This window comes from Triturus cristatus, chromosome 9 (genome assembly GCF_964204655.1).
Source record: "Triturus cristatus chromosome 9, aTriCri1.1, whole genome shotgun sequence".
Taxonomy (NCBI): Eukaryota; Metazoa; Chordata; class Amphibia; order Caudata; family Salamandridae; genus Triturus; species Triturus cristatus.
In genome coordinates this window covers 341,286,392-341,358,480 of record NC_140592.1, presented here as the reverse complement: position 1 = coordinate 341,358,480, position 72,089 = coordinate 341,286,392, and the positions used below count along the sequence as shown (strand labels likewise).

At 44.4% G+C, this 72,089-nt stretch overlaps 1 protein-coding gene across 2 annotated transcripts; it reads right to left on the bottom strand.

Annotated features, from left to right (window-relative positions):
• Positions 1 to 14,025: 14,025 nt before the first annotated feature.
• On the bottom strand, positions 14,026 to 49,479 carry LSMEM2 (leucine rich single-pass membrane protein 2). Of its 2 annotated transcripts, none has more exons than XM_085625093.1 (4): positions 38,282 to 38,416; positions 29,343 to 29,432; positions 28,319 to 28,561; positions 14,026 to 18,572 (listed from the first exon to the last, which is right to left on the bottom strand). In XM_085625093.1, the coding sequence occupies exons 2-4, from the start codon at positions 29,389 to 29,391 to the stop codon at positions 18,439 to 18,441; spliced, it is 426 nt and encodes a 141-aa protein (XP_085481219.1). In that variant the 5' UTR covers positions 29,392 to 29,432; positions 38,282 to 38,416; the 3' UTR covers positions 14,026 to 18,438. The 2 variants fall into 2 exon arrangements, with proteins under 2 accessions (XP_085481219.1, XP_085481218.1); XM_085625092.1 differs by lacking the exon at positions 29,343 to 29,432 and adding an exon at positions 48,883 to 49,479 and having other exon boundaries at positions 14,028 to 18,572; positions 38,282 to 38,431.
• Positions 49,480 to 72,089: the final 22,610 nt, after the last annotated feature.

Genomic DNA, 72,089 nt, shown 5'->3' with positions numbered 1-72,089 from the left:
ACACTGCCGCACGCCGCACACTGCTGCACGCCTCACACTGCTACACGAAACACTGCTGCACGCCACACACTGCTGCGCACACTGCTGCATTACACACTGCTGCATTACACACTGCTGCACACAGCACACTGCTGCACGCCGCACACTGCTGCACGCCTCACACTGCTACATGAAACACTGCTGCACGCCACACACTGCTGCACGCCACACACTGCTGCACGCCACACACTGCTGCACGCCTCACACTGATGCACGCCGCACACTGCTGCACGCCGCACACTGCTGCACGCCGCACACTGCTGCACACTGCTGCACACCGCACACTGCTACACGAAACACTGCTGCACGCCACACACTGCTGCACACCACACACTGCTGCACGCCACACACTGCTGCACGCCACACACTGCTGCACGCCACACACTGCTGCATGCCACACACTGCTGCACGCCGCACACTGCTGCATGCCACACACTGCTGCATTACTCACTGCTGCATTACTCACTGCAACATGCTGCACGACACTGCTGCACGCCGCACACTGCTGCACGCCGCACACTGCTGCACACTGCTACACGCCACACACTGCTGCATGCCGCTGCACGCCACACACTGCTGCATGCCACACACTGCTGCACGCAGCACACTGCTGCACACCGCACTGCTGCACGCCACACACTGCTACACGAAACACTGCTGCATGCCACACACTGCTGCACGCCACACATTGCTGCACGCCACACACTGCTACACGAAACACTGCTGCACTCCACACACTGCTGCACGCCACACACTACTGCACGCCGCACACTGCTGCACGCAACACACTGCTGCACACTGCTGCATTACTCACTGCTGCATGCTGCACGACACTGCTGCACGCCGCACACTGCTGCACGCCGCTGCACGTCACACAGTGCTGCATGCCTCACACTGCTACACGAAACACTGCTGCACGCCACACACTGCTGCACGCCGCACACTGCTGCACGCCTCACACTGCTGCACACCGTACACTGCTGCACGCCGCACACTGCTGCACGCCGCACACTGCTGCACTCCACACACTGCTTTTATGCGAGTTTATGCTACTGACATTGTAAATGACAATGCCTTTTATTTGTTTTAAAACCAAAACATAAATAAAAGGCATTGTAATTTTACAATGCCAATAGCTCAAACTCTTATAAATGCGAGACCTAGTGCATTGCAAATGCTTGTTTGTTCTTGCAGACAGTTTGGCGTCAGGAACAGAGAGGGGAAGACTGTTGCTAAGCCTTATAGTCCTGCCCTTAGGTAGCCACACCTCTGGGTTGGGCTGGGGAGTGCCACACACCAAGAGAGGGGTCCTGCCATCTTAGGAGTGGACAGAGTAGTGAATTCTGGGCAAACTAGATGCCACACTTCACAGGAAGTTATCATCAGGTGGGAGGGGGTGTTAGAGGCCTGTGACTCCCTTCCTGTCAAAGTTGGTTGCCCAAAGGGGGCAGGAGTATAAAAGTTTCCTGAGTGAACTGCGGCCCGCAGTAGTGCCATTGCCTGTTTGTGTTTTGAGTGAAACACAGTGATTTCATATTTGGTTAATTTATATCTCCGAAACACTCTGCTAGATTTTGTTCGATTTGGTGTCTCAAACACTTGATAAAAATAAGACCTGGTTCTATAAGGTGGTGTTGGGTCCTCTGTGTGTCATGTTTCTTTATTATTCAGCTGTTTCAGTACTTTTTGGGTTGAGCATTTGAGGCCTCTTGTATATACTTTAGTATATACTTATATATTAGTATATACTTATATGTGTATGTAGTTTGTTGGCTCTGGAATTCAGCCCTAGGACTTGTCTGCTTCCGCTTAGGGACTTTTTTTTCTGTTCAACTGCCTCTATTTAACTGTCTTAATAAAAAAGGACCAGTAGAGGTCGGTAAAATACCAGAATTGCTTTCTGCTGAGGGACTTTCTTTTTTTACATTTTTCTGGCAACTGCCTTTATTTAACTTTCTTGATAGAAAACGACCAGCAGAGGTCAGTAAAATACCAGAATCACTTTAGCATTCTCTATATTCTAGTCCATAGAAATTGTCTTCCTAGAGCACCCGTAGACAATAATATTTTTTTCAAATCTTGTATTTTCAGTGATAGGACCACCGAAGGCCCTGATTTTATATTAAAAACTATATCATTTCCAGCTGAAAGGCATTATTTCTCTCCATGTGTTCCCATACCTGGTGTGTCACGCAGTTTGGTGCTTACTTTCCACTATGTTAAAGAACAGTAGATGTTTCAGCACCCAGGCTAATGTGCTGCATAGCTAAATACATATAAGGTCTTAAAGGCGAGACCGATTGCATTGCAAATGCTTGTTAATGATTTACATTTGTTCCTGACTGACTGCTCCTAGCCACAGCTACTCAGGGTTGAGCTAAGGTTTTGCAAATGATCCTGACTGAACCCAAGATGAGTTTGTGAGTTTATTACACAGTGAGATCGCAAAACACACTATATAATAATCTGCTTGCCACACAATAATGATAAAGTAAACATTTGAAATGAAAGAGGAGCTGTACCGTTTGGGTAATTTTGTAACACCAGCGTCATTTCGGGTACACACAGATAATTTGTGAGCTCAAAACTACAAATCCCAATGCGAGCGGTAGTGTTTTGAAAATGAGCTGTAGTTCCTTTAATATGTATGGGTGGTCAACAAACATTTCAGGTACTTTTTTTTTTTTTACCTGCGCTGATGAGGTAATATTTGAGCACAAAGCTATAAATCTGAACATGAGCAGCAGTGTCATGAATGTGAGCAACTGGAAATTACATCAAAGTTACATTTTTAAGGTGATTTTTTTTTTCCAAAGGAGACCTTTCAGGTTTCTTTTGAGTGAGAGACACATTTCGAGTAATTCTGAGTAACTTTGCGGTAATTTTGCATAAATACACTACGCCCAATTACACACGTTTCACACACCCTTAGTTATAAGCAATGCTAAGGCAGGTGATTGCTGAATTGCCTTCAGTTTGAATATTCCTGTTTCCTGAATCTTTTTAATCTGCCACTTTGTGGCAGTTTCAATTTACTACTTCCATGCAAGGTGATGGTCTAGAGCGGCGTTTCTTAACTTGCAGTCCGCTGACCCCCGACTGTTCTTGATGTCTACTCAAGGAGTCCGTGATTCTTTTAGTTACGTTAAATATTAGTAGATCAGAAAAGTACATGTACATTAAAAAAAGCAATACTGAAAACTGAAAGTTTTAAAAGAACTCTGGAAATGTTGCAGAATTTGAAGATAGGTTCTAAAAATAAAGTTGCATTCTTGTCTTGATTTGTGGGAGCAAGGCAAGTGCAGCAAACTGAATCTGTGTGTACAAGTGTTTGCCTCATCTGAAGCAGCACAGGTAAGTGCAGACAAAAATAGAGCGTGCATTGGGAAAAAAAATAGAAAGTGATATGCTAGACTCTTGCCTATCACTTTGTGTTTTAGAAATTAATCAAAATTTTGAAAAGCTCCAACCTTCCCATTAAAATTTGGCCATATTTGTTTTGTTTGTGAATTAAATACTTCATAATTTGTATATGTATTTGGTGTATACTTGTTTCTGTATTTTGGTATATTGTCTTAAGGATGAAATCCTAGAAATTGCTTAGGCAGCGGTGCTCTGCTTCCAGTAGCAATTCATTAGGGGTCCATAGAAGTGAAAAGGTTAAGAACCACTGGTCTATAGTGATGGTATTTTTCAGCCTGTATGTTTTCAACCATTGGTTATTGCATCTTTCACCTCATGGGCGTCAGCAGGTTCTCGCATTGCTTTTTTCCAAAATGGATGGCTATTTAAAGTTCCAGGTCTAATATTAAGGCGTCAGATTTACTTATATTTCAGCCGTCAAGTGCTCCTCAAAGACAGATCGCTTTCACTTGCTTGACCGACAGCATCATCTCATGTTCATTCAGGTCCAGGGCCACTCCAGGGAAATAGAAACTGAAAGAAATGAACGGCAATTTATCTTGGTATTTTCCACTAATTTATTGTAATGAAATGCAGACAGTTGCTGATGTACTAATCAAACACAAGGACGGTGGGAGCACACTGCCTCACATCCCATCACTCGATTAGCCCCAATGCATCATGGTAACTGCAGTGCATGATAACACTTAGCGAAGAAGGACAACATCCTGAAACATGTGTCTAGAGAGACACAGCACTGGGTGCACCAACAATGGTGCATACTAAAGACTTTAGTCTGAAGCGAGTGTCGTCATTCACTGCATTTCCCACAGTGCATCTGGGCTTATTGTGTGGTGTTATGCCAGGCAGTGTGCTCCCTATACTGATGTACTAATGTTCCTGCAGCTTGATGGTATACTTCTCCTTTACTGAGAGAAGGCTGCACAGGGCTGGTGGAAGTTTCATAAATCCCTGGTTTGCTGTGGGGCCTCCAGCAAGGAACAGCTTGAGGTATCACAGCCTGTAAATATAGATAAGCCTTAGTCCTGGCACAAAGAACTCTAGTAACTAGGTCACCCACAAACTGGCACCCCCGCTCCACCTTTGGTGGTACTCATGGGCCCTTACATAGTTTTGCATTATTGTGGTGTTAGAAAGGAGCTATTTTTCTCAATGCAGGCCTCTTACCTTCTCACAGTCGCTACAACCAGGGAGGATAAATGTAACCGATGGATAGGAAGTTGTAAAATCTAAATTACATTTACTGGGCTTTGTTTATATAAAAAGTTTCTGAAAAACTAAATTGGGAAATTGATTTTTAAAATGAAATATAGTTCCACATCACGTGCACGAGAGGCGTCATCAGCTCTATCTTGCTTCATCCTCTTTCCTTTACTCCTAATTTTTAGGGGTCTATATGTGAGGTCGCTTTTTCTGTCTCATTGCAGTACATACACTGCAGACACACTGTGGTCTGCCAACCCCTGAAAGAGGACAGTGAGAAAACAAAGGGCGATGGTGACTTAGATGGTCAAACAAGGTAAAATCTAGGAAGATAGGGATGGGGATAGCAACAAGGCAAATTATGGAAGAAAATAATAGGAGACAGGAATAGAGAGAGAAAGGGGGAGAACGGAATGGCAATGGGATAAAGGCATAACAGAGAAGCAGGGGGAACTATAGCAGAAATAAAAAAACAGCTAGCGACAGAAGTTCTAGGACATCCAGGATTGAGTCTAGGCACATTGACACAACAAACTGTAGCAAAAAGTAGAGAGGGATTAAAGTACATTTGGTGAGAGGAAACCGGCAGGGCGAATTCTCGGAGATAAACAGAAATGATACAAAGGAAAATGGACAACTGAGAGAGGAACAAGAGTGTAAGAGGAACATGATGCATATTGATACAGTAAAAACGAGGAAAATCAAGCTAAAGTAAGGAAGACAGGAGGTTGAGGAAGCATGCCTAAAATACTGAGAAAACAGATCAAAGTCATCTGAGAAGTGAGACAAAAGTATAGCAAACTAACAGGGCACACTATTTGTACAGATAGAAATAGTATGTGTGTATCAAGAAAAGCCTAGCGGCATAACAATAAACTGTGCATAAGCAGTGCTTAGTTTGTAAAATAAGAAGTGTCAGGGCCCTGGTCAGGAGGTCGCTGCAGCTTGCACCACCCATTGCCCCTGCCAGCGCCGCCCGTGACAGTACCAACACAATTACTAACCATCACACTCTTACAAGTAAGACAATTCAGCCTACTCTAGGCCACCAAAGCTATAAAAATGACTTGGGCGGCAGTCAGTTGTCATTTTTTTGAAGCACCACCATGTGGCACTCTGGGACATGCCCCGCTGTTGACAATTAAGTGCTGGTGCTGATCACCGGAAACCACTGGCTCAAATTAAGCACTATGCATAAGCCAGGTGATTTGACAATAAAAAGTACAACAACTACCAGTACAGAAGCAAAGTCAATGAGTTGAAGGATGGGCAGGAAGAAAAGAACAGAATTAACTCTGGTAGAATGACATTAGGCTCAAAGCCAATACTGGTCCCTGCCATGTTTCTGGGTCAATCAAATGTTTGCAATAGTTCCTTCCAGTGAACACTAGCATTGTATCATGTGCTTAAAATGCACACAAAGAAGGTTCTTCGTACCATTCTGAATACCCTGGACACACAATACACAAACCAACAACAAGCAAATGGCAAGACAAGCCATTCTCTGGCAGCTTCATCAGCCTATTAGTAGCAGTCAAGACAATTGTTTTGTCACTGTAATAGCCTTTATGCAGTGCTTACTACCCCTGGCAAGGCACTGAAGTGCTCTGCACTGGGTAGCACACTGCTCTGGAACCCAAGGCTAGTGGTTAAGTAATTATTGGTTAGTGTTGGTTTTTGTGATTAGTCTTGTGCGCTTAAATAAACCATTCTGTTCATTTACTCCAGTTTCTTTGTGGTGGATTAAAGTAATAGGAGTTAGGTGAGATCATTAGTGGGAAAAAGGGGAATATGTGAGTGCATGCAGATGCTTGGTGGAGTAAATAGATTATGAGCTAGAGGAGATTAGGTGGTGTTGGGTTGCAGGGGCATCACTTACCAAAAAGGAGAGGTTGTGATCTTTGAAATGAATTTTGGGAAATTGGCAAAAATACAGATTAAAGCAAATTTCCATGTGATTTAGAGAAGATTGTTCTCAGAAGGAAAGGGCATGCAGAGAATGGGAATGAAGGACAGAACCATTTATAAGAAACGTGATTGTATTGACTGGAGCAAGTTTACAAAACTTCTGTATCTTTACTACCCCCAGACAGTACATGACATATTCATGTTCTGCAGTCTTAATGGTGATCATACTACACAAATGCACAGAAATGATAAGTGTAAACGCATTCTTAAAAGGACCAAGGTTTTGTTTAAGAATACTTATCATCTCAAAGCACTGATGCAAAATGAATAAGTTAATTACCTTTGGTAATGCTCTTCCTGGTGGCTACTCTAACTGCTGATTCCTCAACTTGTAAATCCCCTCAGGTGCTAACCTAGAGCCAGAGATTTTTCAGCAATCCCCTCCTACACTGGTAAATGGCATCACACGTCTGCACATTTACTCCGTCCCGCTCCAAAGTGACCCTGGAGCCACATATAAACACTACCCCTACAAACTGAAATCAGTTTCTTTCTGAACTCTGTCCTTGCCAACAGATGCAGAGCCATTTAATAATTTGATGTGACCCAGTGCAGATTCATAAATTGGTATCTTATTAAGATGCTAGAAAGAGCCTTTTCGACAGAAAGAGGGGGAGGGGATTGCTGAGAAATCTGTGGTTAGATAGAGTATTCACCAGAAAAAACATTACCAAATGTAAATAACATATTCTTCCAATAGATAGGTCCACCCACAGATTCCTCACTGGTGAATAGATAATCAAAGCAGTACATCCCACAGTGGTGGATCTGTGAAACAGCTCAGACTATAAAATGTGGCACAACCAAACAGGCAAAGGTCCTTCTAGACTGTCCAGGCTATCAAGGCAGAAGTGTTCATGAATGTGTGAACTCACGCCCACGGTGAAGCCTCACAGATTTCCAAAACAGGCATACACCATGCCAATACAGTGGTGGTAGTCATAGCCCTGGTAGAATGCCCCCTCAAGACCTATTGGAGTTGCCTGTAGGTCAATGCATAGCATATCTTGATGCAGAAAACGATCTACCTTGAAACTGTTCTCTTCTGCACTAATTTACCCATTGTTGTGCCTGTGAACCCAACAAAGAGCTGGTTGTCCTTCTGATGGTCCTTGGTAGATCTATGTAAAAGCGCAAAGGTCTTATGAGATCAAAACAATGGAGACTTTTTTCTTGTCTCTCGAGGTGTGGCACAAAGAATGTCAGAGGGGCCATGCGCTGTTTGATGTGAAAAGTTGTCACAACCTTGGGTAGCAATGATGCCCTCATCTATAGCACCAGTTTGTCTGGAAGGAAGGAGGTATATGGCTGCTGGACTGACAGTGCTTGTAACTTGCTCACACGTAAACAGGTGTTATTGCGATGAGAAATGTTGTCTTTGAAGTCAGGAAACTGCTGTGTATTTGTGGATACAGAGTACTCATCAAATACATGAGAACCAAGTTAAGGTTGCACTGTGGTATTACAAAAGGTTAGGGTACAAACCTGTGGACTAACCCTTTCAAGAAACGAATCAGAACACATGATTTAAACAACAATGGATGGCCTGGTAAATGTAAAGACTGACAAGGCTGACATGTTACCTTGAAAATAGCCACAGCTAGTCCTTGCTAGACTAAAGAGAGGACATTGAGCAAGACCTTATATAATTTGGCTTGTATTGGCTGTACTCAATGAGAGGTGTACCAAGCAAAAACTTTCTTTCAGCATCCAGTGTAGGTGTTCTTTATAGATGGATACCTTGGTGCCAAGATGGCATTTACTACCTCGGGAGGGAGGTCAAAAGTAGTCGGCTGTCACTGCTTATTCTCCATGTATTCAGGTGCACATTGTGCAGACCCTGGTAAAGAACTCTGCCAATGCTGCTGTGACAGAAGATTGTGCTGAAGCGGCTGGCTGATTGGGAGATATATCTTCAGGCCCAGAAGTTCTGGGTACCCTACTCTCCTAACCCAATCCAGAGCCACTAGGGTGACTTTGGCCCAGTGGTTCCTAATCTTTTTCAGAGCTTTAAGTAGGAGAGACATTGTTGGAAAGGCATAGCTGAGTCCTGTGGTCCACTCTAAATGGAAAGCATCTTGGAAAGACAGCCTTCTTGGGAACTCTAATGTGCAAACCTTTTGACACTGCACAATGTCGCCAGTAGTGAAGAGATCTATCCGGGACTCTCTTAGTCATTGGAAGGTGCCATACGTCACCTCTGAATGCAGTTGCCAATGATGATCCGCCTGGCGTCAATTTATCTGCCCTGCCATTTAGAGATCCCTCCAATGGTTCCCGATCAGGGAAATGCCCTGGTGCTTAAACCAACTCCAGAGGCACAACACCAGTTCACCCTGTTTGTTACAGTACCATATGGCGTGTTGTCCAGGAGAACCTGTATCAGCTTACCCCTAATAGATGCCAGAAAGGTTTTCAAAACCAAAAGAATAGCCCGAAGATTCAACAGATTTATGTGGAGCCGGTTTCAGCCAGACACCAGAGTCCTCTGAGCTCCTGCCCTCCCAGATAACTGCCCCAGCCCAGAAGGGCTTCCTCAGTTACCACTGTCAACTCTGGATGAGGAAGGAGAGGGTTTTATTGTTGGTCAAGTTGCTGTCTACCAGCAACAATTACCGAACTTTTGTAGACCTCCTCCAACACCTGAATGGAACCCAACAGGTTTCCTTGGAGCTGTGTTCACTGGCTCTACAGATCCCATTAAGCATCATATTCAGAACAGCTTAGATGAATGGGAGCCTCTGGATTGGAGTTAAGTATGATTTCAGCACATTGATCACAAACCCCATAGATGTGAGAACGTCCAACATCATCTGAGATGGTCTGTGACTGACTGTGATGGTCTTGCTTTTAGCAGCCAGTTGTCAAGATATGGAACAATTGATATTTCCAACCTCGGAAGATGTGCGGCGACCACCCCCATCTCTCTTCACTGCTGAGATTGAAGGGAAGCACTGAGAACTGAAAATGTACCTGAACTGCATGGGGATGTGAAAATAGGCATCCTGCAAATCCAACACAAAATCCAGTCGCCTGGATTCAGAGCAGATAGAACTTGAGCACGAGCAAGCATATGAATTTATCTTTCTAGCGAAGGAAGAGGACAAAGGCCTCCTTCCTTCTTCGTCAACATGAAATAGCAGAAGTAACATATAATCCAGACTTCTGATATTGAAACCCTCTCGAAAGCTTCTATGGCTTAAAGAGTATGGCTTTCTGCTGGAGGAAAGATAAATGGTCCTCCAAAAGATGGTCTCGAACAGGAGGAATATGTTGTGGATTGGCCAAGAATGGTAAGGCTTATGCTCATTGAATGAGCTGGAGCACCAATGGAACTGACAAGATGCTCTGTCACCCTTGAAAAAAATATTATAGTCTGCTTCCAAGAGGTTGGCCGATTGCCAAGGGGAGCAAGTTAACATGGTTTTATAGTTGTGGGGAGTGGAAGGGTCTTTGGGCAGTACTCTGTCTCTGAGAACCTGGACACTGTCAGCTTGATCCGTGCCCACAGCCTCGAAAGGGTTGGGGGGACTGCTATTGATAACCCCTGCCAAATCTCAAAAAGGGCATAATTGTTGGGGATTCTGCAGAATGAGTACAGAGAGACCGAGAGTGTGCTGCTGCCTTGCTTTCTTTACCAGCATGATGCTTTAGCACCACTCCTGGGAGGGCCGGCTTTACCGCTGGCAGCGCCTGGTGCGACAATCGTGTTAGGCGCCCCCACACCCCATGACTGCCTCCTCAGATTCTCTCACTACCACAGGGCAAAGTGCCCCTCATTTCTCCAATCTTAAGGTATTGCTAAACACAGCGCCCCCTCCACAGGTCCGCGCCCAGTGCTGCCGCACCAGTTGCACTGCACTAAAGCCGTCCCTGACTCCTGGAATGCTTTAAAGACCGCCTTGCTCAAGCACTCAGTGGTGTCCATTCCAGATTGGATGATGTACTTCACTGCATACTGTCTATTGTGTATAATCTGTGCCAAGTTGCCGCTGTATTCCTCTGGGACAGTTGGCAAGATCTTGCTGATCATGTCCCACAACGCATACGAGTAAAGTTCTGGCAGACAGCTGGCACAGACTGATCTGAAGTTAAAGCTGGAGAAGAAAAACATCCTTTTTCCTAATGCCTCCATCCGTTTTGACTCCAAATGAAGGAGTAGTGGGAACCAAATTGGGATTTAGTCTGCTGATTGATGCCTAAACCACCACACTTTCCATGTTAGAGAAGCTGGATCGCCTGGAGCAAGTCTATGATGGGGAATAGTTTCTGGACACATATGAAGCCCACTGGCTTCCTGACGATCGATGTGAAAAGTGTGTTGTGGTGCTGGAGCTGGATGGGTGACAGCAGTGGAGTCCGGAAAGACCCTGCAGCGGCAACCTGACTGGAGGCCTCGAAAGGACCCAGGTGTTCTAGAGGTTCACCAGAGGAAGCCAGAAGGATGCTGGAAATGCATAACATGGCCTCCTTCAGGGCTTTGATGTGTCGTGGTTTTGCCAATGGTCCCAGGAATTTGGATCGCATCAGGACACACTGGGATTTCAGTTCTATGGTTGGAGTTTGAGACCAAGGTCGAAGGGCACCCTCATGTCTGCATGACTTCTCACACTGACAGTGGTGGGATGTAGAAGAGTCCCACATCGATTTCTCATGCTTCTTTTTAGACTTGGACGTACCTAAGATGATCTTTTGCGTGAATGGCCTTGGGAGCGAGTCTGTGCCCTACGACTTCGATCTAGAACAGCCTTTCTTCAGTTTGTGTCAATATTTTGCAATGCAGAGTTTGGCTTTGTGCCATTTGTCTGACATTGTATTCATCCTGGAACAACCATTACAAGACTCAAGGTCATCCGAGGCCGGGAGATACCAGAGGCACATGTGGTAATGGTCAGTCACAGACATTAGTTTGCAACAATCCTTATAAGCTTTAACCACTTTTGTTGTAGGGGTTTACATATCCTTAGCACTTGATGATATTTTGAAATTGTTTTTTGTCAAAATAACATATTGTTTGTGAAGAAAGAGGGAGGGATTGAGCTCCAATTCGTGTTAGAAGGCGCAGAAAGAAAGAAGCTGACTTCAGCTTGCAGGGACAGAAAACATACACAGCTCTAGTGTTCCTTTTGTGGCATGATGGAGCCAACAGGGAGGCGCATAATGCCACCTATCAGCTGTGCGAGGGAATTGTTAAAAAAATCGCCATATTCTGTGTGGTACCAGGGGGTATTCAGATGTGGAATCTGCAGTTAGAAAAATCCATCAGAAATGTTTATTTTCTCATCATAGACCAGCCAAAAAATAAAAAAGGCTGAATGATCGTCAACTTGTGGATCCTCTGCACGTCTATCCCCTTATACAAAATCTATGCTACCAAACAATGGCAGCAGCTTTCAAAGAAATGTAGGGGCATATCAACAAGGGCTTTATCTCTGCTTTTTTGGCTTTAAAAGCCAAAAAAGCAGAGATAAAACAAGCACCCTATCAACAACAGGGTGCTAACATGCAAATTTGCATGTTAGCACCCTTTTACTTTACGCTTCCCCTTGCATCTCTAATGAGATGCAAAGGGGGCGTTCCAGAGTAAAATAATAGGAGAAATGTCGCTAAGCGACATTTCTTCTATTATCAAGAATATCGCTAACCCTGTTAGAGACAAAAAAAGCAGCGCTAACCGCGGTTAACGCTGCTTATTTACGTCTGGTATTTTTCTGACTTAGCCATGATATCCTATGGAAGGAGGATATCATGGCTAAATTTGTCTGTCCCTATCAACAAGCTAACGTGAGATTATCGCTGGGTTTCCAGCGATAATCTCACGTTAGCCACTTAGCGTGAGGATTTTTATCGCTATTGAGATAAGCGTTGCTAATAGCACGCTATCTCAGCGATAAAAATGAACGCTTGCCAGGCGATAATTATCCTAGCGCTAAGTGCGCTTAGCGATAATTATCGCCGATTGTTGTTGATATGCCCCGTAGGTTTTTAGTGCTTTTCTAATGGATACTGTACTGCTGCTTATCGTTCTCAATATGGCCTTTTATTAGAATTAAAGTTCTCTAATCAATCATGTTCTCTGTCAGTATTATAATAGAAAGTCTAATCGTTGATAAAACAGCATTCTTTAAATGTGCCTACGATAATTCCAAACATAAGATGATGGACAGAATGCTAACACTTTTCAACCATTCACCCCCAGTCAAGATATCTGGGTTTACTCCATCATTTTGTTTGCTCACTATGTCACCCCAGTTTGGACCCAGTCACATGCAAATCAGTCTCAACCCTGTACCTCATCAGAACAGTCCAGCCCTTACTGCCAGGCCAAGTTCTCCATGGACAGGAAACAAGCATCCTGGGACCGGTTTCGGGGAATCACCCCTCATCAGCCAGGCTAGCTTGAATCCAGTGGCATAGCGAGCAAGTGACCCACATCTGGGCAACCCCTTGGCTACTTAGGACGAAGATAGCATACACAATGATTCAATAATACATTTGTATCAGTTGAGAGTTCCTTCTAATATACATGCAGGCCATTGCTCTATCTCGTGTAGCCTTGAAAGAAACAGCAGTTTTCATTTTTTCAAGAACGTGCTGGGGAGGTGAGGGAGAGCAATTAGGAGCTGGGAGAGTGGGACAGGCAACAGAGATCGTCTCTTTTTATGGGAAATTAAATAAAAAAGGAAGGGTGTAGTAAAGCAATGGATGACCTGGGTGGAGGAAGGCAACAAGGAAAGAGTGTGGAGGCCAGTGGTTTGTATGAGAAAAAGGCTCAAGAGGAAGAAAGCAAGAAGACACAGGCATTTCCATGGAGGGCAGAACGAAAACAAAAATAGTTCCCAGAATGAAAGCAGTGGAAGGATGCAAGTTATCCCCTCAAAAGGATGGTAAAGAAAACTGGCTGGACGGTAGGAAGAAGCACAAGAACAGGAAGGAAACCACTGAATAAGCAGCAAGCAAATGAGATTGACACGAAATCCAACCAATGGTAAGCAACGGTTTGACCCACAGCCCACTTAAGTTGTCATCAATAGGTCTTCAACAACAGACAGCTAAAGGCTATTTTTAGACTGTACCTAAAAACATTCATTAGTAGGGGAAATAAGTGCCCATAGAGAAGAACGGGCAAAGACAACAGGCCAGACTGAATTCTCTTTCTATCATATAGCTATTAGGATTCATGATGGAACAACGCAACCCGGAATTTGAGGGCATCCTCTTGTGATGCATGAGTGGGTAGTGTGTCCCAGTCTCGATTATTAATTATGTTTATTTCAAGCGCTGTTTATAATGCAACACAAGCTTAAACTGGCATCAAGCAATCTCAAAACAAATTCTGTTCAAACCACCTGAAAATGCATAGGGATAGACTACACAAATAACTAAAACAGAATGAACTCCTGCCAACATTCCTTTTAATTTATTATTTGATCATAACTGTCTTTCATACAGTACATTTGCCTATTAAATTCAGGGGTTAACCTTCACATTTGTCTATAAGCTGCCAATAAAACCATTGACAAAAGTTTAAATATATAAATAAATAAAATGTGATTATATAGCGCCAATCTAGCTACAGAGAGTGCAAGTACACGTGCAAATTTCACAGAGACTGCATGAAGGGCTGCTGTAGCGAGTAACAAGGACAGGGGTGACATGTAATGGTGGTGAGGAGTGTAAAATGGAAATGATTACAGATTGGGGTGAAAAGATGGTGATCTTCATTGGGACGGGAGAGTGCAGAAGTTGGGATTACTCTTAGTGATAGGGGTTGATGATTACAGATTAGAGGAGAAAGGGGAATGCGAGAACAACACTAGAGAGTGGAGGCACAAGTAAGTTTTAGGGTGGTGGGGGGGGGGGTCACAATTTGACTCTACAGTAAAAGTAAGACGATCTGGGGGATCCCATCGGTGATCACTGCTCTGTCTAATACACATTCCTGCTGTTCAGCACCTGCTGAAGATAAAAAGGATTTATTTGATAATGTACGTCCTGGACCCATTGTCAGTAGAGGGATATGTGCTATAATGTTACAAATACCATAAAAGTGTATAAAACATTTGAATAAATAAATAAAGTATAAAAAACCTCATACTTTGGATGAGCACCTGGGATGGTGCACAGCATAATCTGAAAGTTGCCAGGCTGTCTGTAGTTGGAGCCACACTCTCCAAGCCCTCTCCATCACAGTGGTGTTCCTTCAGGGAGCTGGGGCCCCTTACAGTTTAAAAGCATGACATGTATTGAAGCCATCCCAGCTCCTGCTCCATCCCTTGGTACCGGTGTGAAAGTGTGAGGTTACAGATTACGTATTGGTTGGGATGGTTTATGGGAACCAATTATGCTGAATAGTCTCATAGGATCAGGTCCATCTTCTCATCAGGTCTCCTCTGATGTCCATCCAGGGAGTTCACAGATAATTACGGTGAAACAGTAGATGCGCTGTCACATTCCTGAACCTATACTAACCACTGTGGACATGAAAACCGTTAGAGGAGTTTACCCAAAAAACCTGTTTCTAGCTCAGGCGATCAAAGGTTACTAAAAGATTGCACCAGGAGTTCAACACTGCAACTGACACTTTGAAGAAGTTAACTGGTTGCCTTTCAGCTGTACATTGCTGTAATCAGACATTTAAAGAGGAGACAACCCAATTCCTGTTACCACCCGAAATCGATAAATTTTGGGGAGAATCATTTTTGCAGCAAGATGCAAAAACCTAAATAATTAAGGGGCATATTATCAAGCACGGCGTTAATATTATTGCTGCTTTAGCAGCAGAAAACTGCCGCTAAAGCGGCGATAATGGGCTTGATAATATGCCGCAGAGAATTCCAATAGAAGCCCATGTTGACACCAGAACATGGGCTTCTATGGGAATTCTCAAGGGCATATTATCAAGACCATTATCGCTGCTTTAGCTGCAGTTTTCTATCGCTAAAGCGGCGATAATTTTAACGCAGTTTCTTGAAATATGCCCCATAGTAATTGAAACAGGGTCAAAATAATGATTCCTTCTTTGAAACTCTTTTGCCTCATTATTCACAAAAATTCTTGCTTACACTACAGACGTTGTTCTCAAAGCAAGAGTTCTCTCAAAAGGGCAGTCGGACTTTAGAAGAATTCCAAAAATTATTTTCAATTGTTTTCAACCTTGGATTGTGTCCTAGTGAGACACCTGTGTAATAGATGTGAAATATACAACACTGCTCTGGATGGATGTTTCCTAATGTTAAGAGGTACTTTCAGGGATCATTCAGTGGGAATACATGTCGAACCTGAAAAGGAAGCCACTTGTAAGTGCAGAAACAATGAGGAACACATTATAATAAGGTCCATATTTCCTAACATTGTGGGTCATTGTTGCACCACTTTGTAGCGCATCCATAACGCAAAATGCAAGTAAATATTTACAAAGCCATGCAAGGGCCGAACTGCGCCACCTTGCGTGGCTTTGTGAAAAAACAAATGTAATGCAATGCAGCGGCTTGCACTGCATTGCGTTACATTTCATTCTGGGTGCATCCACCCATGGATTTCACGCAATCCCAGGTTTGTAAACCTGGGATTGCCTACAATCACTATGCGTCCTAGAGGATAACGTGCAGCACACATAGAAAGAGGAAAATGACCTGAGAGATTAGTTTTGAGCAGGAAGGCATACCTTCCTGCACAAAAACAATTCTCCTCACAGAGCAGGCACCCCTGCACCGTGGTGCAAGGGTGCCTGCGTTTGTGCTAGGCTGCCTGAAGTGTACCAGCACAAGAAGAGAGCAGAAATGTTCAATATCTTAGTAAATATGGACAATTTCTGCCCTCTCCCTTTCACGAAACAAAGCAACTTTGCTTGCTGCCCTGCGTTGCGGTACAGTTAAGTAAATATGCACCGAAGTGTGAAAATGCAGGCATGTTTTCGGTCAAATGCAACATAGCATATATTTTACACAAACTATTTTACTTTAGGAAATAGAAAGCAAAGCATTGGTAAATGGTGTTCCAGTGCTTCAAGATCACCTTTCTACTTTATTATAACATTCCATCTAGATGCATCTTGTACCGATGATAAAATGTAAAAAAAAAAAAAAGCCAGCCAATAGTGCCAAAGGCTGTGTTGCTTAATTAGCCTAAAGTTGTATAATACTGCGCTATTTTATATTTTATATTTCCTTGCCACGTAAATCTAGTCAGCGCTGCCACATAATTAGACATCCATTGCTGCACAATTTTAGTGACTATTTTAGTGACTATCTTATACAAGTTCCTTTATTTGTTGCCCTATATTCACCTTTCTTCTGCAGCAATCCTTCGCACTGTCTACCTTAATGATTGATAGCATGATCTCCTTCAGCAGGCAGAGTTTTACTCTTGTGTCTAGACAGCACAGACACCCAAGAATAGCACTGTATAAAAATCAAATAATTACAAAAGAAGCAATATCGCCGCCGCAGCAACTAGAGGGAGCCTGGGAGCGGGGGGGGGGGGGGGGGGGGGGCTGTGAGTAGGTAAAAAGGTGAGGGTAGAACTGAGAGTTTTCTTGAAAACTCTGCAAGCTGGTGAGGGCAGAAAGCTGACTTAAGCTGATTCAGACTTTTTCAAACTTACTAATACATTGAAGAATGTATGGATGGGGTCCGTGAGGAGAACCTTGTCTCCAGCACAGGGCAGTTCACTTGTAAGGAGAGCAGAAGAGAGGTCAGAGTGAGGGCCATCAATGCGAAGTGAACATTCTTTGCTAAAATTGGCCTTCGTCGGAGCCCTACCGAGACTGGTAGTCTGCTCTGCAACTTTGCAGGCCACCTCACGGGCAGTGAGCCACAGCAACACAGAGTGACTTTATGAACCCAAGCTCGGTGCAGCCTGGCACGTCTTCTAGAGTCCTGTGACATGTGTGAGACATCAGCCAGCCCTTGGGTTTCTCTGTGCCAATACATATACAATTTGTGTGGGAAAAGTAAAACTGCAAGTACCAGAATGCAATGTAATGTGAGAAGAAAATCTAGTTCTTGCTGACCTTAACATACCTGACATGCAACCAACCACACAAGAGCAATGCCTTAGACATGTGGGTATTTGGCTCATAGTTAAACACAGGCATCTTGATATGACAGTGTCTCCAGTCCTGCAGCCCTTCAGCCAGCCCTGCTGATCAGCACCATCTTAACGCATGGGCACGCTGACTGGGGGCCCCATGAGCATAGGGGCCCCATGAGCATAGGGGCCCCATGCTAATCTATGCACAGAGCAGAATTTAATATAAATTAATTTTATCGATAATTTACATTTTTATTCCTGTGAGTGGTTGTGTAGGCAGGGCCCAGTGCACTGCTTTGCCCGGGGTCCTATAATGCTGTTAAGACGGCCCTGCTGCTTATGTTCATCTAGTACCAGAAAGAGCAGACTGTGGCAGGCCCTCAGCCACCCCACTGTTCATCATTGGTAGTCTTTCAAGGCCTGGGCTTCATTGTGACAGCCTAATGCATTCTGGGTATTGTAATCTTGGTTTGTTTCCATTGAACCAATTAAACCATCACATCTGTCACTAATAATTGGTAGCCGAATATCCCAGGACTGAAAACAAAGTGTGTGATGATACGCAGAGAGGCGCCCACTCTACACTCCAGAACCTTCAGAATGTGGCATCAGCCTCAGCAAGCTGGCAATGCCAATGAAGATGTGCCGCTCTGGTTCTCTTCTTCCAATGCGTACTTTGATGCACTTGCTGGCTCTGCGGCATACCAAACATCTTGTAGTCAACCTCTTGTTGGGGCCACATCCTGAAGACTGTTCCAGCAGGAAAGGACATCAGGTGGGGCCAAGAGGCTCACTGGCATTCAGCCTCTGCCACAGCTGCGAGCTGGCAAGCCTCAGGCGCCGGATTGACTCCTCCTGGTACGCCAACCGGTGGGAGAGGAAAAGGATGGACTCGCTGTGTTCAGCTAAGGGACAAACGAAAAGGCAACACACTTAGTCTGAAGATAGAGGCCCTTCAACTCTCAGCAACAGTAAGACGCATGCAAACATGTTGTGACCAAAAAACAGGTAGGATTGTTCAGATTTCAAAACCACCAATTAGCATAATGATGACATCACTTGAGATCAGATCCCATCACCTTAGTCTCAATGATATCACAGGAAGTAACATCACATGTCCTGACCCAGATCAGAAGAAATAACAGTGTGTATTTAAAGCCAGATAGAATAATTACTGTTATAGAAAACAAGTAACTTGACATGAGTGCCCTTTGAGTACTGTGATCAGCATTATTCTCGCTCACATGTATCTTCACTCATGAATAAATGAAAGCAGTGTTATGTTAAAATAATTTATAGAACGCTCGTATACCATTAGGTGTCTTGGTGCTAACTACTCTAGAGCACGATTTACAGGACCCTAATTCTTAAACAACCATGTCTTGAGCTCCTTTCTAAAACATAACAGGGTGGGCAGGGCTCTGATATGGGGGAGGCTAATCCAGAGCTTGGCTGTTCCCATGATGAAGCTTTCTCCACTGCAGAGTCTTTAGTGAGCAACTCCATTGGCTGCTGTGAAGAATGCATGTCAAGGAAATATAAGGGCTCCAGGGGGTTGTGGGTAATTCTTTTCCTCCAGAGGGAACAAGTATCCTCTCTTAAGAGGTTCAATCCAGTCACCCCAGAAATTAGTAGGATGACTCCAGTAAATCTGTAGGCTGTAGTTTGTCTGAGCAAGCAGTGATGTATCCTTATGACATAGCTCCTGAAAGGATGCCCTGCCCCACCAGGAAAGCTATTTGAATTGGAGAGGACGATTCCGATTACTTACCAGTAATCTTCATTATTCTTAGTCGATAACAACCTTGTTGCAGTCATTACTACTGAGGTGGAGCAGTTGAGTGTAATACCCGACCACCCTCATCGGTGTCGATAATAGAACCAACTACCCACAGCCCCTCTCGATCCTACTAAGCCTTAGATTAGGCCAGCATTACATCTGCAATTAGGGCATTACGAACTAAGTATAATGAAGATTAAAAGTGAATAATATGGACATTATGTAACTTCCTATGTCCTCATCCCAGTCATTACTATCGAAGTATACAAAAGATCTGCTGGCCGACAATACTATATTAACATATCACCATATAATACAAAGTTTAATCATGAAAACAGATTTACAAATTTCAAGAAATCAAATTTCGAGGGCCATTTAGTTTCTGGAACCCTTGGCTTTTAGTCCCAAATTGCCATCACTTATTCCCAAGCACTGAATTTTATGCTCATTCAGAATAGTGTGAAGAGATGCCCTTGTGCCAGTTCTACCAAATATCCTCAAACAAACATCATTCAGTTCAGCACAGGAAGCAGCCCTACCTCTAGTAGATCTTCCTGTTATACTCTCCGACACTAAAATCTTAGCAAATTCGTAAGCGGATGATCAGGTTAATTAAACAAAGTGTACGTTCCAAGTAAATGACTGTAGCTCTCTTAACAAGAAAATAAATGTACCAACATCTGATCCTGAGAGGCAGGAAATACATTGGAGGAAACGTGTCCTAATTTCTAAGTGCTAGAGATGAAACCTTTGGGAGATATTCAGGATTTGATTGTAACACAATACAATCATCTAAAACTCAGAGATAAGGAGGTTGACATTAGAGAGCTCCCAACTCTCAAATTCTCCTTCCAGACATATAATAGCAACTAAGAACACAAGTTTAAGGTTTAGAATTTTAACTCAATAGACGGAAAATGCTCAAATGGAAACCCCTGAAGAACCTTAAGAGTTAAAGGTTATTCCCAAGGTGGAAGCAATGGAGAGACCTTAGGCCTAGGCAAAGAACAACTCTTGAAAAGCTTGTATTCTAGTTGTTTATCCTTACAAAATCATCCCCAAGACTCTCTAAAGCCTCTACTTGCGACGCACTGGGCTTGTAAAGTAGAGACAGCAAATCCCATCTGAAATTACTCAAACAAGAATTGCAACACCATATTCACTTCACATACCACAGGCAACACTGATCTCACTAAGCACTAAGCCTTAAAACTCCTCCATATTATTAAATTAAGCTTTCAAGCTGGAAGGAAGTCTGCTTTGCCGAATGGAAAGGTCAAAATTATCTGGAATACCCTTCTTTAACAGCCTAAACCTTTCAATCTCCATACCGATAAAGCTAGATTCTGAAGAAAGGACCACAGTGATAGATTTGATGTAGGTGAAAGACATCTTTTCCAGAAAGGAGATAAAGCCATGGGTGGTAGAAGAGGAAACCATGACCTTCTGGGTCAGAATACTATCACTACAATCCCCTCTGCTGACCCCATGTTAATTCCCAATACTAGCAGAGGAATTAGAGGAAAGGAGGTCAAGGCATAAAGAAGAAGAGGAGGGCAAGGTATAGTTAGTGCATCCACTCCTCATGCACCGAGAACAAAATGTCTCCAACTGGGTATTGAGAAGAGAGGCAATGATGTCTATTGATGGGTTCCTGAATCTGTGACAAATCTCCTGAAACACAATGGGAGTCAGACACAGATCCTGAGAAGCTGGGAAGTTCCCACGTCACGAGTTTGCTGTAAGATTCTTTTCTCCTTTTATGTTCTTGGCAGTTAGAGATAGAAAATTAAGTTCCAGCTAATTTCCTATTCTCCATTCAGAGATGAGGACTTTGCACCTCCCTGTCTGTTCATTGTAACCTGACTGTCCATTATGATCAGTACAAAATGGTGTAACAGAATTTCCTTGAAATGAGTCAAGGCTTTCTATATAGCAGTCAAATCCCTCAAATACAAGGATTGTTGCCGTTCCATTACAGACCATCTCATTTGTGCTGCTGATTTGACAAAGTTGCAACCCCGCCTATCAGGTTGGCATCTGCGAATTGGAGTGGAGGGTCTACCACTAGGGAAACCCCTTTGTCAAAGAATCCTTCTTCAGCCACCCCTGAAGTTGAAGCAACATGCGATGTGTCACTGTAATCTTTCTCTTTAATTTCATCAATGATGGTCTCCAATATGTTACCAGCTGAATCAAGAGAGGCCTTGTGTATTCCTTGTACCCTGGGCCAGGCTACACCTATGAGGCCATGTATCCTTGAACCTTTAGCCATTATCTAGCTGATACTTGATCCTGAGACAAGTGCTTTCCTCAGTCTCTCTGCTCTTTGAGTGGAAGGTACACTATTACCATATCCATCCTGAAATTTGCGCCTATGAATATCTGACCCTGTGAATGTATAAGATGACACTTTGGAAAGTTTAGAAGAAGACCATGCTTGGATAGAGAGGTCATCACTGTTTCCAGATCCTTTACGGCCAATTCATTTGAGCGTGCTGCAAGGAGCTAGTTGTATAGATACTGGAAGACTAAAAGGTCTTGAATATGCACTAGAGGAGCATTCATTTTTGTGAAGATTCTTGGGGCAGATCTGATCCAAAAGTGTCAAAACCTAGAATTGATAATGCTTCCCAAAAATGGCAAACCTCAGGAACTTCTGATGAGACACTGCTACAGTTATATGAAAGTAAGCTTCCATCAGATCCAGCGTCACTACAAATGAATCTGGCAGAATTAAAGGCACAATCTGCTGCAAAGTCTCCATCTTGAAGTGGATCCTTGTTTATTTTCATTATATCTATGTTCAACCTGAACCCTCCTGTGGTTTTTGGAACAACAAAAGTCCTTGAGAATGTCCAGTTTCTCTGTTGGTTCTTGGATACTCAACTTATTGCTCCTTTCAGAATTAGAGATTGAATGGCAGATTTCATAGCTTCCAAGTTCATAGGATCCCAAGGGTCTGTCGTATGAATTGTCCCAGTTGAAAGGGGAAGTGAAGAGAATTCAGTAAAATACCCCTCAACGCTTTTCAAACGCAGGAGTCTGAAGAAGATCTTTACCACTCCTGGAGAAAGTGTTTATCCTTCTCCCTACCTGCCACTCTAGTCAAGTTTTCTCAAAGCCAGAATCACTAAAAATGTTAAAGGGACGATGTCTCATTCTTCTGCTCAGGTTGAGTCATGAACCCTCTTCCTCTTTGTTTTCTGGGCTAAAAATTAGATTGCCTTCGTGAAGGTTGTCGAAATGAAGATCTCAAATGATTCTGGTTAGTTGAGGAGGAAGAAGACTAAGATTGTCTGAAAGAGAAAGAACGTATGCAGTTTTTCTGTAGCTCGAATCCAAACTGCTTGTTTCCTTGAAAGGGAAGCCATAAAGCTGCCTTTTTCTGAGCAGAATAAGTATGCAGATTTCTGAGAAAAACGTTTCTTCTAGCCATCACTTTGGCTCCTTCAGACAAGGCGGCTGCTTTACAAACTCAATAAAAATGACTGGGAGAATCTAGAGGAACAAGTTGAATTTCTCTGTAAGTGAAGTACATTTAGAGTTCTCTTTAAAAGCCTTGAAAAATTCTTTAAAGTCTGCTATAAGGCTCTGGCTAGTATAAGTCCCATGAATGCCAGGCCTCATGGCGAGACTGGAGTAAACATATGCTTTCTTTAGAGCAGAACCTACCCTCTTGTCTGTAGTGCCCTTCAGCATGTTCTCTTTCGCAATGGAAGATCTTTCCACCGGGCTTACCACTACAGAATTAACTGTGACCGACAGAGATCTTTGTATCCATTTCCTCGAATGGACTTAGTTTCGTCATGAAATGGGGAACTATGATCTTATCTGGGTCCTTCCATTCAAAACAATCACCTTTAAAGCATGTTGGTGCAGAGGTAAGGCAGGGGCGTTGGTTTTAAGAAACTGGTACAGTATGGTTATGTTGAAGAGGAAGGAGTTCCCCACTGGAAACCCCATGTTGGTTCGAATTCTTGAAAGAATCTCGGGCAAAAGTTCCTGTCAATGCATTTGCTCTTATGTTCCACTACAGAGACAGGATGTTCATCCTCAAAGTAAGATGAAATGTTCTAAAAATCTGCCTTTTCTCTTTCAAAATTCTCAGAATTTACTATAGCCAAAGTCTCCCACAGTATTCTTCCTACTTTGTCTTCAAAACGCTCATCTTGTTAACCCCTCTTATCTCCCATGGACATCTTTCTGGGAGGAGCAGGAGATCTTGCCTATGATGCAAAGGAATCAGAGATGGAAGCTTCATCATGCTTAGTCTTTGTAGTGCATTTCCCCATAATGACAGTGGAAAGTGAAGAACATACTTACCTGCTTCAGTGCTGCTCCTTTAATAAACATAGGAGAGTGCTAAACCAGAAAGTGTCAAAATGCACATGCATGAATTTCCAGACAGGACTCCACCACACAAACACTAATGTAACATGCAATTATGGGTTTCACTGTTGTGCATAGTCTTCCAAAAGCAGGAAGAATTGTAGTTCATGGATTCTATAGAATGCCCCCCACCATCACCACCAGGGAAATAAAAACTTCTGTAGTGGCCTGCTAACCCATGACAATCCAAGTCAGTAGACCTACTTTCTGGAAATGCTCAGGGATCCTAAAAGCTTTCCCCCAGAGAAACCGCTCCCTGATTGCATATCATAATCTCTCTGTGTCTTGCACAACAAGATCTGAATGATGCTGTACTCGTAGAAGGTCCAAGACCCGCAGGAACCACATCCTACTTCCTCGATTCAGTCATATGACAGGAATTCAAATAGGAGGTGGTGTGGTGTTCAGTTCTGTTATCAAAACCCATTATGGTGGGCAGGTCAACTACTACTACTTTCTGATTTTCTTTCCTTGTCATGATATGGGATCCACCTCAATAGAAATAACTGGGACAAGGGCGTAGGGATAATCAAAACCCATGCACCTTATTTGCCTCCCTCTGGAAGGCTAATATATTTTACTTCCACCAGCCATCTCATTTTGAGGACCCCTAGAGTAACATTTTACACTTATGAGCACACCTAATGCAAACTGTGATTTAATTGTATTGAGTGTAACATGATAGCATTAAACTCTGGGATGCCAATATATTTATTTAGTAAAACAAATTGAGGCACGTGTGTGTTGGGCACATGCGGAATATATGAGAGAGAGAGAGAGAGGAGAGAGAGAGAGAGAGAGGCTGACTTTCCCTTTCAGTACTGGAATGGTAGGATATGGTACGAGGCTAGGCAGATTAGTAAATAGGTGAATTTTCAGATCTGTGAGGACCCAGTAACAGGACAGCAGTGGTGTTGCAGGACTTTAGAGTTACACAAAAGCATCTCTGTGCCTTCAAATATTGGCACAGCGGGGCTGGCCAAAGGTCGGGATGGAGGTGCTTGAATGAAGCGGTGTATTCCTTCTACTGAAATATTAGGGATGTGAGATGAGCTGAACAGATGTAAGTGGATGCAAGTATTTGGAACTGCTGAAGTGCTGAACTGATGTGCATACATAGAGCTCTTCATCTATATTGAATCACAAAAGGGATGGAATGCTGCACTGTATGTCTGCTGTGCTTTTAAGACCTGTGTGTAGGTCCTAGTATGGTCAAAGCATGATGTGCTGTGGATCCAGTATGACGATATTGGTAGAGCTGCCTTTCCAATTACTGGGGTATCAGTGTATGCTAAAGGGTATGATGAGATATGCCTCAGAGAAAGATGCATGTGGACCCAAGTACTGGAATAGAAAGGGGTGATGAGAAGTACCATTGGGGCATTGGTAGAGCTAACGTTTGTCTCCATCTGATAATGGCAGAGGATGCTGCTGGTTAGCACAGAGGTGCTTTGAAAGATTTATCTGTTGTTGCCAATTTTTAAATGGTGGAGTCCTTGCAGGTGTGGGTGTAGGTGCACTGACAGAGCTGTGTGTGGGCCCCAGTAATGTCATAGCAAGGGATGCAAGAGTCATGATTGGAAACACTTCTATAAGGACAGAAATCAAATATCACACTGCAGGGTGGAAATATGGGGACAGATTTACAAACAGTTTTGCGTCATGGCTTTGCCACTTTTTTGGCACCACCCTGACCCAGGCTTAAAGAGGATAAATATCTTTGATGAAGCAAGTGGGGGTGCGCCAGGTAATGAAGTCCAAACACTCCTGTAGTTTCAATACCTGTATTCTAATTTATTATTTTCTTTTTTTCCAATAGCACATAAAGATCAGCCAACGTGTTCCGTTCCGCATAGATCTACGCGTGGACGCTGAGCTGAAAGAATTGTCAATGAGGATACCGTATATGGGTCTTACAATGCCCAGGGAATCCCACGTCATCCAGCTGAATACCTTGGAGAACATACACTGTGTATCGAGGCCTGTGGAAGGATGTATGTCGTTACAACGCACACTTTTACAACGCATGCACTTACAACGCATTTTTTACAACGCACAATCCATTACAACGCATGACATTACAACGCATGACACTACAACGCATTTTTAAAAACTACCTTTACAACGCATTCCATTACAACGCATACTACCATTACAACGCATACCATTACAACGCATAATATTAAATTGCATTTAAGGTAAGTATTAGATAGTATAGGCGTAAAAATTACTTTTCTAACTCCAGGGGGTGCAACAGTAGGGTAAGTGTTGGATAGTATAGGGGTAAAAATTACTATTCTAACTCCAGGGGGTGCAACGGTAGGGAAAGTGTTGGATAGTATAGGGGTTAAAATTACTATTCTAACTCCAGGGGGTGCAACAGTAGGGTAAGTGTTGGATAGTATAGGGGTTAAAATTACTATTCTAACTCCAGGGGGTGCAACAGTAGGGTAAGTGTTGGATAGTATAGGGGTTAAAATTACTATTCTAACTCCAGGAGGTGCAACAGTAGGGTAAGTGTTGGATAGTATAGGGGTAAAAATTACTATTCTAACTCCAGGGGGTGCAACAGTAGGGTAAGTGTTGGATAGTATAGGGGTAAAAATTACTATTCTAACTCCAGGGGGTGCAACAGTAGGGTAAGTGTTGGATAGTATAGGGGTAAAAATTACTATTCTAACTCCAGGGGGTGCAACAGTAGGGTAAGTGTTGGATAGTATAGGGGTAAAAATTACTATTCTAACTCCAGGGGGTGCAACAGTAGGGTAAGTGTTGGATAGTATAGGGGTAAAAATTACTATTCTAACTCCAGGGGGTGCAACAGTAGGGAAAGTGTTGGATAGTATAGGGGTAAAAATTACTAATCTAACTCCAGGGGGTGCAACAGTAGGGTAAGTGTTGGATAGTATAGGGGTAAAAATTACTATTCTAACTCCAGGGGGTGCAACAGTAGGGTAAGTGTTGGATAGTGTAGTGTAATATTATGCGTTGTAATGGTATGCGTTGTAATGGTAGTATGCGTTGTAATGGAATGCGTTGTAAAGGTAGTTTTTAAAAATGCGTTGTAGTGTCCTGCGTTGTAATGTCATGCGTTGTAATGGATTGTGCGTTGTAAAAAATGCGTTGTAAGTGTAGTGCGTTGTAAAAGTTGCGTTGTAAAGGTTGTTCCCCCCTGTGGAATAAGACTTCTATTGTTATTTGAGCCCTGGCGAAGTTCCTATTGTTGGAACGAAACGCGTTGGCTGATCTTTATGTGCTATTGGAAAAAAAGAAAAGACTATATTGAAATAAAGGTTTTGAAACTACAAGAGTGTTTGGACTTCATTAACTGGCGCACCCCCACTTGCTTCATCATTTAAGGATCTGGAACACAGAGGTACCACACAACGGCTGGTGCTGGAGAGTTAGCGCACAGGACATTAAACTTATGAAACAAGTATGAGGTGCAGATCTATAAGTCCGCCATTTGGTTCCCATTTGTAGGAGAAATGTCTTTATTTGCCCTTGTGAAAAAGGAAAATGCCTTTAAGGATTATTTTTGTGCAGGATTAGACCACATCCTGAACAAAAACAATCCTGCTCACAACACAGACACTCCTGAAGCAAGGCTCAAGGGTTCCTGCGTTGGCACTAAGCTCCACACAGTGCGCTAGCGTAAGGAGGGGGAAGAAGTGCAACATTTTAGTAGCTATGACACATTTCTGCTCTCTCCATTTCACGCAGTGCAGCAACTTTGCTTGCTGCCCTGCGTTGCATCAAACCTTAGTAGATCTGCAAAGTGTGGTTCAAAGTGCTGGAATAGCAGAGCACCATAAATCAGTTTTACAGCGCGTCTGTATACAGGGTCGTGGACCAGGGTCAAAACGGACTCGATAATTCTCGCCTCGGTACCTACTCTAACCAGGAACACACTCGGCAACTCTGGGCATTAGCTTGCCTCATCTCCACAACGGCCCCCCACATTCGCCGGGGATGCCTGGTTTCACCTTGGAGATACCCAGGAGGGACCATCTCACAGGGATAGCCAGGACGGGTTCCCCAGCGGTCTACAGCGCCACGACGCCTCAGGGCAGCAGTGCGCTTTACAAGACACATACATTTACATTTACATTTACCAGTGGGTGAGTCTCAGTACCGAAATAGCAGATGCTGGGAATAAAGCTTTAAAGGGCATTATCAGAATGGTGCATGGGTTTCTGTACTGCAAATTGTGGCTGGGGTACCTTGGCTGAGATCTATGATCCCAAGGCTGAGGCTAGAGAGTCTCAGCACATTCTGTCTGAGGTGCCTGGGCCTTTCGGAAGCCAAAACTGAGGCATGAATTGCCTTGTTGGGATTACAGTCAGTAGAAGGACATATGAAGTCAGGACCGAGGTGCAGTTGCCGAGTTCATTAGTTCTCAAAAATGACTTCCGGGTCAGAACTGAGATGTTGTGAGAGCAGCAGTGCTCATTGAAATGATGAACAGGGTGCACTTACAGCTCAGGTGGACACTGTACACAATGAGCGCCACGCTGGTTATGATCAAGCCGACAAGTGCAGAGTACAGGACCAGGCGACAGCAGGTGGGTCCGCAGCAAGGCCACTGGAACCAGTTCACCTCAGTGACAGGAGGCTCAGGGGTGGGAAAGTCCAGGTCCTCATCCGGAAATATTTTGGTGTCTGCTGGAATACTGTTGCCATGTGGCGCTGTAAGAGTTCTGGGCAGGGAATCATTGTTTCCTGTGAGAAAAGAGAAAAAAGACCATTAGAGAAATGGGGTTACATAGCTGTTAAGTTTCCCCCGACCATGCTGGACTAGTTAGTTCAGTCCTGGTTTTCTCTTAGAATTCTGTGTTTATACTGGGCTAAATAAGACTACAAGTTGGCAACTTGGCAGCTGTGGGGTTAATATACAGCGCGTGTACTCTCTAGCTCGCTTTGTAGATGGGCTAAGCAGATTATCCGATACCACTATGGAAGGTGTGCTCCGGTTCTAATTTTTTGGGGGGTTGGTAAATGACCTAATGCATTGTGGGAGTTGTGGTCCAGGTTGAATTTGCATTTATTTCTTATAAAGCACAATTCAACAGAGTAGACATCAGCGAGCAGTAGTTTAACAGACAAGTACCAACAGAGGCATAAAGTTGAAAAGGTAATGCCAGGCTTCAAACAACTCAATATGGTGCGTAGAGGAAAGAGAACAGTGAATAAAAGGAAAAACAGCAGTCTCAATGTCGCAGAAGAGGAAGCGGGGAAAAATAGGAAGAGGCTGAGGGTATAGATGTCTAGGTTTAGGGAGAACTATGAGGGATAGCGGTTAGGTAAATGTGATTATAGGGGAAACGAGGACAGGGATGTAGCAGCGGCTGGTGTAGGTAAGAACGGTTAGGCGGGGTGCTGCGGGGGGATGTTGGCAGACGACGGAATAGGGCAAATTAAATAAATAACTTCTATTCTGTTGTCTGTCGACAATTGCCCCCCCCCCCCCCCGCAGCGACCCTCTCCACCCCACCGCACTTACCTGCACCGGCCGCTGCTGGACAGATGAAATCGCAAGAGTGTGGGACCATGGAATGTAAGAGAATAATGTGGTGGGCTTAAATGAAGACAGCTGTAGAGAGAATAATAAGAGGGAGTAAAGCAAAAGGAGAACTTTTGAGTTTTAATTTAATTGATCAAATTAACATCTGAAACATGGCTTCAAATGGTGGCTTTTACACCACATATTTACTGCAAATTGTTGCAAAAACAGGATCCAAATATAGTATTTTAAAGCACAAGTGTGAAGAAAACATTAGACACATATAAAAAATTTGCCCAATCCTCTAACTGGTTAGCTTGCAAAATGACCCTCAAGCCAAGCACGCAACCAATGGAAACAGGCCCTCTAAGTGTTTTCTACCTGTAACACATCTCTGCCTCTTACCTGTATTGGTTGATGAAGTCATCAAAGCTCACACCATTGGTAACACCGTACATTTGAAACACTTAAAAAATTAGATGGTGAAAGAGATCCATCGAATTCTGGTTGGGCAAAACGAAAATGATTTTCTATAGTGAAAGGTCAATGCCAACATCACTTATGACATTTTAGCCAATTTTCTTGAAAGTGCAGGGGAAGACGAAGAATTCACTAGAAAAAATCCTAAAGAAAATGTGTCCCTAAAAGTTAAGCCAATGGAAAAGCCCTCCAGGGGTTTAAATTATACACTGCCTCCATTCATGCAATAATTTGAAATCACTCAACTTCAGTGGTTCAACACTTTAAATGAACAGTGCCGATTAAAGCCTTTTAGGACATTACTGAAGGTTCATCCCCCATCCCTGAGAAAAGTTTGAGAAAAAGTAGTGGAAAATGGTGCACTGTTAAAGCAAATTTTCATAAAGAATATGGTGAGAAGCAAGGTTGTTAATGAGGCAATTTTGATATATAGTCCTTAAATATTTAAACTTGAGAACTACCCCATATGTTGCTACATTAAATATGTTGAACAGTGCAAATGTGCAAATTGTACAGAGCTACAAGTAAAGCATTGTAGAAGCTAACAGTTTTTTTAAACGATTCTGTATATTGGGCAGTGTGATGCTTTTGTGTCCTGGTTTTGTTTTTAAAGAGATTTGAGGAATAAAACAGACCCAGGAGGAATCAGTACCTAATGCAAATAAGTGAGGGTGGGCCATTGTGAAAAAGGTAGAAGGTGAAGCAGTGCCTTGGCGGTGCCCCTTCCCCATTCTCTTCCAGGAGTGGTTGAGCATCTAAAATATTGGGTGGCTGAAGTCCAAAGGAGACAGCAGACGTTGAGATTATTGTTTTGCAGTTTTATATAGCGCAAACCCGGCCCAAGGGCATTGGAGCATTTTACATGAGCACCAGGTACAAACATTAGACAAGCCTGGCACTGACACATGGGCAGTCCCTTGAGGTGACCGGGACGAGCACAGGTGTACAGGCATCCACCCGCTTCACCTGCAGGAGCAATGGCTGTCTTCTTAGCTTATCAGCTCATTATTAGGGCTCAGATGTACACTCATGTGAATGCGCTGCTGATTTGTAAACTGTGTTCCCTCAGATTTTAATGATGGTAAAAGAAATCTGCTAATTTGTCTTCAGGATCTGGAAGCTGAATGGCTGTAGGAAAGAAGGGCTTCCTGACTAAGTTTGGGGGCCCGTGCCGATGAACCTGAAGGCAGGGTAATGCCAGTGATGCCAGTTGAAGAAGCCATTAATTTCTAAATATTATGTGATGAAGGTGGCAGTGCTCATCCAGTGTGCCAAAGAACGGTGCATTATTCACTTAGGGCCACATGCATCAACGAGAAAACTGGTCGCAAACGGGCAGATTAGCAGAATCTGCCCCTTTGCGACCGGTATTTTTGCATTTGGGATGCATCATCCCAAAAGCAAAAATCGCAATTTAAGGAATCTCTAAATAGCGATTCCTTAAATTGCGATTGCATTTAAGGAATCCCAAATTGAGATTCCTTAAATGCAATGCATTAAAGTTAAAAAATTAGCGATTTCGCTAATAGGGGGAGCAAATTACCATGAAGTTGAACTTCATGGTAATTTGCAAAAACTTTGAAAAATGCACTTTTGTGCATTTTTCAAAGTTTGATGTTGCGCACACACATGCCCTTAGAGCATGTGTGTGTGCAACATATGTGCACAGATCAATTTCAGGGGTGCACCCTTGAAATTGCATGAGCAATTTGCGAGTAACTACTGGTACTCGCAATTTGCTCATGCAATCTCCAATTCATTCCTATGGGCCTGGAGGCCCATAGGAATGAATGGGACGGCATTCCTTAATTGCGACTCGCAATTTGCGAGTCGCAATTAAGGAATTTGTAGGAATCGCTATTTTTATAGCGATTCCTACATGCATAGGCTTTTGCAATTCCTTAATTGCGATTCCTTAAAAATCGCAATTAAGGAATCGCAAAAGTCTTTGTTGATGCATGTGCCAGTTAGCTCTTGAAGCTGAAGGAAGAAATGAACCTGCACCACAACAGAACACATCAAGACACACACTAAAATTACTTGTGCTAATATTATTTATCACTCAGGCCCCACTAAAGAATTATGGATGCTGTGAAATGGCGGCAACTCTGCGCGCCAAGTCCTAATGTACAGCAGGCCTGGACCTAAACCATTAGCCCTGCATTGCACATAGTCGCACATCCCTACCTTTAATAAACCAATGGAAGACACAGCGCCTTGGAGCCCATGCACCATTCTCTTGCAGCCTGGTTAAGCACTGAAAATAATGCATGGCAAAAGGTGTTCAAACATTGGCAGAATTTCAGATTCCTGTTTGCAGGTTTATATAGCGTGAACTCGGCTCAAGTTCATTGGAGCACTTTATATACAGTAGCGGCTCGTGGAGGGAGTGTCGCAGGGCAGTGGGGCGGGGGAGGGGCAGGGTGGGGGTAGTAAACTCCGGCTCACGGCCGACCGGCGTGATGTAAATAAATAAAGAAAACTAATTTCATTGTGCGCGCTGAAACGCATTTGGCGTTTCAGCGCGCGCAATAAAATTCGTTTTATATTGGAGTCAATTATCATAGACTGGAGCAGCGAGTTGCACAGTGGAATGGTGTGTCAAACTGTAGAGTAGGGTGTTGTACAGTGTCAGAGTCGAATAGAGTGTTTTAGAGTGGAGTAAGGTGAAGTAGTGTCAGAGAGTGGAGTAGCGTAAAGTGTAGTGTTGCAGAGTACAGTGGAGGAGAGTGTCGTGGAGTGGAGTGGTTTGTCATATAATGGAGTGGTATATCGAAGAGAGAAGTTGAGTGGCATTTCGTTGAGTCTCATACGGTGTAGTACAATGGTGTAGAGTGGATGGGCTTAGAGTGGACTAGATTGTCAGAGTGGCATAGAGTGTAGTACAGTGTTGTAGAGTGGAGTTGCATACAGTGGAGTAGACTGTCGGACAGCGGAGAGGTGTAGAGCAGAGTATAGGACAGTGGCATAGAGTGGGATAAAGTATAGTAGAGTGGAGCATAGTACAGTGGAGTACATTGGAGTGGGGTAATGTAGAGTGGAGTCAAGTGTCAGAGTAGAGTGGTGTGTCGTTGACTATAGTGGCGTGGAGTGCAGTAGTGGAGTAGAATAGACTGTAGTGGCGTACAGTGGAGTGGCATAGAGTGTAATAGCGTATAATTTAGTAGCGTACAGTGGAGTGGTATAAAGTGTACTAGCGTAAAGTGGAGTAGAGTGGAGTGGTGTAGAGTAGAATAGCTTAGAGTGGGATAGCAGAGTAGAATAGCGTAGAGTGGCGTGGTGTACAATGGAGAGGTGTAAACTGGAGTAGTGTACACTGGAGTGGGGTAGGGTAAAATACCATATAGCGGATTGGTGTAGAGTGGAATGGCATACAGTGGAGTAGCATAGAGTAGAGTGATGTACAGTACAGTGGCTTAGATTGAAATAGCATATTGTGGAGAAGCATACAGTGCAGTACTGAAAACGAAGTGGTGTAGACTGGAGTGGCATACACTGGAATGGGGTAGAGTGTAATAGCATACAGTGGCATGCACTGAAGAGGCGTAGAGTGGAGTTGCATACAGTGTAATAGCGTAGAGTGGAAAGGCGTAGAGCAGAGTGTTGTACATTGGCGTGCCGAACAGTGTAATAGCGTATAGTAGAGTAGCGTACAGTCAAGTGGCATACCATGGAGTGGTGTAGGCTGAAGTAGCATAGGATCGAGTGTAATAGTGTATAATGGAGTAGCGTATAGAGTGGTGTATAATGGAGTGGTGTAGACTGGAGTGGCGTACAGTGGCATAGAGTACAGTGTAATAGTATACAGTGAAATGGTGTACATTGGAGTGGGGTCCAATCGAATACCCTAGAATGAAGTGAGGTAGAGCGGAGTGCCATACACTGGAGTGCCGTAGAGTGGAGTAGTGTACAGTGGAGTAGCATACATTGGAATAGCATACAGTGGAGTGGAGTGGCGTGGAGTGGCATACAGTGGAGTGGCGTAAAGTAGAATGGCATAGAGTGGAAGAGCATATAGTGGAGCAGTGTCCAGTGGAGTGGCGTACAGTGGAGTGATGTAGACTGAAGTGGGGTACAGTGGCGGTGTGTACAGTGGAGTCTTGTACAGTGGAGAGGTGTACAGTGGAATAATGTAGAGTTGAGTGGCTACAGTGTTGTGGCATATGGATGTATATGAAATTTAGCAGCAATGTAGATTATGGCGTTCAGAGTAATGCAAAACAGCAAATTGTGCTGCCTTGCATTTCTCCAGATTTACCAATCAATGCAGGGCCATGCATGGTGGCCTTGCATTCCTTTGTAAAGCTGATTTAAGTATTGCTTTGCCCATGCGACACTATGAGTAACCAAAGGGTACTGCAATCCAATAATACAGCTAGACCTTAGTTACAGTTTGGGCCAATGTATTCCATTATAACTTTGCAGTATACCATGGTACATGGTGATGACAAGCCAGTATATAATTGGGTAATGACAGTTTATAGAGAATGAAAAGGCAGCCATATTGTTTTAACTTCACTTTGACTGGGTTTAGTGTTAGGGTCTTAGATATAGGTAAGCAGTAGGTCTCTACCTATTACCTCTTTATTAAAGTACTAATATGTATGAAAATAAATTTATATTTTTAAATACGTTTGTGGCCACGTACTGGAGTAGTTTCACAAAAGTTTGTGAAAGTACTGCGGTGACAGATATCACTAAGTTTAAATGCCTTATAACAAAAAATTCTTACCCAACTTAACTGCAGTACCCAAAAAGCCTCATCTCTGTGCCATATTGTATAATCCTGCCAAATTTTATGTAAATCAATTCAGCCTGTTTTTTTGCTACGTCAAATATAATAGTCTATGGAAAAAGCATTTGTGGAAAAACATGTCTTGGGATCTCCTTTCATCTTTGCACCCCCTTAACGAATCACCATAAGAATGTACATCATATCAAAATGTAGGAAATGCTATAGGTCTGGAAAGTTTTGCGGTGATTCGTCAAATAGGTAAAACGTTATTAGGGAGCTAATATCTGAGTAATTCCTATCTTTGAGAATACTAACTATAACTAAAGAGTGGCAATCAGATTTAATGTGATTTCTTTCTTTTTATTTATTATATCTGTTAAGTATTTTGTTTATTGGTTTACATAATCATGTGTATTTTAGTTGTTCATGTAGTAATCCTGAAACTTTACAAATGCAGTCTAGTTTATTTTTAGGTTTCCTTGCTACTTTTAGTAGGAATGTGCTACATATGAAGCACAAAATGAATGAAAGCCAATCATTGTTGTTTTAAAAAATTAAGATTTTTTCCCAATGGCCTATTGTCATGCCCTCCATAAAGTCTTTTGTGTAGCTCACTGCTCTATTTTGTTGCACAGGAGTACATACGGAACTCGTGGCTTGTTGGGTAGCTTTATTTTGTGAGCCAGAGAGCATGCAAAGAAAACTTCTGTAGATCAAGATGTATTCTATTTGTTATGTATTTGTTTTAGTTTTACATTAGCTGGTGACCATAAATGGGTCTTTCAGTTGTTCATGTAGTAAATCTGAAACTTTACATATGCAGTCTAGTTTATCTTTTTGGGCTTGCTTGCTACTTTTAGTAGTATTGTGCTAGAAGATATCACTACGTTGAAAAACCTTATAACTTAAAAAATACCTACTCTACTTACCTGCAGTAGTCCCAAAGAATCATCTGCGCACCCTAATGTCTAATGCTGCCAAATTTCAGCAAAACTGGTTGTTATTTTGCGAAATACAAAAGTCGATGTAAAATACATTGATTTTAAAGACAGTTGTGGGACCCCCCTTTTTTCTTTGTACCTCTTGACCAAACACCGTAAAACTTTCAGTCCTCTGACAATTAAACGGGTGAAACAGGTCTGCAAAGTTTCACGGATATTCGTCAAATAGGTGCAAAGTAATTAAGGGACAAAAATCCCAATCTCTGTTACCCTAACTATAACGCAATGTATCACTGGGCAGCATCTTAATTAGTAAAATATGACACTGTAGGTGACTTCAATTTGTTATGAGAATTGGTTATTAATCAATATGCTGTTGCCTTACAAAAATGCAAGCTTTAAACAAGCACCAAAGCCCTTATTTGGATTTCCTTCACCATATCGCATCCCAGCGAATGAGACGCACAGCCTTTAAGAGTACAGCTTGAGCTGGCATGCACAGATATAAAGGTGACAGTTTAATTGTCTTGTCCTTAAGACACCCATTCAGTGAGCTGAAACATGTCAGAATAGTTGATAGGCTTAACTACAATCAGATGTTTTGTGGAACATGAGCCTTTTTAGGTCTTGGCTCTAGACTGCGCGCATGCGCCGTCTCAAACCGAGACATGCTGTATCTACTGTTGCGGGCTTCAACCCACATAGAATTTTCATTTGCTGGCAGCAATGTCACTCCGATTTTCCTTCGACCCATTTGTGAAGGGCACGCATATGCCATGCCACCTTGGTGTTTAGCCCTCCCTGACGCACCGCCCAACTACTTTTCAACATGCGCGGCGGCCATTTTCATCATTGTTTCAGGACAACTTTTAAAAACATTTTAAATGGGTGACCATGCGTGCAGTGTGTTTTGCGGTGTGCTGCTGTTTTCAAGGTTGATACTCGTTGCAGCAGTGCATGCCTCTAGTTGTGTGTGTGTCGTCACTGATTATATCTGACAGTGGACACATGTTGGGGCTGCAGCTCATGCCTCTGGTTGTGTGTGCTTCTTTGTGCATGTGTGTTTTCACCTCTTCCACATTAGGATGCCAAGCAGGTCTTCTCTGAATGTTTGGCCCGCCACACATTAGGAGCGCTATTGTTTTAATTAGCACAGAGCGTGTACATCTTCAGATGAGATACCAAGTCCGGGGATGGTCATCTAGCACTACTACGCGGCTATGGCAGGCTCCTGGAGGTGGATATGAAAGGATAGCAAACTTTCTATCCAGCAATTACCATTGCTTTAATGGGGACATAATGGAAACCTCTCAAAGCAGTTCCATTAGTAATCAATCACTTATCTAAGTGGGACATATTGTACTCGGAGAGTACTCAGACATTCCCCGACATTCCCCAATCTCTAAAACTCTGCCTTTCATCCTTTCCACGTGCATAACCAGTGCCAGTGTGTTTAGTGACAGCAACACCTGTTTTAACAGCAGCACGTCTATATCCGGGTGTATAAGTGCTTTAAGAAGCCCGAGGTTGCCCAGATTACTTTTTTTTTTTTTTTAAGTCTGCCATTACTATAGTCATGTAACGTACACAGGAGTGACCCTAGTCTCATTGGAGACAGATTAAAATCTGTGTATTTGACTCCATTAAACCATCATTCATGTAACTCAGTTGGTTGAGCGCCTGCTGCAGAGGTGTGTGTTGTGTGTGTGTGTGTGTGTGTGTGTGTGTGTGTGAGAGAGAGAGAGAGAGAGAGAGAGAGAGAGAGAGAGAGAGAGAGGAGAGAGAGAGAGAGAGAGAGAGAGAGAGAGAGAGAGAGAGAGAGAGAGAGAGAGAGAGAGAGAGAGAGAGAGAGAGAGAGAGAGAGAGAGAGAGAGAGAGAGAGAGAGAGAGAGAGAGAGAGAGAGAGAGAGAGAGAGAGAGAGAGAGAGAGAGAGAGAGAGAGAGAGAGAGAGAGAGAGAGAGAGAGAGAGAGAGAGAGAGAGAGAGAGAGAGAGAGAGAGAGAGAGAGAGAGAGAGAGAGAGAGAGAGAGAGAGAGAGAGAGAGAGAGAGAGAGAGAGAGAGAGAGAGAGAGAGAGAGAGAGAGAGAGAGAGGTTGAGGCAATCTTGGAAGTTACATCATGCAAGTCCTCATTTAATCCTTCGGATTACAGTTACATAAATGAGTAGGTTAAAGCACATGCTGCAGAGCTCAGCATGCGCCCTGAAGGGATGGGGCTGCAATGCTTGGTAACCATGGTATTTAGTTTGTAAAAGAATTAGTACCACAGCCCAATGTTTTGCTCAAGAGCCTAGCGTCCCACACTGTTGAATGTTGGGGTGCCAAATACCAAGGCTGTGTAGTCTTGATTCCGCTTTGTGCCTCCTTAATCCATCACCATACATTCCCTGCTCTTTCATCTCACTCCCATAGGTTCATTTTTTTCAACCCTATCTCCCTTTGTCACTCTTTTTTTCTCCTTCTTTCTCTTCTGTACAAATTTGGTGTTTCTCTCTCTCTGTTAAAGTGACCCGTTTTGCTAGACAAGCTAAGATGCTACTGCTATTCAACACTGCTAAAAACATTGACATTGACGAGGCCTATAGCTCTCGGATTGCCAAGACCTATTGGTTTGCCAGTGCTTGTTAATGTTATATTCATCCTATATTCCCCTTTCACTTTTCAGCACCTCCCTTTCCCTCACATATTTTCCTGCATGCTTACAACAACACTACTAATGTACAGGTATAGCCAATTCATTACTCTATCAGCAATAAAAACAATAGCAATGTGTTCTTGGCATACCTTCTGCTCCCTTAGGCACCTCCAAGTTGGTTGATGTCAAGTGGATGTCACTAATCGATTCAACTGTGTGAAGATTGACTTCCAAAGTGTCATTCTCATTGGAGCCTATTGGAGCCTCCTCACATGAGGCGCCCACCGCCGCCATTATACCTGCAACAAGAAAAAATTAGCACAGAAACAAACAGAAAAATTCAATGTTTATCGGGGAGAGAGGCCAATGCGCAAATTGAACAAGCGCCTGAACTTGACTCTAAATCAGTAAATAACTCAATCAGCAATTTGTTTTCTTATTAGGTTACAGTTGGAAGGTTTTTATGTTCATCCTTATCCTTTCCCTCTGTTACTATTCAAATATAATGGTCCTGGTCTCTGTTCTGTGTGTGTGCTAAATCCTACTTTGGCTAATGGATAGAAGACTAAAAATGGGGAATCACTGCTGGAGCCTGGCATGGAAACACTAATTAATGCAAAAATAACCTATTTCAGGGAACTAACCTACCAAAGTCAGGGGTAGACACACACACCTGCTCAGTGAAAGATACCCTCGCAGGTTCAAGTGCACTTTACAAGAACACATATCATAACCTTTACCAAGCAGTCTTTACCATGCACACGTAAGAGCCACACAGGTAAATACTTATTATAGGTTTTAACCTTAATCATGCTGTACTTTACTACACAGGTAAGTATTTTTTTAAAAACATTTTTAAATGGTATTTTAAAAAGTGGTAGAGGTGTGGGTGGAGGTAAAGGGAGGTAAGGGTGATTTTAGGTTTTAAGGGTGGGTAGAGGTAAAGTGGGATTGGGGTAATTTTAGGGTTAAGAAATGGGTAGAGGTAAAGGCAGGTAAGGGTAAATCTAGGGTTTATGGGTGGTTAGAGGCAAAGGGATGTCAGGGTAATTGTAGGGTTTAAGTGTGGGTAGAGGTAACAGGAGATGAGGATAATATTAGTGTTAAGGGCGGTTAAGAGGTAAAGGGAGGTTTGGAGTAAAGAAAAGGTTACTGGGAAGGATTCCCCCTCTAAAACTAAAGTGAAAAACATTTTATATATCTAGAAAATAGTAAATACCACAAAAATGTGTCAGTAAAGCTCCACGATCTAATGAAATGCACTGTAAAGGTCAATGCATTGTATTACATGCATATGTGGTAATGACATGTGTTGTAAAGACATACAGTCCTCAATTTGTTGCCATTTATTGCAGCCACTATGGGTTGTACAGGTGATGACGGGCCGGGTAAGAGTGGGTAGGTCTACTGACTTTGTGCGATCCGCACAAATTACATAAGGAATCCCTCGTGTTTGTTACCTACCGGGTACTGTGATGCCTGGTTCCAGCACTACCAGGTATCCGACAAGTTAGTCCTTTGGTTGATGTGAGTGTGTAGCCACAACACCATTTGAGTTTTAGATGTAGATAGTATAACCCCCTTTTTGGTCCTGACGAATCGCCCGCAGATTATTCATTTGGCGAGAAACATGTTGACCGACCACTTAGAAGAGCACTACAACCTGAGACATTACCTCAGCCTTGCGCCTTATATATTTTTGTTTTTACTTAGGGTAGGACACCCCCTGATTAAAGTTGTTGTCCTAGGTACTCCCAACCCTATTTTATTTTCACTTCCAACACAAATACACATCTACACACACGAGGCCCCTCACCCCCACTTCACCAAACGGCTGATCTCCGATAAAGTGCCCCTACTATAGGGAGCCAGTCGGGTATTGCACCGCTGACCCGACGAGGAGCAGCCCGATGATGAAGCATGACACCCGAATGGGTGTGTGAGGGCATTACAATCCAACACAATGGATTCCCAACTTTGAACCATAGTGCTCAGGTTTTTTCATATTCCCTGTGTTTTGTCTCTCATTTCAGAGGAACAGCATAATCTTTTTGTTTAATTGATGAATTAAGGATCCCAGGGACATATTGGATGAACTACCATGCCCATAAGTGAGGCATAATGGGACCATCTGTCACAGGAAAGTGCTTAAACATATGTGCTGCACTTATACTGCTTTGACGTCAGAGATCAAAAAAGCTGTGCAAGTGAAGCAAACGTCAGTGCTTTCTGATTTCTTTTGAAAGGAAATATTCACCTCAGTGGGTTCTTATCATTACAAATGAATTTTAACTGAAAGCTAGAAACCCTACACATTTACATTTAGATAAAGGTTCATTTGGGTGGTGGGAGGGCATTTTAAATATTAAACTTGCTCCCACGAGTTTAGATCTGTGATCATAGTCAGTCAGCCTAATCTTTCGGCAGTACTTTTTCATATGTTCCCTTACATGTGATTATTGACTCTTTCCAGACCCTAACATGATTAGTGCTTCTTCCCTGATGTTCTCTTTTAATGTCTGATGACCGTGAGGCAATGTAGCCTTTTCATGCTCTAATTAGTCTGTAGAGTCAGCCTGAATCTCCTCCTGTTCTGATCCTCCTCTCCAATAGAAAATAGCCTTCAAAGGCAGAAAACAAACATTAAATGGCCATTGAGAGTAATCTCTCCTCTCAAGATTCTTGGCATTACCACCAAAGAGAGGCTAAAGATTCCATACCCAACAGGAATGAATTTCCCCTTACTCCCTAGTAATGAAATGCAGTTTCTTCCCCTTTAACACTTTTTTTAGCTGAAAAGTAGAGGTTTATTTTTTTAAGTTGACAGCTTTGTATTAAAGTAAATCTTACAATCCTGCTGTCTGCCCCATGTCTTGAAGTGCAGCTGTTTGGAAAGTACCTGCTATGTTTGTGAGGGAAGCTTGCAGTGCTGCTGCCTGAAATTTACGTGATCTATATGTGAACCCAGCTTGCGCTACTGTGTCCTGTGCTGCGCTTGCTCTTTATATGAAATACATTTAGTGTTACTGCCTGTGATGTCCCTGCTCTGTGTAGGAGAGAACGATGAGAATCCTGCATCGAAAGTTAAGTCCACATCAACAGGGCTTTCGGGTGTCTTCACAATACCCCACAAAGCATCTTCCCAGACTCCCCCAAGACCAGATAGATCCGGCCATTGCAGATCTCAGTAACAGCTGCCTAGTCATCTACCGACCAATCAGAGTGTAGATAATTGAACAGGCTGTCACTCTCCTGCTTCATGAGAGGATCAAGAGCAACATCCATCTACAGACTGACCAATCCAGATTCAGGCCACAGTGCTGCACCGAAACAACTATTCAAATAGTCAACAAGGTACCCTAGATCACCAACAAGGATGAACTCTGTTCCCTCATGCTGCGGTGCTATCAGCAGTCTTTGACATGGTCAGGCACTAAGCATTAGTCAACACAGTCTCCCTGAGAATTGGCTTCAAGAGCATTATCATGAAGTGGTCCACATTCACCTGTTTTAATAAGTTCTAATTAGGAGGTGTGGCCTAGCATAGACCACACTGTTGCCCCTTCTGTTTTGATGGTAACAAGAGTTCAGAGTTCTGCATGGCTACCTGAATGTGAACTTTTTCTTTGGTATTTAAATCTCTGTCAACCGTCGATGAGTTTTCTCAGTAGTATAATTTCGGGATTGTTGTTTGCATACCAGTCAACCTGCCATTATGAAGACAGTGCATGTCTCTTACATTCAATTGCTACTCTTTCTTCTCGATCTCTTTCCATCTGCCAACCTCTCAGTGGCGGTCACGTCTCAGATGCTCAGGTAAGTGCAGAGTTTGGCCGCGCTAATATACTACTGGAGACAGCACTTGGGGTCTCTTCCATTTCTGACCCTCTTCCCTTCCTCCCAACCTGAGAGGGGCTGGGAAGAAGTTGGGGCAATGCCTTTTCCCAAAAACTTTTTATGGAGTAAAACACATACTATATATAGTATGGAAGGAATACCTCTAGAAAGGAATGCTGTCATTTTGTTTGCCATCAAACAAAAACTAACCCAGGTAAATCCCATTGTAAAATTAGATAGGAATTGCGCTTTTTAATATATGTTCTATGTGTAAGTCATGCCCTCCGAGTCGTTTTCGATAATAGGCCTTTCTCAAATGGGAGTACCTTAGTTGAACGTGGCTTCTTGTATAGGAAGAAGATAGTCATTCAGTGACACACATCAATCTTAACAAGAAAAGATTTATAGAGCTGTGTTCCTCAACAAAACAACCACCTCAGATAGAGTACATATTGCTTATCCAAGGAGATACATTTGAGATACTTGTGGGTTTGTGAGTAAAGAGCTCAAAAAACTTTCTGCATCTCCTCAGCGCAGAAAAGTTGACCTTTTTTTCGATAGTCTGTCAACCTGAACGACTTTTCACAATCCTGATCAGATGAGCCAAGACCTTCACCCTTGTTTGATGAATTAGTAAGCACTTTCATTTAATTTCTTTATTTTGTACACCTAGGGCCTCATTTGTGAGGTTAAATGCAGAACACATGGAAAGAGGAAGAAACAAGGAGAAATAAGGCTATTTCTCCTCAGTGTGCCCCCCAACGCAATCCCTGGGGTGGCGTTAGAATCTGATGCATTCCCAGGTTAATGATTCCTCGTAAATCTGGGAATGCTTCAGATCCGATGGGTGTTGCGTGGGAACACCCACAGGAACACCCATGGAACGCCCTTTTACACTCAGTGTACTGCATACAAGGGGGGGTATATTTACAAGGCCATGGAAAGCCACGCAAAGTGGCTTTGCGTGGCCTTGTAAATATGCTGCTGCAAATCGCACCACTAAGTGACACTCTGGCAGCGTAAAAGTACCGCTAGGGGACTTGTAAACAAGGCCTCTAGATTGTAATAGCTAGGTTTTTTTTTATGCATATAATGAAGGCCTTTGTAAGTAGAAATGATACGACTTAAAGTTTTATTTTTCAGATAAAAGTGCAGCTCTCAGAACCATTTTAGTGAAAATGATTTAATCAATAAGGAAGCAATGGGTAATAGGAGAGTGAGTGAGAGAGTGTGTGTGTGTGTGACACAATATTGCTAGCATAGGAAGAAATGTCATAGCAGAGGTAATGCTGGTACATGCATTGGCGTCTCAATGTCATTAAGTCTTAGCAGACTTTATTGCAGCATTGTCTTTTTTTTTTAGGAATTGGAAGTTGCAAATTTGAGGGTTATTTTCCTGTTTATATGTTAGACGTGTGTGAGTGCTGTTGTGCAGAATATTGTGCCATTGTTCGGTAGCAAGACTGTAAAAATAACACATCTCTGTTCTCTAGGTAATGTGCTCCAACATCCTCTTTGGACAAACCTGCGTTACACAAAAATCCAAATACATTAAAAAAAACATGGAAATTACATTTCCACCATCCCTCGTGGCACACAAAAAATAATAATGAGGAGAAGAAAATAATTTTTACATGTGATCATCTGCATCCTGCCAAAGAACAGCTGAAACTCACGATAGGGGTTAGAGGAAGAGGAGAAAAATGAAGGGAGTTAAAAATCCTGAAAAAATAAGATTTTTGGGGGGAATAATTGTTTTAATTAAAAGTTCAGAATCTTATCACTATATTAAAACAACAACCCTGTATATCATTGACTGCATCAGCCAAAGAGAAACAACTCTAAAAATATTTGGTGGGTGAAAATGGGGATCTAATACCCCATCCGCGCATGTATTAATGTATGAGGGAGATAATCTCCCTACTCAGTGATCCACCAAGTGCTACGCCTTTCTTCCACTAGATGGTCATCATGCATAGGTGAATATTTGTCCCTTAACTTTGCATCCGTTTGATGAATTTCCGTTAAACATTTTAGTCCTGGTGCACCCGTGTCATTGTCGGAGTACAGAACGTTTTGCAGTGTTTGGTCAAGGAGGTGCAAGGAAAAAAGGGAGGTCCCAAAACAGGCACAAAATCCAATGCATTTTACATAGACTTTTATTTCGCGTAGTCCTTCGGATTTTGTCAAATGTTGTCAGGATTATAGATTATGGTGCGCAGTTAATTCTGTGGATGGTATTGCAGGTAAGTAGGATAAGTATTTTATACGTTTTAAGTGTTTTTAACTTGGTGATATATATGGCCGTGGTAGTACCACAGTACTACTAAGATATATAGCGACGATGAGCCATTACCCGATTGACTAATGACTGCTTTTACAAAAGTTAAAGGCAGCCATGTTGCTTTTAGCTGGAGTTTCCCTGTGTACTGCGTTACATCTCGCAATCTAGGTAAGTATTAGGTTTGGTATTTTTCCCATACCTATTGCCATTTAGTAAAAATATTTAGAAGTTTATATATATATATTTTTTTAAATACAGAGTACCACGGTACTACTGCGGTACCCAAAAAAAAAAGAAATTGGAAATACACTATAAGACACTATGGAGCATATTCACAAGGGAATGGCGAAGCGTGGTATTAAGCAAACATTGTTTACGCCACGCTCCCCCATTCTGAAAATGCAGGGATGTGCCGTATTCACATTTCCTCTAGTGCTAAACCTAGCTGCCTAGCGCCAACGTAGCCACCCTTGCACCATAGTGTAAGGGTGTCTGCGTTGAGGGGAATTATTGTTTATGTGCAGGAAGGGACGCCTTCCTGCACATAGACAATCAAGAATGGCAAATTGTAACTTCTAAGCAGCACACACAGAAGTTGCAAATCGTAATGTTTTTAATGATTGTTCATGCGCAGGAAGGTGTCCCTTCATTCATGGTGATTTGCTGTTTCTATGAGTGCTGCATATTGCAGCACACATAAAAACAGCAAAAACTAGGAGAAATTAAGCATTGTTCCTCCAAAGACCAGGTTAATTTTGGTGCTGCCTTCTATTTATGCCACCCTTGTAAATAGGGGGCAGTGTCAAAATCAATTGGATTTGCGGCGGAACGCCCACCGAAACCATCATTGTACGCCCCTTTCACACTAAGTGTAGCATGAAAGGGGCCTTAGTTACAAGGCAGAGTTAAGCCACATTAAGGGGTTTAACACTGCCTTGTAAATAAGGCAAAGGGTTTATCGCCATAGGAACATCATAAAAAGTGATGTTCCTAAGGCGATAAGGGCTTGTAAGTAGGCCCCTATATTTTATAAAGTGTGCAAAGGTGTCTTTTCTATTTTTCACATATTTAAATATGCTGAAAATAGTATATGGAGTAGACCGCTAATTAGTAAAATTGCTTTCACTGGTCTTGCTCCGAGAATCTGGAAGTCCCTGCCCTCCGAGATTAGAGCCAATCCTTCCACTGCATCCTTCAAGAAACTTGTCAAACGGCTACTCCTGAACGAACTTTAACCGCATCAACCTGTGATCATGCTCTTGTTTTTGCTAATACTCTGATGCTTGTTGGACTTCACTGGTGCATTCTATTGTATGCCTTTATGTTACTTTGCTCACGTGCTCTTGGATACTTTAATAGCATCGATTTATGATTATGCTTCGGTGTTGTTAATTTTCGGATTCCTGTTGCACTACACTGGTGCGTTTTACGGTATGCTTTTATGTTTTTTCTTGCTCTAGGGCACTGCTGTTACCCCCAACGCTTAACCTGATCTATTTCCCTCATATGTTGTAACCCTCTCATACTGGCCCACTGTGTTTTTACCCTTGCTTTTGCCAATTCTGTACAGCGCTCTGATACCCGTATGGGTCTTGTTCGCGCTCTATAAAACTATTCAAATAAATAAATAGTAAGCTACTTTAAAAAAAACGCAGTTCACCGTACACTGCTAGAAATATAAATGGAAATGTATAAACAAAAATGTTAACCGTACAAAATTGTTTTGGGGTACTGAGGTCGTACTGCGTTGCTCCATATTTTTTAAAACAAATATATAGAAATGTATAAATATTTTGCACTATCTATTACCACCTTATTAAAGTGGTAATAGGTTGAGCAAAAATACCAAACCTGATACTTACCTACATCGGGAGGCATCACAAAACACGGGCAAAGTGTACCTAAAAACAACATGCCTGTCTTTAACTTTTGTAAAGTGAGTCATTAGCCAATCAGCAAATGTCTTGTCATCACTATGTACCGTGATAGTACAGTGAAATACCCCTACATTTTGCTAAAATACAGCGGCAACATAACTCACCAACTTTAAATACCTTAAAACTTATAAAATATTACACTACTTACCTGCACTACCCAAAATAATCATCTATGCACCACTAAATATAATCCTGCCAACTTTTAGTAAAATCCGAATGACGGTTTACACACGACGCAAACTATAAAATTATATGTAAAATACATTGGATTGGAGCACATTTTGGGAGTCCGCTTTTTTCTTTGCACCCCCTTGACCAACCCCCGCAAAACGTTTACTCCTCCAACAATGAAACAGGTGCAACAGGTCTGCAAAATGTGGCAGTCATTCGTCAAACGGGTGCAAAGTTATTAAGGGAGAAAAATTTACAAAAATCCCTATGTCGATTATATATACAATTTTTTTAAAAAAATTTAAAGTTAACCTTTTACCACTTAAATAAAGTGGTAATAGGTTAACAACAATTAAACCGAATACTTAACTATGTGTATGACCCTAACCCAGAATGCTGGGAAATGCTGACCGTACAATAATGCAAAATTGGTAATCACAGCCATCAACTAATCACATAACCAGTACTCAGCATTATGGACCGTGGAATACCGTGAACTTAATACCGTGAACTTACTACCGTATACCATAGCACAATATATACCTACGTTTTATACAACTTATAAGTTTAACATTACCTACACTATTTACATATACAACCAGAAAATTAATATTTACATATTCTAATATATATTTCGTAGATATAACATTGACATCTTTACACACACTGTCAGTATGCTTCCTTTAATTTACACACTCCACTTGATGCCACTCCACTGTATAACAGTTGACCTTATGCCATTCCACTGTACACTAGAGTACGCCACTCCAGTACACGCCACTGCATTCTGCAATAATCCACTGTATGTTACTCATTTCTACTCCACTCAACTCCACTGTGCGCCAATCCAGTCTACACCACTATAGTCTATGCTATTATACTGTTTGCCACTGAATTGAATTACACTTGTGTATGCCGCTTAACTGGACGTCCCTAAACTATACTGCTCGCAACTGTATGCTATTCCGTTGTTCGCAACTCCACTTTAGGCTATTCCACTATATGCTATTCCACTACGCCCCACTTGATGGTATACTAGTGGAGTGTACGCTATTCAGTATACGCTGCTCCACTCTACAGCACTCCATTGTACTGAAATACAGTATACGCCACTGGACTGTACCACAATCCTCCATGCTAGCACTGATGTGGGCAGGGAATCTACTCTGTCCCGGTGGTGGGCCCCCGAGATAGAGTAATTGCGACTGCCCCAGCGGATGGGATCCCCGTGGACTTTTAAGACCCAGGGAGAGGGCCTGCGCGGCCCCCTCCCCTTTTTTGTTTAATTCAGATGAGGTCCCCAGGACCTTCGAAGGCTCAGGGGGTGGTGCAGTCCCCTCCCTTTTTTGTTGAATTTGGCCCTAGGATGGTGTCCCCAGGGCATTTTAAGGCTCGGGGAGGGAAGCTGTGTTTCACCTTAATTAAGGAACATGGCCCAGGTAGATGGGGTACCAGGGGCCCAAAATGAGCTAGGGAGTTGGGCCCCACACATGCTCCTCTCCCCAATTTATTTATAACAAATGGTAAGCCACCATTTTCTTTTTTTCAGTTTGCCGCAATATACATATATACATACTTGCCATATTTGGCATCCCTCATTTCATCAGCCCAGCTATATCAATTACATAATTGATACACAATGATAGACATTGATTCATTATATTTGACACACAGTTTACCTTTTGCATATACAGCAAACTCTTGATCAATGTTGACTCGTCTGGATTAATTTTTGGATTGAGCCTTTATCGTTCGTATTACTTCACAAAGCCAGAACTCCTTTGCTCAACTGGACTCGTGTTTTAGTAATTGTGTGTGGGATGGGCCATCAAATGTTAATTCGTTAGGTCTACATTATGGCATTTTGTGACTGCACACTTGAATACTGAGTGCAAGAATAGTGTGGAACACTAAAAGTGGACAACGTATCAAGACAGAATAGCAAAAGTTAAGTGCACAGAGGGAAGTATAGATCTGCTATTCTTAACTCCACATCTATGTACCTTGAAGATATAGATTGTCAATGTACATATATTTGGAGCTTGGTATATAAATCTGTATATTCTTACCTTTTGATATTTTGGCCCACAATAATTTGTCCACACGGCATTAGTGTCGCACAATAGCCTGGACTTGAAATTCAGGAGCAACAGTAGATTTGAAAAAGTCAAATAGGGCTCATGTTGTGGACAGGCCACAAAGCCTTGCACAGAATCCTATTTTACTCACCTACAATAAACTGTAATCGCTTTTCTGTCTGGGGCTGTCAAATTTGGTTAGCCAAACTTTGGGGGCACGTGCATTCTTACTTACCTTTAGGGTAGCTGAAAGGTCGGGGGTTCTGGGTGTGTTTGGATACTGCGGTTGGCGCAAACACACAACCACTTTTCCCTGGCATGTCCTGCAACAGCCAGACACCTGTTAGTTTCCAGATGTCTGGGCATCTGGAAATTCTCCATACATACACCACACTGTACCACTACTCCCCCCCGCCCCCCAAACACACACAATTAATACTCACTGTTCAATGTGGGTGTGGTCTATATCCTCGAGGTCTTCAGGTGTGCAGGGTACGCAAGATGACCCCAGCCCGAGGGTCTACGATGTGAAAGGTCCTTAGAATAAAACAGAGTCAATCAATGGTCCTGGGGAAATATATTCGTAGCAGGTGAACTGAAATCACACGACAGTTCTGCGAGCAGTGATGTATAACCACACCCCTCAAGTGCGGTCAGCCTCGGAGCTCTGCGACACCAAACACTGAAACGGGGACCTCAGCGGTCTGAAGCTATGAGCCTGGTGGCGTTGTAGCAACAAGCCCCTTTAATGTATATGCCCACTCACTGCCCAAAAAACCCGTGAGACTGGAGGTCTGTAATCCTATGCTGTCAAACTGTGAACAGGAAGTCCTCAAATGCACTGAACATGGGGGTGCTGTAGCATCAAACCCCCAAAATGAGGACTAGCACAAACAACCGGCGATTGCGCAGGCCCGGTGAGTTCTCTAGTGCAAACCCCCGTCCCCCAAACCCCTCTTCTCCCAGGTTGAATGGACGGACCCGCGCCGCGGCGCACGTGCGCTCCGAGACTGCATCTTGGTTCAGTCGAAGCTGCCTCCAAAATAGGGCCAGGGCCGACGACAGTGCAAGGAGGGTGGGATAAAAATAGCATGAAGGGTCTGCACAGAGCCCTGCCTGCTGGGAAGGCACCAGGGCCGGGAGGATCGCGGCTATATTTGGGGAATGTTTCAGAGGAGCAGACGATAAGAAAAGAGAAGAGGGGGACTGAGCCGATCAGCCAGACGTGTTCTGGGCCTCTGAATGGAAGGAGGGGGGCATTAACCAGAGTTTTAAAGCCAAAGTATGGCCAAAAAGCAGACACGCGTCTTTAGTGTTATTTTCTCTAATATAAATACAATTGTGCGTCATGAGCAGCAGTTACAGTACCTTGAACCTGCGTGTATATATATATTTAGCTAGACGGGCGTCCGTCGTTTTGACCCGCCCGAGGCCCTCTGCTGGAACAATATAACATCAATAATTCGAAATGGTCTCTTCTAAAGGTAAACCCAGTGCTTTAAATGGGAAAAAATAAGTGCAGGTACCCATTAAAATGAGCTAGAGGTGAAGTGAGGGGCGGGGCTAAGGGCAAGACATGGTGATAGTTAACCTCAATATTAGTTGCAGCACATACCAAAAAACTTGAGAAATGTGTTTATATATAAACAAAGCAGGTTAACTCATTACACAAAATGAAAGAGAAATGCGATAATATGTTAACATTTCCTTTTTTTGCAATAGTTGCACCTTCTTAATGTCATACTGTTAATTGCTGTTTGGCACAATACTATATATTTTTGAGCACGCGAGTAGGAAGAAACTGAAAATACCCCCACGTTGCAGCAAAGCTCTTATGGCACCAAGCAAATGAAGCAACTCATCATGACCCTCCCCAGATGGCATGTTTTGTCTCTTCCATCGATCTATCCATTCATCCTTTCATCCTACCATTTACCTGCTGATGTCCACCATTTAACTTTTACATTCTATTGTCTATTCAGTCTTTCATCAATCATCCAGTTTTACACCATTCAGTCTATCCACCCTTCCTATCCAAACCTATCCATCCATCTCCAAACCTATGCATTCATCCTTTCACTCATCCATCTCTTTAGCCACCCTTTCCCTCATCCATCAATCATTTCCCTCATCCATCAATCATTTCGCTCATTCATCAACCCTTTCACTTCTTTATTCCATCCACCCTTTCACTCAATCCCTTCTTTCACTCATCCATCATCCACCCTTTCATCCATCCTCCCTACCTTTTATTCATCCATCCAATCTTTCACTTATCCACCCATCATCCGCCCTTTTATCCAATCATCCACCCTCTTTCAACCATACATGCTTTCACTCATCCATCCATCCCTCTATATCAATCAATCACAGAATATGTAAAGCGCACTACTTACCCGCGAGGGTCTCAAGGCGCTGGGGAAGAGGAAGGTGGGGTGCCGCTACTGGTCGAACAGCCAGGTCTTGAGTAGCCTCCTGAAGGTTAGCAGGTCTTGGGTCTGTCGTAGGCTGAGTGGAAGGGTGTTCCAGGTTTTGGCGGCGATGTGGGAGAAGGATCTGCCGCCGGTGGTAGTTCTTCAGATGCGCGGGACGGTGGCCAGGGAGAGGTCGGCGGAGCGAAGCTGGCGGTTGGGAGCGTAGAAGGAGAGTCGTCTGTTGAGGTAGGCTGGGCCGGTCTTGTGGCGTGCCTTGTGTGCGTGGATGAGGAGTTTGAAGGAGATTCTCCTGTCGACGGGGAGCCAGTGCAGGTTTCTCAGGTGGGGGGGTGATGTGGCTGTGGCGTGGAACGTCGAGGATCAGGCGTGCAGAGGCGTTTTGAATTTTTTTGCAGTCGTTTGATGGGCTTGGTCAGGGCTCCCGCGTAGAGGCGTTTCCATAGTCGAGTCGTCTGCTAACGAGGGCCTGAGTGATTGTTCTTCTCGTGTCTGTCGGGATCCATCTGTGGATCTTGCGGAGCATGCGGAGGGTGTTGAAGCAGGAGGAGGAGACTGCGTTAACTTGCTTGGTCATGGAGAGCGTTGAGTCGAGGATGACTCCCAGGTTGCGTGCGTGGTCGGTGGGTGTCGGGGGTGCCCCCAGTGTTGTGGGCCACCAGGAGTCGTCCCAGGCTGAAGGGTTGGAGCCGAGGATGAGGACCTCCGTCTTGTCCGTGTTCAGCTTTAGTCGGCTGCTCTTCATCCAGTCGGTGACGGCCTTCATTCCTTTGTGGAGGTTGGATTTGGCGGTGAGGGGGTCCTTGGTGAGGGAGAGGATCAGTTGAGTGTCGTCGGCATAGGAGATTATGTTGAGGTCGTGCTGTCAGGCGATGCATGCGAGTGGGGCCATGTAGATGTTGAACAGTGTCGGGCTGAAGGATGATCCCTGGGGTACGCCGCAGATGATCTTGGAGGCTTCGGATCGGAATGGCGGGAAGCTTTCTCTCGGATCCCTGCGTCGTGGAGGCGTGCGCGTAGTGTGTGGTGGCAGACCGTGTCGAAGGCGGCGGAGAGGTCCAGAAGGATGAGGGCCGTGGTCTCACCGTTGTCCAGCAGGGTCCTGATGTCGTCGGTGGTGGTGATGAGGGCAGTCTCGATGCTGTGGTTGCTGCGGAACCCTGACTGGGATGGGCCCAGGATACTGTTTTCTTTGAGTTATCGGGTTAGCTGTTTTTTGACGATCTGCTCGATGACCTTTGCTTTGAACGGAAGCAGAGAGATGGGCCGGAAGTTCTTGAGGTCTTTCGGATCCGCCTTTTTTTAGTAGGGCGTTGATCTCGGCGTGTTTCCAGCTACCTGGGAAGGTCGCGGTCTCGAAGGAGAGGTTGATGACGTTGCGCAGGTGGGGTGCGATGGAGCTGCTGGCTTTGTTGAAGATGTGGTGCGGAAAAGGGTCTGACAGGGAGCCGGAGTGGATAGTGCTCTTGGACTTGATGACGTCATCGATGTTCACGTTGGCCCAGGCTGTCAAGGGGTCGTGGTTGATAGCGTGCGGGGAGTCTGGTGTGTCAGGGTCTGTTGGGGCAGTTCGGGTGACGAAGCTGTCATGGATGTCGGCGATCTTGCGGTGGAAGAAGGTGGCGAGGGAATCGCACAGGGCTTGCGACGGCAGGATGTCGTTGGAGTTGGAGCTGGGGTTGGAGAGTTCCTTCACGATGATGAAGAGCTCCTTGCTGTTGTGTGCGTTGTTGTCGAGGCGGGCTTTGAAGGAGGTCCTCTTGGCGGACCTGATGAGGTGATGGTAGTGGCGGATGGCATCTTTGTGGGCTGCGTTGCTGTCCGGCGTCTTTTCACTGTGCCAATTGTTCTCTAGTTTCCGGCAGGTACGCTTGGATGCTAGGAGCTCCGGGGTGAACCAGCTGGCTCTCTTGCTGGTGTCTCTGTAGGTGGGTTTTTTCAGCGGGGTGAGGGTGTTGGCGCAGTCGTCCATCCATCGTCTGAGGTTGCGGGCGGCGTCGTCGGGGTTGGAGGGGTCGGTGGGTGGGCTGAGGGCGAGGTTTGCCTGTAGTTGGTCTTCGGTGACTTTGCTCCAGCAGCGGCGGGGGATCTGTTGGGTGCAGTGGTGTTCGGTGGGTTTCTGGAAGGTGAAGTGGATGCAGCGGTGGTCAGTCCAGAGGAGTTCGGTGGTATGGCTTAAGGAGACGTGGGAGCGTGAGGAGAAGACGGGGTCGAGCATATGGCCGGCGGTGTGGGTCGGCGTTGTGACGAGCTGTCTCAGTCCGAGGTTGGTGAGGTTGGCGAGGTTGGCGATCAGGGTGATGGAGTTGCTGTCGTTGTTGCTCTCCAAGTGGAAGTTCAGGTCTCCGAGGAGGATATAGTCGGTGGAGGTCAGGGTGTGCGTGCTGATGAAGTCGGCAATGGAGTCGCTGAATTGAGGTCGGGGTCCGGGGGTCTGTAGACGAGGGTGCCTCTTAGGGTGGTGTTGGGGTCTGTGTGGATCTGGAAGTGCATGTGTTCGGCGGTGCTGAGAGTGTCATCGGTGCTGGTTGAGACCCTGATGGTGTTCTTGTGGACGATGGCGATTCCTCCTCCGACTCCGTTGGTGCGGTCTCTGCGGGTGATCTTGTAGCCGTCTGGGATGGCTATGGCGATGTCGGGTGCGGAGGAGTCGTTCATCCAGGTCTCTGCCAGGAAGGCGACGTCCGGTGAGAATGTGTCGAGCAGGTCCCAGAGCTCGACGGCGTGTTTCCGTGCGGAGCGAGTGTTCAGTAGGCTGCACCAGAAGTGGTTGAGGTCCTCCTTGGCGGGCGGTTCGGCGGCTCTGAGGCTGGTGTAGCTGCAGTTCCGGCAGGTAAAGGGGCCATGTGTGCGTTTCGGGGCGGTCTTGAAGCAGGTGTGGGTCCGTCCGGGGTTGAGAGCGTGGAGTGTGCTGGCATCGTAACATGTTTGAATTAATTATGAAAAAAATTTAATTTACATACCATAAGCATATGAACCAAGTGGTCATTGTTTTTTCCGCCGAAAATAAATAGCGGTAAAATAGACAACCTTTCTTTCTTGTTTGTAGTATTCAATATTCGTCCATACCTGGTTTGCTGAGGACGAGAACCCCCCCTTTTTGTATACGTAACTAGAGCGGGCAACCCCCGCGAGGGCACAGCATCCAATTAGTTTTGCACCTTTAAGGAATCTGTGTAAGAACGAAATAGGCTAATTTAGCCTAAAAGTGATGGCTGAGAAAGATACATTATCCTTCACGGAAACTTACATACAAAGTTTAATTTCTGGTCCGTCTCCTTTTTCCTCGATAGCACTTAGCACGACAGCTAAACAACAGAACAAATCAGATAAATTAATTAGACTTCATAAAAAAACATATCAGGACCGAACTTCATGGTCATTTTTTATTTGAACACCTTAAGGCAGTAACCAATCCTTGGGGCCTGCAAGTCAAAAATGTACCGGTGATTTTCACAGAGGACCCAGAGTACAATAAGGGCTTTAGTTTCCTTTTGACCAAATGTAGCCGGGACCTTATGGTCCACACTATTGAAACGGCACAAAGACTCTGTACTAAAGAAGCTGAAGAATTAGATGCCTTAACTCGAGCCATACATGATAATCACAACGTGACAGAAGCAAAAACGCTTCTTGAAAAAATTGAAAAAGAAATTCAAACATTTAAAGACATCACCATAAACTATAAATCTGCTAAATTTGAGAAGGATACAAAAAGCTTCAGAATAGAAACAGTTTATTCTTACTTAAAAGAAGATTATTACACACAGGCAGAAGCACGAAGAGCCCTCACCCAGTATCAAGGCCGTTCAAGAAACAGATTTTTAACCTTTTCTGTGACTTTATCCTCTGATTCATCGGGTGAGTCTGACCCACGTGAAGGGCCTTCCAAAAAACAAAGTTTTTTTTTAGAGAAGGACATGCCAAGAATTTGCGTAAGATTCAAACCCCAACCACAATCATGGGAGATGCGAACCAGGAAGAACTTCTACAAAACATGAACAAAACAACTATTGTCAACTTGTCGTCGAGACAGTTGACTAAGCACGAACAATCTGTTCTCGAACTAGGTGTCAAATTTGTGCCAAGCACCACTATGGATTTCGTCAATCTAAAGATTCAGGCCATTGAATTTTGTCGTAAAATCAGGCTCAAGGCATTTTTTCATGACAAAGACGATAATATGAATCCTGAACCATCTGGATTAAGGAATAAGTCCAGCTTTCTTCCTCCCACACAGAGTATACCCAAAGAAATAATAGCATTTGAACAGGCGGTTCTTTCATCCATCACACAATTGGCCAAACAGAGGACCTTCCTCAAAAGGAATATCACTAGAGACCAACAGTTGGCGCTGAAGAACCTACAGAATGACGACTCACTAGTGGTAAAGTCCGCTGATAAAGGGGGAGCCCTGGTTTTATGGCCTAAAGACAAATATCAAGATGAAGCTTACAGCCACATACTCAATCAATCGTGGTATAGACAACTTACAGGAGATCCAACTAAAGAAATACAACACGAAATAAACAGCAACATCAAATGGGGATTTGAACAAGGGATAATTGGCCCTAAAGAATTTGAGTATCTCATCAAAAAAACAACCAAGAATTCCGGTCATATATTTTCTTCCGAAGATCCATAAAGATCCATTACGACCACCAGGGAGACCAATTGTATCGGGTTGCGATTCGGTACATGAACCGATAGCCAAATATGTTGATGTTTTTCTCAAACCATTACTTGGAAATGTTCAATCATACCTTAGAGATACCACTGATTTTATCACCAAGATAGAAGGCCAACCATTCAATTACCAACAACAGTGGAGGGTCTCCTTCGATGTCAACTCCCTTTACACACAGATTCCTCAAGACGAAGGCCTGGAATGCATAGAGCACTTCCTAGAAACAAGACCAAAACCTCAAAGGGTCCCCACAGATTTCATCTTGGATTTGGCAAGAATTGCATTAAAACGGAATTACTTCAGGTTTGAGGATATGTTCTTCATGCAGGTCGAGGGCACTGCCATGAGGTGTCCTTATGCTCCAGAAATGGCGGTGCTCTTCATGGCACTGTTTGAGGAACGGTTCATTTATAGGAACAACCCATATAGCGGTAACCTTCAATCATGGTACCGCTATATTGATGATGTTTGGTGTTAGTGGGAAGGCACAGAAGAACAACTGCAATCCTTTTCCGAATGGCTCAACAGCAGGCATGCTGATATCAAATTCAGTATGACCAATAATCAAACACGATTAACTTTTCTCGATGTAGAGGTGTTTGTACAAGATGGCAAACTGATAACTACGCTACATCGTAAGTCTACGGATAAAAATTCCATCTTACATTATTCCAGCTTTCATCCTCGAAATCTGAAAGACAACTTACCGTATAGTCAATTGTTAAGAATACGGCGGAATTGTTATCGGAAAGAAGACTTCATTGCCCAAGCAGATATTCTCTGTGAACAACTCAAAGAGAGAGGATATCCAAAGAAAATGTTGAAACATTCAAAAAAGCGGGCTTGGTACACTCCTAGAGAAGAGCTATTGACCAAAAAGATCAAGAAGCCATTAGATCAACTAGTATGTGTGTCAACGTTTGGCCCACATACTAACAGATTCAAAAAGATTGTCTTGAACAATTGGCATTTGCTAACAGGCCTTGCGTGCCAGATGGAAAAAACTTTATTTGCTTTGAAAAGAAATAAAAGCATTGGAAAACAAATCATTTGTGCTGATATCCGTAAAGTACAGTCCGACTTGCGAACATTATGGAATTTAACTCCAATTGTTGGTCATCATAAATGTGGTACATGTTCCGCTTGCGACAACACAGTTGAGGGTTAAGAATTTGTGTTCAATAGTATCAAAAGGACACACAATGAATTCACTAATTGTAAAACTAAGAACGTCGTATATGCCATCAAATGTCCGTGCCCTTAACTATATGTCGGCAAAACCACCCAACAAATCAATCAGAGAATGATACAACACAGATCAAGAATCAAACAAAGAATATTGATGGCACCAATGGTTCAACACTTCGTGGAAAAACAGCATTCGGAAAAGGATTTCGTTTGGACAGTTTTATCAGCACTGAAAATTCCATCAAGAGGCGGAGATGTTGACTTACTTCTAAGAGAAAAAGAAACATACCTCATTATGAAATACAGCTGTGTGGTGGATGGTTTAAATGAGTCGGTATAACAACCTTGACTTTTGCCCTGGGCCCTCTGGCTTTAAAAACACTTGTACACATACATTAAAACATACATATTAAATTACACTTTCACTGACCTCTAGAGCGCAGGCCATAATTATTATTTTCAGAATTCATCATAAAGGAGGTTACATTCAATTGATTTTTGTATAAAAGTTTCGGAAATGTACATTAAAGCATTGCTGCTGTTGGTCACATTTGTGGCTCAATAACAAGTGTGTAGTATTTTCACAACGTTACAAAAATAAGAAACGCTAAAATTGATGTTACCACGCAACTTTAAACCCAGTTACTACAATTCCCAGAACCCATCAGTAAAGCGACTTCACAAACTTCCGGTGTAATCACGATTTAGTTCCGATTGGCACCGTCGCTCATTTGTTAAGTAAACAAACTGCGGGACGAATTCCTGTCGGACCTTTAAGTCAACATTCAAAGTAAGTGACTGCTGTGAGTAAAATCCGTTCCAACAGCTTTCAAGTATGCGAAAATGAACAAACGCATTAACCGCGTTCCATTGTCCATCTAGAAACACGATGAATCCGACTGGTGATTAAAGTCGTTCTCGCTCCATGAGGCCGCCATAACATCCATGCAAAGTGAGTTTTGGTGATGAAAAAGCGCTCTAGTAAAGAGATATCGTTGTTAAAGTAGCCACAGTAAGGTGCCGATTCCGATCCTGTAAAACCCGGGTACAAACGGTCGTACGGAGCGTTTTCTCCGTATGACCCGTACCTGGGAATTCCACCGTACAAACCAGCAAGTACGATTCGTACAGAAATAAATTTTCCGTATGAATCGTAAAAAACACCGTGCGGCTAAATAATACATACAATTCCGATCCTGGACAGCGCGTACGCGACGTCCGCACGGAGTCAGGCAGCGTTTTACGGACCAGCAAGTACGATTCGTACCCACAGCACTCTGCACGGCTATAGTTTTACGGGAGCCAAAAAGTGCCGGAAAAGCTAAGTACGCCGTGATGCACGAGGAAAAGAGGGCCCGGTATGCGCCGTACCCCCACCTCGTGTATGTATGCGCCATACCCCCACCCCTGTGTATGTACGTGCCATACCCCCACCCCGTGTATGTACGCGCCGTACCCCCAACCCGTGTCTGTACTCGCTGTATCCCCACCCATGACTGTACGCGCCGTACCCCCCGTGTATGTACGCGCCGTATACCCACCCCGTGTATGTACGCGCCGTACCCCCACCCTGTGCATGTACGCGCCGTAACCCCAGCGCTTTGACGGCGTGTACATACACGGGGGTGGGGGTATGGCACGTACATACACGGGGGTGGGGGTGCGATGCGTACATACACGGGGTGGGGGTACGACGCGTACATACACGGGGGTGGGGGTACGACGCGTACATACACGGGGGTGGGGGTACGACGCGTACATACACGGGGGTGAGGGTACGACGCGTACATACACGGGGTGGGGGTACGGCGCGTACATACACAAGGGTGGGGGTACGGCGCGTACATACACAAGGGTGGGGGTACGGCGCGTACATACATGGGGTGGGGGTACGGCGCGTACATACATGGGGGTGGGGGTACGGCGCGTACATACACGGGGTGGGGGTACGGCGCGTACATACACGGGGTGGGGGTACGGCGCGTACATACACGGGGTGGGGGTACGGCGTGTACATACACGGGGGTGGGGGAACAGCGCGTACATACACGGGGTGGGGGTACGGCACGTACATACACGGGGTGGGGGTACGGTGTGTACATACATGGGGGTGGGGGTACGGCACGTACCTACGGGGGGCTGGGGTACGGTCCTGGGGTACGGGTCGTACAGGTGCGGGGCTGGGAGACGGGCCTGGGGTGCGGCACTACAGGTGCGGGGCTGTGCTACGGTGTTGGGGTATGGTGCGGAGGGGGGGGTACGGTGCTGACATACGGGGGTACGGTGCTGACATGTGCGGGGTGAGGGGGGGCTGTACGACTCGTATCCGGGCACAAGTGTACCCGTGTACATGTGTGCTACAGCGTTCGCTCCGTATGGGGCCTACATGCGGTTGTGTATTCGGACGGGCGGTACGGATCATACTTGCGCGCTCGGACTTCTGTTTTACGATTTGCACGTAAAAATGTCAGGCTCCCTATCGGACACTTTTCCCGACGCTATTCGGATGTAAAAATTTACGCTCCCTCGGACCATTTTCCCGACGCAATTCGTATGTATTTTTCACGTACGAATCGTACTTCGCAGTTTGTACGGTACTTGTACGATTCGTACGTGAAAATATACGGATACGAGTCGTACGCAAATTTTTTTACCCGGATCGGCACCTAATTGTGTATTTATTTTTATCTTTCGCTTTTCGTTCTGGCAGTAATAAATGAGAAATGAGACCGGTGGTGTAAAACCGAACTTGACGGCTCAATCGCCGGTTGACGATTATTCACAATAAACAATTCCCTGCTAACCTCCGTTGACTCTCAATGTAAGTCCCTTCATATAATCACTTAAAGCAGACGTTTTATTGAAACAGTAACTCTTAAAATGACAGGCATTGTTTTGACTGTTGTAGGTCCTGTTACGTGATCTAAACTGATCCACCATTTTTTGAAGTGACACTTCTACCCTCAGGTATAGCACCCTAGATACAAAAAATGGCATGTTATAAACAAGTATAAAAGAGGAGACGCCCCAATTTTATGACAATTTTTTCATTTAATTTCACTTTTAGGTTACACCGTGCTTTTATGCCCTGATGACAATCCCGTGAATCCACGCAGGGATTAGAAACTCGTCGGCCATTTCCATCTGTCTTTCCCACATAGGGCAACGACTAATCCTTATTCTCCGGTGAGGGTGGGCAATTGATTATGCACCCCTCGGAGTAGCAATTTTTCCCATGTGGCCACAGTTCCTTTTTCGAAAAAAACCTATTGATAGGAAAACAGGGAACTGACAACAGTTGTTAATCGCTGGTGTAATTTCAAGTATTTTGTATATTAATTATTGTTTTTGTAAATATTGCTGCACTGTTTTGTTCTCTCATGCACATTATTTATGTATGAAAATCACGTTTTGTACCCAATATGTATCGTATCTCAGGCATGAAGTAAATGTCTATAAGAAACATGTTTGAATTAATTATGAAAAAAATGTAATTTACATACCATAAGCATATGAACCAAGTGGTCATTGCTTTTTCCGCCGAAAATAAATAGCGGTAAAATAGACAACCAAGTATTGTTTCTTGTTTGTGGCATCATAACGGCGGCGGTCGTCGTGGCGGGGGCGCGCGGACCAGGGGTTCTGGCGCTGGGCGCTGTCCAGGTGCGGACGGGCGCAGACGGGCTTGCCTTAGGCGCGCCTTCGGTGCGGCCGCACAGCAGCCTCCATATATGGGGAGGTGGGAGGGAGGAGCAGCTGGGAGGCGGGAAGCAGGGGCAGCGAATGGGCAGAGAGGGAGCGGGGACGCAGCGGGGACAGAATGCAAAACGGGCACGGGGTTAGGGGCACAGCAAGGGGCAAAATACAGAGCGCACAGGGGGCAGCGAGGGGCACAGAAGAAAAACGGGCAAGAACAGATGGGGCAGCCTAACACACGGGCACAGAACAGTAGGGGCAGTGAGGGGCACAGAAGGAAAACAGTCTCACAACAGTAGGGACAGCGAGGGGCACAGAGGGAAAAACGGGCTCACAACAGTAGGGACAGCGAGGGGCACAGAAAGAAGAACGGGCTCCCAACAGTAGGGACAGCGAGCGGCACAGAAGGAAAAAACCGGGCTCACAACAGTAGGGACAGCGAGGGGCACAGAAGGAAAACGGGCTCACAACAGTAGGGACAGCGAGGGGCACAGAAAGAAGAACGGGCTCACAACAGTAGGGACAGCGAGGGGCACAGAATGAAAAGACGGGCTCACAACAGTAGGGACAGCGAGGGGCACAGAATGAAAAGACGGGCTCACAACAGTAGGGACAGCGAGGGGCACAGAAAGAAGAACGGGCACAGAACGGACAAAGGCAACAGAAGAGAAATGGCAATACAAGGCATCGGACACAGATACAGACAACAGATTAAACACAGACAGCAGAAGAGAAATGGCAATACAGGAGGAGGATATAGACCTACAGCCTACTTCCTGCGAACGGCAGCTGAGCATGGACCAACACAGACGGTGCTGTGCGGAGGGGGAGCGACCTACCAACAGGTCAAGGGTTGCTCTATACAGCCAAACTTGCTCACTCATCCATCCACTCACGCATCCACTCACCCACCCACCAACCCTTCCTTTTACGTTATTTATGAACCTTTGTTGCAGTGCAGACACGTACAAAGTGTCACACATTTTCTTTAAAATACCGCCTGAGAGTGTCTTGATTCTCTCTCTCTCTCTTTCTTTCACTTTTTTCTTACAAAAACAGGCATACACACAAACATAGCAGACAAACAAAAGACTAAGGTATGATGAAAGCCATCTTTTCTCTTCACCTACCATGGATTTTTGAATTGCCACCAGGGCCGGCCTGGCCGTAGCCTGATTGCCACTGCCAGGGGACTGACATGATTCCTGTGCTTGCACGAATGACAAGGATAGTGTGAATGTGATTGACAGCACAGGGCCTGAACGGACCCTGCTCTGTCAAGCGCAGCGTGATTGTGAGCACCCGACATTATTCAAATGAACCCTGCTGAATAGCTCAGCTGGGGCTCAGATCGGGGGCAGCAGAAGCGGCGCCTTGGCTGCCAGAGACATGTTCTACTCCTGCTCACCAGCACAGGCAATGAGCCTACCTTTTCATGAGTACCGGTACTCTCCAGGGCAGTAGAGAAGTGCAATAAATCTAAGAAGTCCCGGTACTCAGTACCGGCGAGTACCAGCCCATTTAAAGCACTGCGTAAACCTTCTAATGTCAATTCTCAAAACAAAAAAATGATAATCTCATTAATTCGAAATAGTATAAGGTCGAAAATGCCTAAGAAACAGGAAAGGGAGCGCTTTCCGTGGCAACTGACAGACAACAGAAGTGGGAACTATTCAAACGAGGAAGGAAGAGACAAACAAGCCTCTGCAAAGCCAATAGATCTCGCCCATAAGAGCTGTATTGGCAATATTTTGTAGTCCTGCTGTACAGCAGCGCAGATGCTTTGCAGTGTGGCTAAAACTAATTTAAAAAAGCACTATGATGCAGCCAGGACTAATATGCTTTTTTCCCCTTAAAAGTGCATTAGAAATGGGTGCATTACAGTCATTTCATTATTATTTTTTAGCCAAACTGTGCAGCAGTCACACTGCTATACAGCATGGCTACAAATCATTGACAAGGTGGGCAATGCCCATGCTGTACACAGCATGCACAAAAGGCAATGGCAGAGCCAATAGTCTCAAAGGTGAGAACTATTTGCTTTGCCAATGCTTGTTAAGTCTCTGAACACCACATCTGTAATTTGAGCAAATCAGCCAATCTCCCCATAAGTGAAAAAAATAAAAAAATTACATCTGACAAAAAAATCATCACATACAGAAAGCAACTGTGCACATGTCAAGTCAAATGAGCTTTATTCGGTTTGTACAACCATAAAAGCAAAGACGAAATTTAAAACGCACATATATAAAACATCCATTGCGTATGACAGTCCAGTTGGTTGTAATGCACAATACATTTCCTAGCAGCAAATTGTTTATAAATAAAATATCCAAGGCATAAAACATTCCAATTAATGATCAAATATGATTGATTACCTAGCAGCAATTTGATTATAAATAAAATATCTGAAGCATAAAACATTCCAATTAATTATCAAATATGATTGATTTCCTAGCAGAAATTGATTTTAGAATAAAAGAAGCAAGGTAAAAACATAATCCAGGGTCATTAAGGGTAACCAATAAGTTCATAGCAGCATGGGTTGTTCTCACATTAAGTTTTAAGAATGTAGGTTTCAGATAAAATCGTCGTAAAGAATAGAACTTACATAATAGCAAAAAATTCTGGTGCTTTGTTTGGATATCCCATCACAAGGGCATAAGGTGGACAGACACATTTTCGTGATGGGAAAGGCAACTAGGTGGTGTACTATAAGAAACAGAATCCTGAGCACACCTTCAGGTGTGAAAACAATTATTCTGTATGTTTACCTAGATGTGTGCTCAGGATTCTGTTTCTTATGCAACAGTGTAGGTTTTTTTCCTACATGATTACAAGGGGTTATAGGGCTTATCCTCTTTCCTGCTGGCACCATACACTACAAAACTTAATTACGAACTGCGTTAATAGAGCAGAGCGCCATACTTCCTAGTTACTAAAAAACCCTCCTTCTGTGTAACTCATAGGTGGTGTACTATGCCTAATCTCAAACGGGTCAGAACAAAGCGATGTGATGGCCTGGTCACTACAGTCAAGTAATCTTGAAAACCTCTTCTGACCTCCAGCTGTTGGTAGAATACGAAAGTGGATTGCTTCCCAGTCACTCTCCTGAAAACCTCTTTTTGATGGATAAAAAGGTGTTTTTAATCTCCTGCTTAGATATAGTTATCACACTGCCTGGGTCACCCTGGATTGGAAGATTGAATAAATTGTTAAACCAGTCCCGAATATATTTAAGCCAGGGGATACTGTAACTTTTATCCAAGAGTAGACAGTCTTTAATGATAGTTTGTGTAAATTTGGACTCCTCTTTAGCCCAAATGGATCCCCATAGTAGTAGTGGCCGCAAGGCAACGAGGTCCGATAGGTAATTGTTGCCTACTTCACAGTGTGTAATTTCGGTAGATGCAGATGAGGGTAAACACAATAGGCATTTTAGGAAGAAGTTTTCTTCGAGCTGGAGTGTCTGTATACGATTATGGCCCCAAACCCCTGCGCCATAAAGGGCTATGGCGACACATCTGGCCATGTAAATGTCAACCATATCCTTAATACGACGGTTGCCTCGTTTGGCTGCAAATCTAAAGATTCCATGGGCACTCTTGGCCATCTTGGAGCATACAGTAACAGATTTGTTCAGCCATTTCCCGAGTAAGTTACACCCAGATAACAGAAGGTATTGACCATTTTCAAATGGGAATTCTCTATGTAAAAAGTTTTAAATTTCTTTGGTTTCTGACCGCAGGCCATTACAAACGTTTTGGTCTTATTAGTTAACAGTTTCCTATTCTTAATAAAATGGCTGAATTTATCCATTAATCGCTGTAGGCCAAAAGGGAATCTGGAGAGCAACACCGCATCGTCTGCATAAAGTAAGACGGGTACGGGGTTGCCAGCTATTTGTGGTGCGTCTGCCTGTACTGACCTGAGGGCTTTGTCAACTTCATTTATAAATAGGGAAAAAAGTAACGGTGCCAAAACACAGGCCTGGCGGATGCCTCTTAACATCAAAGTGTGGTGTACACTCCCCTCACTGGTCATATCGCACCTTGCAAGAAAGTTTCTCATACAATCTTGCTAAGAAAAAAATTATTTCTTAGGGGGCACCTAGAGTAAGCAAGGTTGGCCATAAAATTGAGTGGTCCACAAGGTCAAACGCACTGCTAAGATCTGCAAAGCACAGATATAGTCTTTCCTCCTTAGCGTGCGTATATTTACCTATCAAGAGTTCTAAGTTAATACATTGTTCAAGGGTTCCCAGCCCTTTTCTAAACCATATTGGACTGGAGAGAGGATTCCATTTTCGGTGACCCAGTTTTCAAGTCTCACCAACAGTATTCTGCTCATCACTTTAACTGAAGAATCCAAGAGTGAAATAGGGTGATCATTTTTTGCCTCAGTTTGAATACCTTTTTTAAAAATAGGAATTATCACAGATTGACCCCATGACAGTGGTATAGACTCCGTCACAGCTAAGTTAAAAACTCTGGTTAAAATGGGGCTCCATAAGACTATTTCGCTTTTATAAACCTCAATAGGGACCCCCATCTGGGCCTGGTGCTTTAACCACCCTACTATCAGTCAATCCATCATGGACATCCTCAATGGTGATATCTAGTGGTAACACAGGCCACTGACTTCCTACTATACTTGGCAAATAAAATACATCACGCTCGGTGGATTAAAAATACTAGAAAAGTGTTTCACCCACGCATCACAATTTACATGCGAAATTAATTCTGGAAATGAATCATTCTTTAAGAACGGTGAATTAACAGTTTCCCAAAATAATTTACTATTCGCTGTATCAGCTGCCATGGACAACTTATCCCACACTGACTCTTGGAGCTTATTTCCTCTTGCCTTAGGAACCAATTGGTAATTAAGGCGTGAGTTTTTAATGGTCTCAGTATTTCTAGGTCTACAACCCAGGGATTGTTTAAGTTGGTTTAGGGCCTGAGAACAGTTATGGTCAAACCAACCGCTATTTTATCTACTATTTTCCCTAAGGGGTGCAGTCAATATCCCCTCAATTACGACATTAATTTTTTGAAAGTTGGCTAATAACAAGATGGGATTAAAATCCTCATTGAGGCAATAAGAAATCTCTCAATCGCATTTAATGACAATTTCTTTTAAAACTTTTGCAGGGTCCACACCAACCCATTTGATGCGTGTCCCATTAGGCCTGATAGGAGTGATACTAGTTACAGAACCTTCATTTACTGTTGTTTTTAAACCCCAACATAATGTTGACATGGAAATACTATTGAGGTCACTCAATACCTGCTCAGTGATCCATGGGGTAGAACACAAATAGCTGCTGCTAGTTGAAATAAGTATATGATCAATAATAGAAGCAGCATTTCTGCCAGTAAATGTGGGAATTGGGGCACCGTTGGTATCCCATGCGCATTGTAACAATTCGAGGTCATATTTGGTCATCAATAAATTAAGAGCTCCACCGTAGTAATTGTGTATAAAATGCATAATTTCACCTTTCTCCCCAACAATGTTACTGCAGACCTTGGTCATAGACAGCAGACAAGATTGCATATTAAAATCCCCTATCCAAATTATAACAATAGTTGTCCTAATAAAACTTGACAGTTTATGGACTCATTGTCCAATTCAGAAATAACATTACTAAGGGTAGAATCAAACACATTATTGTAGTAATTGACCAAAACCATATCCCTACCATCTTGGCTATATAGCCATAGAATCTTAGAGGGTGTTCCTACACTAATGATTCTTTTAACAATAAGAACAGATAGCTTGAAATAAGGGTCATGAGCCCCCCCTCCTTGGCTCTACCTGCTGGCGAAGGCACAGCCTGGAGCCAATATGATGTGAACCCTTCTACATATATAGGTTAGGTACACCACGTCTCTTGCAGACAAATTATATCATGGTCTCCATTAATAAAATCCAGCCAAGTTGATAAATCCTGTTTTCCCCTTAGGCCTGCGACAATCTAGGTGGTAATAATGTAACCATTCTCAAGTTTTTTCCCAGAGTTGACTCGAGTGTACTTGCCGTTACTTTTGTTAACTACATTTGCAGATGGAGCCTCTAAAGGTATACACTCTGTATCTGCAATGACTGTGGGCTCAATCTGGGGTAGTTCAATTATAGGCGAGCCCCCTACATCTTTGTCGTCAACCCATTCTCCATTAGTGAATGGCTCCAATCTAAAATGCTTAATACCCTTATGTCAATCATTTACTTCGAGGGAGCTCAGGACTTGGTATCTATTAGAAACTGATACATCTTGATAAGGTGGAATTGATAAAGGTAAGTTCGTACTTCGGGGGTTTTGGTCGTCATCCCTAAGTTGTCTGAACCTTAGGTGCCTGTAAAAGAAACCAAGTGGAAAAAGTGTCATAATTGGATCGAATTGAGGCAATGGAGATGCTCTATCTAAGGTGTTTCTAGCCCAATTAGGAATTCGAAAATTGATAATTATACAGTCTCCTCTGAGACACTTTTGTAGGGGGCCAATCCATCCCACTCTTTGTGTCAGGAGAATCTGATTAGCTCCTTTCACGGGAAAGTCACCATTTTTATCAAGCCAGTGTACAATTGTATTCTTTAGGGTATCATGGCTCTCTGTTTGCACTGGTTGCAGGGGTGGCACATTGTCCAGTATTTGAAAAGCGCGAACATTTACCCGAAGGTGTCAAGGCACTGGGGGCCCTCGGGAAGATTAAGCAAGCTATTGTCCAGAGTGACATGGTGCTGGGCTGATCTGCTGCCAGTGCCAGGGATCGAACCGTGGGCCCCTGGGTTCCAGAGTCAGACGCTCTGGCCGCTGCGCCACACCTCTTCCACTTCACCAGAACGGCGACATATACGGGCAACACTCAGGGGGGCAGGTTGATGGGGACGTCTACTCTCCTCTCTTGAGTTGTATTATAGCCTGGCTTATTTAAGGTTGCAATTGGATGATCTATATCCGTCCCCTCCATCCTGGCTCCTCGAACAGGACGGGGGGTGATTAATCAGGGCATGCTGTCTTGATAGATTATGTGTTGTTAGTTCATTAGTTCTATCGGTGAACCCTGCGCTTGTCATGTCATTTCGGCTCCTGGGGAGTTCACTACCTAGTCCTTTGTTTGTTCTACTGACACTGAAGGTAGTTATCTTAGGCGCAGGCTCGTCTATCCCTCCCCTGATTTAGAGAAGCGGTATGGCTCCGCGGCCAGGGCGACTGTCTCCGGAATCTGGGGATCACGGTTCGATCCCCGGCAGCAGATTAGCCCAGCACCGTGTGACTCTGGGCAATAGCTTGCTTAATCTTCCCGACGGCCCCCAGTGCCTAGAGACCCTTACGGGTGATTGTTCGCGCTTTACAAATGTGAATTATTAGAGCCCTCTTTGTCCCGTCCCTGGTGTCCCACAGTAGGCCGCAGATCTTGATCACCTCACTAGATAGTTTATCAATTTTCTCATGGACCGGCCTGAGTAACTCCTCTAACTTAGATAAAATTGTGGCTATAATTAATGTGGTTTGTGGGTTGGCAATAGTGTCTTGGCTTTCACTTATCGGGTCTTTAGGGGCCGGCGTCGAGCATTTCTTGCCTTTAGAGTTTCCCACCCCTGTTTGTCTCTTCTTGCAACCTTTCTTCCTCTTTGTGGATGGCGATCTATCGGATGCATGCAGAGGGGGGGGGGGAAATCAGGTTGAATAAGCAAGTCATGTTCAGATTCTAATGCATTTCCATGTGGTCTAGGTGTTCCGTGGGGCGCATTGTGGGCAGCTTGTTAAGGCTCACCCTGTTATAGTCCGCTACTGTTACCTAACTGTTCCCCCACCAGCATGCTAGGGCCCAGGGATAAACGGTGTTCTGTCCTGTCCATTTCACCAGAAATTGCACTGACTGTTCGCACTAGAAATGAGTCTATTGTAGTGCATGGCTTATCAATTGTAGCTTTAGGGATTTTACGTCTAGTCATAGTGGTTTCTTAAACGGTATTTATATTTGCAATATAAACTAGTGTGATCTATGATCTGGAACACACACAGTTTTGATGTAAAGTGCCAGGTAGAAGTACAAAGTGCTAAGGGCAGGCAAAGTGCTAGGACGTTTATGGAGTATACAGCACACAGCACAATCTATTGTGTGCAAAGGAGCGCAAAGTTATAGTCTAAGTGCAGAGTGCATAATAAGAAGCCCTATATCTATAAAACAAACCAATATGATACACAAGGAAATGTCACTCCTATTAAAATACATTCATTAAAGTAAAAACACAAAAGTAGATTTAGAAGAAACATGGAGCTGAACAGGAATTGTCACTCATCTTGGCACCATTGGCTAGTTCCGTGTTGATCCGTGATGATACTGCGGTAGAGAAAAGCACGGGTAATAACCCTCACGGATGGAAGACCAAAGGGGGGGTGGCCTGGCCTGGCCTCAAACGGCCGCGGGCAGACGGGGTAGAGGTGGAGCTGTAGGCGCAAGGAGGTTTCAGCGCCTTCCCCTCGTTTGCGGCACCTGGCTGTTGGCAAGTTGCACTCTGGGGCTTGATGTTCCCACCAGGGTGATGCAGGGACTAGGGAAACAGCGGAGAGGCTGGAGCAGATGATCCCTGGGTTTACGGTCCCACCAGGGCTTGGAGACGGCGTCAGTTAGGGAGGATGGGCCCCCCAGTAAAGCCCAGCACATCAACAATGGCAGGCACGTCCCCAATGTCAATATTTCAGAGTCAATAGTCAATGTCCCAGATAAATATCAAGGAGTTCAGATGTAATAGATGAACAGGACAAACCTCAACTGCTGGACGAGGTGAGTGTTACAGTTAGCGTTCTAGCGTTTCAGCTAGAGCGCTGAAGGACATGCGTAGGTTGCGCTCACGTCGGGGACGTGAGCGCGTATATAAATAATAAACGGGCGGGCGAGCTAGTTAGTTAGTTCGCGCCCAACCGAGTAACAGGCTACAGTGTGATTATTGCGCTGCGCGCGCTAGGCCCCACTAACTCCCAGATCACAGGGGTGTTGACCCAGGGCCCCCACCCCTCACAGGCAGAGGTCAGGGAGCGAAGCACAACACTGGTGACGAGGGGTGACTGCTGAACCCCAGGAACTCCCTTCTACCGGCTGAACAGCCAAGGAGGCCTCGCCTAATGGCGCAGCGCGCAGCACCAGCCCACGTGCAGCCACCATCTAGCCAAGTGAGTGCACGACTGCCACTGCTCACAAGTCGGTGGTTTCGACACCACCATGAGCGACACTGAGACGCCCGGCCCTGCAGGGGCGCTGCCCCATCACCCCGCTTCAGGAGTGCTGCCTCCTTTTAGCGAAGCCGCGGACCCCACGACCGCCGCTCCGCGGTGGCAGACATTGCTGGGTAGGCTGGAAAACTACTTCGTTGGGTCCAGGGAGACAGACGGAGCAGTGAAACGCTCCCTACTCCTCCACTACGCGGGAGAAGAGATTTACCTTCTGTTCAAGCACCTGCCCGACACGGGACCCCCGACAGACTACTCAGCAGCGGTTGCGGCTCTGAACGCATATTTTGATCCTCAAGTCAACCCGGATTACGAGCACTTCAAGCTTCGCCAAGCGAAACAGCGCGAAGGGGAGTCGGTTGACGCGTTCCATGCGAGGCTGAGGGTTCTCGCAGATACGCACCTGGTCGGAGATCGGGCCAAGGAAGAAATCAGGGCGCAGCTGATATTGGGGATCAGGAGCAAAACGCTACGAGGCCCGATACTTCGCAATCCTTACATCGCGATGAACGACATCCTCGTCCTGGCCAGGACTCACGACCTGTCAGCGGCACGCACAGAGGAGATGGATTTGGCCCTGGTGAAAGGAGCGGCTAGCACCGTGGAGGTGAAGGTGGAGAAGACGGACGCAGTCCGGAAAAAAGAACGGCCACCAAAGCCCCGCGACCGGCGGGCCCCCGATCACGCCAAGCAATGTGGGTACTGCGGATACAACGAACACCCCCTCAAGACATGCCCGGCTCAAGGGAAAACGTGCACCAACTGTGGCATCGACAACCACTTCGTGTCAGTCTGTCGCAGGAAGACGCAAAGGAGCAGCCACAAGCGAGACAAGCCAGTGAGGAAGCTGGTGCGACAGCTGTCACACACGTCACTATCGTCGCAGCCGCGGCCCAGGAGAGAACAAACCAGAGTACCCAGACTCAAGCACTGAGTCCGACGATGGGGAAGAAACTTACCTTGTGTCGTTCACCAGAGCCCTCAAAAGCACCCGGCGACCACAGCCACGTTGTGACATATTAGTAGCCGGATCGGAGGTAAACGCTGTGATAGACACCGGCGCGTCGGTGACAGTGATGGGCGTGCAACAGTACAACCGCCTCAGACCAAAGCCGGAGCTCCGACCGTCGAAGGCCAAGATATTCGCTTATGGCAGTGACACGCCGCTTCTGCTGAAGGGAAAGATGACGGTGGCAGTACAGTCAGAGAAGGCGGAAATCGTCATCGACGTTCATGTCATCAACCAGGAAGTAGACACACTTCTCAGCGGCCACGCGGCAGAAGATCTAGGACTGATCACATTTCTCAGAGCGGTCCAGGACCGGCAAGTCGAAGACCTGCTGGAAGCATTTCAAGGCCTGTTTTCAGGGCTAGGGAAGATCAAAAGGCCGCCCATACGACTCCACATAGACCCCGCTGTGCAACCGACAGCCCTTAGGCACAAGCGCATCCCGTTCCACTTACGCCCGTTAGTAGAGGAGGAGCTCCGACGATTGGTCGAACAGGGTGTCATAGAGAAGGTCACAGGACCCACACCATGGGTGTCACCAATGGTGATAGCCACGACAACCCGGGAAGATCCGGCTATGCATCGACATGCGCCTCCCAAACAAAGCCATCTAAAGGGAGAGGCACATCACGCCGACCATGGATGACATTGTATCCGATCTAAACGGCGCCCGATGGTTCTCGAAACTGGACTTAAATGCAGGTTACCACCAACTCACCCTAGCTAAGGAGAGCCGGTACATCACCACCTTTAGCACGCACTTGGGGCTACGGCGGTACAGACGCCTGAACTTCGGGATCTCATCGGCTGCCGGAATCTTTCAGAACACTATTAGAGACATCCTGGTCGGACTGCCTGGCGTCCTGAACGTGAGTGATGATATCCTCATCTACTCCAAAACAGTGGAGGAGCATTACCTACATGTACGGGCCACCCTAGCGCGTCTACAAGAGCACAGAGTCACCCTACACCGAGAGAAGTGCCAACTGTTCCAACAAAAGATTGAATTCTTTGGCTACATCTTTACCAAGGAAGGTATCCAAGTAGACCACCGAAAGTCGCAGGCCAACAAAATGGCTGCGGCCCCCGCGTCAGTGGCGGAAGTGTGCAGCTTTCTAGGGATGGCCACATACTGCGGAAGGTTCGTCCCGAATCTGGCCACCCTGGCTGAGCCCCTCAGACGCCTCACCAAAACCGACGTGGCGTGGCAGTGGACTGACACCGAAGAGCAGGCCTTTGAGGCGATCAAGGAAGCGCTTCTAGACCAGACGACACTAGTCTATTTTGACCCGACCAAGAAGACCGAAATCCTAGTGGATGCCAGCCCCGTAGGGCTAGGGGCAGTCTTAACACAAGAACAAGAACTGGGGCAATGGGCAACTCTGGCGTATGCTAGCAAG

Bases quoted from the DNA above. Each gene is read 5' to 3' on its own strand.
- LSMEM2 (XM_085625092.1), bottom strand. From the start codon at position 38,426: ATGGCGGCGGTGGGCGCCTCATGTGAGGAGGCTCCAATAGGCTCCAAT. The intron at 28,562-38,281 runs GTATGCCAAGAA...CTTTTCTCACAG, and splicing joins GGTGCCTAAGGGAGCAGAAG to GAAACAATGATTCCCTGCCC. The intron at 18,573-28,318 runs GTAAGTGCACCC...TTTGTCCCTTAG, and splicing joins GTACAGTGTCCACCTGAGCT to CTGAACACAGCGAGTCCATC.